Source organism: Lycorma delicatula, chromosome 1, assembly GCF_047948215.1.
Source record: "Lycorma delicatula isolate Av1 chromosome 1, ASM4794821v1, whole genome shotgun sequence".
NCBI classification, from domain to species: domain Eukaryota; kingdom Metazoa; phylum Arthropoda; class Insecta; order Hemiptera; family Fulgoridae; genus Lycorma; species Lycorma delicatula.
This window is the reverse complement of record NC_134455.1, coordinates 310804829-310876917: the sequence shown is the minus strand read 5'-3', so window position 1 is coordinate 310876917 and position 72089 is coordinate 310804829. Positions and strand designations below refer to the sequence as shown.

At 27.9% G+C, this 72089-nt stretch overlaps 2 protein-coding genes across 2 annotated transcripts; one reads left to right on the top strand and one right to left on the bottom strand.

The window, feature by feature from the left end:
• The first annotated feature begins 4490 nt into the window (after positions 1–4490).
• On the top strand, positions 4491–17810 carry LOC142318342 (uncharacterized). The gene is made up of 3 exons (XM_075354928.1): positions 4491–4565; positions 13246–13516; positions 17675–17810. The coding sequence occupies exons 1-3, from the start codon at positions 4496–4498 to the stop codon at positions 17691–17693; spliced, it is 360 nt and encodes a 119-aa protein (XP_075211043.1). The 5' UTR covers positions 4491–4495; the 3' UTR covers positions 17694–17810.
• Positions 17811–32802: 14992 nt separating this feature from the next.
• On the bottom strand, positions 32803–70879 carry LOC142333934 (uncharacterized). The gene is made up of 3 exons (XM_075381563.1): positions 70756–70879; positions 56088–56209; positions 32803–33126 (listed from the first exon to the last, which is right to left on the bottom strand). Exons 2-3 carry the CDS (start codon positions 56197–56199, stop codon positions 32951–32953), a joined length of 288 nt encoding a protein of 95 aa, XP_075237678.1. The 5' UTR covers positions 56200–56209; positions 70756–70879; the 3' UTR covers positions 32803–32950.
• Positions 70880–72089: the final 1210 nt, after the last annotated feature.

Below are 72089 nucleotides of genomic sequence, written 5' to 3'. Positions count from 1 at the left end.
AGACGGGAAAAGAACATTACACAAGGTTCAGCTCAAATTACAGTAAGGAGAATATTGAAATGTTACCAGTATCGAATGCAGATTTTCTATCAGCTAACTAACGCTGATTATGCTAAAAGGTTTCACTACTACTTCAAGAACTTCATTAGAGGTAACGCTGACATTTTAAATTAAGTGTTTAAAAGATGAAGCGGTGGTTTCACCTTGGGGGATGTGTTAATAGTCAGAACTATCGGGCCTGGGGTACTGAAAACCGGCACATTTTCTATGAATCTCTCCTACACCCACAAAAAGTAGGCCTATGGTGTGGAGTTTAAAGGTGACGAATAATACGATCCTTATGTTTCTTAAAAACTGCAGTTGCTCCCGTCTACCAAGAAATTATCCAACAGTTCATAGCCTTACTCCAAGAGGATGAGCGTGACTGCTGGTTGCAATAGGATCGTGCTACTTGCCGTACAGCTCGCTGTAATATGGAGATGCTACAGGATTTTTCGGTAGAGGAATCGTTTATAAAGGACTGTGATCCCTTGATCTGACTAGTCCAGACTTCTTTCTGGACTTGAAAGAAGAGTCCGTTATTTAAAAGAAATTGTTTATAGGAGCAATTCAAACACCCTCCTGGAATTGAAGACAAACATTACCAATGCTATCCAGAAAGTAGACTGGGTACAGCTGGTAAGATATAACTTGTTGACAAGAGCATATGGACGTCATTTTTAACACCTGTAAATTATTATGCAATTGTTTGCCAATAAATTATTATTTACAGATTATATTAAGTGGTGGGGCCTCTTTTAATTTGAATATTTTTTTACTTTTTTATTTTATTGGATAATCAAGATTTATTACAATTAGCCAACGCAATGTAATTTAAACACAGGTTTCTATTTTTTAATTTTATTAATGAAACTCAAATGAATAAGTATATTATATTTAAAATAGTGGCCTCTTGCTACTCCGTAGGGTTATTTTTACAAAGTAATGTTATATATTTAAAAGAATTGTCTAAAAAACTATTCCATTTACAACACGTCTCACCCACAAATCCCTTGTTTTTCTCTTTCCTTTTCTACTAAAGGTAAAATGCGTGTTCCAAACCTATTTCCAGTCTTTCGAGACGTTCTAATGGACGGATTCGTCTGACTTTTTTTTATTCTGCTCAGATTGGCTTGAAGATATGTCATCGACCATCGACAGACCTTTAAAGTGATTTTCCTGCGGGTGATAATCTCGGAAAGTTTCTTAATTAAGTAATAAATGAGAATTTCTTGAGGAATACTCAGGGGAGACTTACGTTTGGATAACATACCTGTGGTTTATTCAGAGCAGAATAATAAATAAATAAAAATCAGCCCGGTCCGTCCAGTAGAAAACCCAGAAGGATTGGAAAAAGGTCTTCAGCGCAATTTTTTAATGTATAAAATAGTCTAATAAATTTCAATAAATATAATAATTTTACATTTTTAATAACTTAATTTTTAATAAATTACGAAGATATTTAAGTGTGAATATAATTTTTTTTTAGTGGTAGATGAGATGCAATAAAATATACAGTTTATTTCCAGCTCAAAATGCATAAAATCTAATACTTTACTAACCTTTTCATATTACATATGAAACTACTGCATTAATGAAGAGGAAAGGCTGTAATCATTTGATACTTGAGCATGGAAGAGAATGGAGAAAATTGAAGGAAAAAAGTGGAAAATGAAGAACTAATGACAAATTGCGAAGTGTGAACTACAATAATCCGGGATAGGAAAGCTACGTAAGTGGGTTTGACCTGTCATCTGAGATTGATTAAAACAATGCAAGAAAGATCAGTGAAAGGTGGAAGAAAACGGCCAGGAAAGAGATTAAATTATGTATACAAAAGGAAAAGGAGCTATAGGAACTCAAAACTTGAACTAGGAATAGAAGAGAATTGAGGTGGATATGTATGTAAAATACCATTGTCAGAGCCGGTAAGTGTTTGATAATACAATTATCATACCATCATAATAAACGTAAAAATAAATAATTAGACTAATTCAAGAAAACGTACTAAAAAGTAAAAAAAAAAAATGCTATTCTTTATTTCATCTTTTTTAGTCTTTTGAAATTAAAAATAAACAACTAACAGGACACTCTAGTACCCTTCACTTGGCAAACAACTAAAAAAATTTGAAAAAATACTTGAATAGAATTTTTTTTCTAACTTTCAAATTCGTATTTTGAATCAGTTTTATTCTGTGATATTTGTATTTTAATGTGTCAGTATTTTGTTAATTGATTATTCTATTCAAAATTGCTTATTTACTGCCATAAACTATATCTGTATAAAAAAATTTGTACGTAAATATAAAAACATAAAATGTGAAACTCTGTATTTCGATAAAAAAAAATCAAATAAATGGCTTTAAGTAGCTACTGAACATCGTGAGGTAAGGATGTTGGAATGCAGAATTATTTTCTTACCTTGAATTTTTCAACTATATATATATTCATATTTAATTTTTTTTTAAAGAAAAATATCCGAGTGATATCAAGCTTAATGATATATATATATATCCGGTGTATATTACTCAATGTAATATCCCAGTGATATATATATTTTAAGAGTAAAATTTTTTTTACAAATTTTTCATATCACCAAAAAATAATTTGGTTTCTGTTTATATAAAATATGTACTTTTCTGAAAAATGTAGTAATTTACTGTTTTTAAATAAAATTCGAATTTTTCTAACTATTCTTTGTTTTATTCAACTTATTTTATACCATTTTGTGTAATAATTAAATTTTCTACAAGTTTTGTTTTGAATTTTTTTGTGTTTATTACCCATTTAAAAACTTATTGTAAGTCAAATATAAAAAACAGTATTTTTACCTCTATTTATTGGTTTTCACCTCAGGTTTCTCAAAAAAAATTGCATATACAAATCTGGGACCTATTTCGTTCGTCGAGCCTTCAGTTCTAAAACCATAAGAGATCACTTATTTTGCTCCTTAATTAACATCTTAAAAATTCAGTACGACCTCATTTCACCGGGGTAGCTGAAATCCGAGAGAAATCTTTCACTAGCCGTAACTCGCAAGCAAAGCATTTTGACATATGCTTATTTGAGTTTTTTCTTCAGTTTTACGAGTAGAATAGGATATGAAAGTCCCGGGGGAACTTCGTGATACGTGTATATATATCCTTAACATATAACAATTCAATACTAAGTAAAGATGACAACAAACAAATACATCATTTTTTGTTTTTTGTTTTTTTTTAGAAAATTCCTGCTGCTATTATATGAAATAAACAAGATCACTTAAGAAACTCCTCCCCCCAAAAAAATCATTTATAGTTGGTCAAGTAAAACTGGAAGATATGTACACAACAAAAAGACTGAGTTTCTGATATCTGTTAAAATATAACATTATGTAGGTTAACAATGCATATAAAAAAATTAATAATAAATAAAAAATCAAGTTTATATATTTTGTGTTATAACGCAATGAAAAGTTGATAAATCGATATCAATCAGCCATTCAAAAGTCATCTTTTTCTGTAAAAATAAATTTCGATTAATTTGACTAACTCATACGTAATAAATAAATAAGTAAATAAAAATAATGTTAAGTAAATAAATAACAATCACCTTTCTCTTTGGATAATTTTTGCCTTTAATTTTATACTTCCATAAAAGGTCCCGGATTCGAATACCAGTCATGCGTGGCATTTTTCACACGCTACAAAACATTAATTTCATCCTCTGAGGCAATACCTAACGGTGGTTTCGGAGATTAAAAATAAAAATCTGTACCTTCCTTATTAATATGATATATCGATAACTAAAATCCATTAGTAAAACTCATAAAAAACTTGTCATTAAAAAATCACTAACAAAATAAATGTTACATCATTTACAAACAAATTAAATTCACCGTAAAATAACACGTAAATTTTTTTTTAAAAGCTTTTAATTTGATTGTATAATACAAGAAACGTAAAGTGTATTTAATATGATGTTTCATTGTAAGTCACTTTAATAAAAACTGTTCTGCTGTTGAATATTATAATTATTATTTTAATTATACGAGAGAAACACTAAGCCGAAATTAATTTCCTCTTTGTTCATTATTTAAATGCAAGGTATTATAAGATTTTTTTTTAAACAAACACAGATTAAAACTCTATTATGAGTACTAGGTCGATAATTTAGTAATACCTATAGTGAGAACGTTTAAATGATTAGAATAAGATTAAAACAACTTGAGTTACTGTAATATTTATTTCCTCATGAGGAGGTCAAGAATAAACATGATGTTTACCTTGTTTAAGTGTTCCGCTATGAAGATGCCGATTTCCGTAAAATAAAAAAAAACGTTATTACGTTGTCCTTCTATGAAGCCAGTTTATAACCTCTTAGGGTAGTGGGATAACTGTAATGCATAAATACCCTCTTACTAACAAAGTGAAAAGTAGTCTAGCAAAAACGCTAGTTTTTGGAGACAGCAGTCAATATGTCAAAGTACAGTATTTTTGTTATTGTAATGGTCGCTATCGCACTATCAAGTGCTGCACCTCGACCCGGTTAGTAATCTTATTTCATTTAATATTAATTAATTAATTATTTAATAAATTAATATAAATAATACCTTTATTAATAAAGTATTTTTAAATACAGATAGAGTTGAAAATTATACGATCAAGCCGCTGATCGATAATAATAATTATTAACAAATACCGGTGGAGGTATTGACATGCTTATAAATTACTAATTTTACTACCTGTAAGTTACATATAAAAGGTGTTAGATTATGGTGCATTCACAAAATATTCAAAGTAACAATAATAAATTTGGAGTAGTATTAATTTTTATTTTTTAACCATAATTAAGGAAAATAATTAAATAAAAACAAAGTCTTTTAAATTTATTCTACTAATGAAAATAAGTTTATTTTATTTTTAATAGGTAAGATCTTTTTTTAAGATCTTTGATGAAGTGAAATTAAAGTAAAAAATATTTAAAAATCTTTTAATAATCTATCTTAGTTTTTGGACTAATCAGTTCTTAGACATTTTTTTTTTGTTTACTTTTAGGAAAAAATATTTTAATAGTTTCCAAAAAGTATTTTTTAATTTAATAATAGGCATTTATTTTATAAAGAAATAGGAGATCTAAACAATGATAAAAATAAAATAGTAAAGGGAAAACTTTTAAGAATCTGTTACAAAAAAATTCTAAAACTAAATGCCTTTTTCAATTGTCAGCCTACCGGGTTGGTCTATTTGTAGCGTATTGGTCAACCAATACGCTACAAATCAGTTCTTTAACAGCAGATTTTTGAAGTCAACGGTTCTGAGATTCAAATCCTAATAAAAGTTAGTTGCTTTTATATGAATTTGAATATTAAACAGTGGTGCACTTTGGTGGTTGGGGTGCAATTAACCATACACCTCAGAAACGGTCGATCTGAGTCTGTACAAGATTACATATCATTTAAAATCATAAATTTCATTGAGCCGTGGGGGTTTGCTTATTGTTCACTAGTTGAACAGATTGCAATGTACACATTAGGAAAAATAAATAAAAAATATTTCAGTTGTTAAACTATTATTATCAGTAGATGTGTAGACGTAGGAGGAAATAACTAAAGTTTAAAATACAGTCTAACCTACCGGGTTGGTCTAATGGTAAAACTCGTCATCGTAAATCAGCTGATTTTGAAGTCGAGAGTTCTAAGGTTCAAATCCTTTTATTCGAATTTGAATACTAGATTGTAGATACTGGTGTTAATTGGTGGTTGGGTTTCAATTAATCACACGTTTCAGAAATAGTCGGCCTGAGTTTGTGGAAGACTACACGTTTACCAGTACACATATATTGACGAGTCGCTAATGACGTTAATTGTTGATGCGACTATAAAAAAAAAAAGAAGAACTACAGTTCAGACAAAAAATAAGAATATTTGCAAACCACTACATAAAAATAATATTTCTATTTTAAGTTTATAAAATATAAGAAATAAAAACAACGACCACAAAATAATAACTATCGTTTTAATACAATATCAAGTCAAAACTGAAAAACAAATAATAACAAATAATAAAACAAATAAAAAACAAATGAAAAACAAATAATAAAACTTAACTACAAATAATTAGTAAACTAATCGGGTTTGTGACATCGCATGTTTTTTCAGCACTGTCTTCTTTTTTTTTAATTTTGTCTAATTCTACGGTGTCTACTGACGATTATTGTTAAACAGTCAAAACACTAATCTAATTTAAAATTTCTATTTTTATTTATAGACGGTTTTTAGTATGTTTCTCTACGGTTTTCTTAACTTTTATTTCAAAATTATAATATTTTTTTCTTACATTTTTTTTTTTATTCGTAATTGAATATTAATTCTTATTGCTGTTCATAAAAATTATGCGGTAAGTCTAAACTAAATAGACCAAGGGATTTTTGTTAATATTAAAAAAATTGACAAGCTATTTAATTGCAATCAGTTAAAATTAGAAAAAATACAAAAATAGATTATAAATATTTTGAACTTATAAAAATACAGTGCAATCATTTTATCGTGCACTTCCACTAGTGCAATTATAGTGCAAGCTATAGTGCAATTCCACTATGGCTTATAATAAAGAGATACTTGCATTTGATTTGATTTTTGTAATGTAGTTATGCACAACTGTTATTGACTTAAAGCAGATGTTGGAAAGGTCCACCATTTTCCTGAAGGCAGGTCCGAACCCTTTGCGCCATATTTTTTGATAACCTTCGTAGGATATCAGGGCTAATGAAATTCATCTCTTACCTTTACTCTTGATTACTAAATGATAGTGTGCTCAAGACAGATGATGAGCGCGATAAAGTGATCTTACTGTAAAATAAAAAAAAGAGTTTTTCTTCTTTGAAAATAAATAACGTAATATTAGTAGTAATACATGACTTCTTTGATACTCTAATAAAATAAAAATATTTAATAACCGTTTTGTTTTTGTGGTGTTGTTTGGTTTCTTGTTCCCTTGGGTCGCCTCAGCAATCAAGTATTACTCAGCCCAGGAGGGTTATTAATCTCTCAGTTATTAGTTATTAATACTCAGCCCAGTGTATTACGCTACTCTAATAACCGCAGAATAAGCTTTTCTAACTGCGTTTTTTTATCGAATTTTAAATTTTTTGAGAACGTTGGTGTAAATTATTTTTATTTAATTTTTTACTATTTAATTTTATTTATTTACTAATGGACTCGGAAATTTTCGCTATTGCTAAATTTAAGTGTATGGATTAAATAAATTTTGTATTATAATTTGACAAATTATATTACGAAAATAATAAAATGTACAATATTAATTGTATTTCAATGAAATAAATCAAAACAATTGCAATGCTCTGGGATATGCGATGTTTTTGGTGATTTCTGTATATAAAAAACACCTCATGCCAATCAAATATATGGAGCTAATAAGATGTAAGCACTCCCGGGACAAATAATAAATTTTGAAATTTTTGAGCGATATTGGTTGAGTGGTTTTTAGGACACACAAAACGAAGATTGTCTTTTATTTATGCAGATAATACGAGATCTTTTGTTTTAAATTTATGTTTATACAATAAGAAAATCCTTCTTTACATTATGACAACTAGCTGTTAATCTATCAATTTCATTAACTTAGATTAACCAGTATATTTTATTTATTTATTTATTAAACTCTTCTTTTTTTTGAAGAACGAATGCCAGTTGGCAGATTAAATTTGCTTGAAGGCTAACATTAATTTAAATATAAAAATAATCATCTTATTTTGTTTTCTATAAGAATATTTTATATGAAATAAGTATGAATTCTCTTTTTTATTTATAAGATAGTAGAGTTTAGTTTCCGAATAATGATTGGTTTCTTGGCAATAATCACTGAACAGTACGTGTTGATTTAAACATGTATATATTGAAAAGAAAAATGGTATTTCAATTCGAATGTTTTATACAGATATTTCAAACCACCTGCTCGAGGAGTTCCTTCTACTAGTTATGAAAAAAAAAATTTTAGAGAAGGTAACAAGTAGTAATTAAATTGAATCGGTACATTTTACTTTAATGATCTTTTTTTTTGAGAAATCATTTATGTTGCCTTTTGAAAAATTTTATCTAAATTAAAAAAAACATTACTGTTATATTAAATTCTTCACACTGATAGTAATTAAGAAGTTGCTGAAGTAGTTTGAGAATTTTATAACTCTTAATTAATATTTTTATTTCACTATAAAATTGTTAATTCGTCATAATAATGTAAGTTTATGCTTATTCGAGAGGATATTTGTTATTATCATAACATAATTAAAATAAATAAAACTGCATTATAATAAACTGTTTATTGATATTTGGTCTATTATGATAATAATTTGTTTGTTAATGTCTCTAGTAAGTTGCAACTATTTTAAGAAATGACGATAATCGTGAAGTTTATTGTTAAATAAATTTTTTATAAAGAAAAAAAAATATTTATTATATTTAATTATGTAATATATAATCTTTTGAAATCTCATTAGTTGTTTTATCTTTAATAACAATAAAACAAAAATAAAAAATCATGATAATAATTAAATATAACTTCCTCACACAATCTAATTTTAGAATTGAAGGAATTACTAACAGTGTTCAAAAATTGTTACAATAATTACTATGTGAGATATAATTAAAATTATTAATATAATTTTTTTTAAATATGTAGTATAATTTACTTTGTGAGGTAAATATTCAAATGACAGATAAAATTATTAGGAGTAATTCTTTATCGAGGTTAGATTATGCACGTCAGGGATGTAAGCCCGATTACCGTTTGATAATTGGTCTTGATTATTTTTAGTTATTATAGTATTAATAATTATACAAAGAATATTTATTTTGAGAGATTTCAGTGATTTCAATATTAAAAAAATAAGTGACTAAGTGGTTTTTTTTTTATGATCAAGTAATAAGAAATACAATTGCTATAGTGTATAAACATTAAAAAAAATTACTTTGAATTTTCCTGTAGCCTTCCGTATAAATATAACGATTATATTAATAATGCATATAAAAATATACGAGGTTAATGACAAATTGTTGTTTACTAATACAATACATTTTTAATTCAATATTTTTTGTAATACAATACATTTTTTATTCCTTTAACTTGTTATTTTAACTGGTTTTTCCCAGAAGTGTAATTGCAGATAAATTATAATTTTATGCCAGGATATCACCTTATTAATTGAGTTCATGTATTAAAATATATTCCGATGTTAATTATATTTCTCTATTACCTATAAGATTTAATGCATGTTGTCATACACAAAATGTAATGTATTATTTATGTTAATATACGATCAGTAACTTTTATAAATGCATTTCTAAGTATGCACTAAAAACATTTTAACTCTATGTAGAAGAATACAATTTAGAAATATCCTGACATTGTTACATTTTCATTCATATATTAATAAGTTATGATCTCGATGGCGTAGTTCATAAAATGTTTAAATAAAAACAAGGACAAATATTTTGTGTATTTGGATACCCAGAGCACTTGCTTACATGCGGAGACACACTAAGAAAAAATGTAAGAACTTTAAAATGCTGATTATGAGATCTAAACCAGCAATCTATATAAAAAGCAAATAAAATCTAAAAATAGATTATTGTTCCTATTATTTAATTGAATTCTTAGTTATCAATTCCATGTAGTTCAGTATTTGTATTAATCCACTGTAATAAATAAATAATAATGAAAATAAAAACCCATCTGATCATTTATGCAGTAAAATTATATATTCCATCACTCAATTTTGACTTTTGTATCAGTGGCTCTATCAATTTTTATTTATTTTTAATTCAGTATTTAATTGAGTACCCCTTTACTTGAGAAACATTTTTAATTAAGTATTTTTAATCTTTTTAATACTTAACCTCCTAGAAGGAAAGTGTCCTATCGCTAAAGTAACTAAACTTGAATGTCGATTGCCCGCTAACTTACTTTCACTCATTTCAAGATTTGTCTGTTGGTCTTAAGACCTCTTCACTTCAAATTGTATCATCTCACTTAATATTAAACATTCTCCTGTAACAAAAAATTTCGATGTAAATCTAAAAATGCACATTCTAACATTAAAAAAATGTTAAAAAATATTTTTGACATTTTATAGTGTTTAATTTTTTCCTTGAAATTTTGTGTGATTAAATCACAAGCCCATTTAAAATTGCAAATTTTTATTTTATTTTAAAGCTGTTATTTTATTAAACGTTGAAAAACGTTTATTAAAATTCATCCTCAAAAAGTAAACACTAAAAAAATAACATTTTTATCAAATTGTTCTTATAATTCTGATAATTTGAAGATGGCGCAAAATTGAAATCAATTAATAATCTTTTTAAAATTGAAATATGCTTATTCAGTGCCGTAGCTGTAAGGTTTTTAGGCAACTTAATATGAAATAATAGTCGTTCAGAAAACTGCATACCTATTCGTGAGAAGGAAATGATTCTCTTCAAAAAAAAAGTAATAAATAAAAGTAAAAGAAATCCCAACAGCAATAATAAAAAAAATTAAAAATGGAAACAAAAAATATAAAACTTAGACAAAAAATCAGAGTAATAACAGGAATAAACAGAAATAAAAACAATACAAATTCAAGTTCTCAGACAACAAAATAAATAGGCTTGTTAAGTAAAAAGGTAAATGGTTCTTGTTGCCTTCTTCAGCGATCCAAAGAAATTCATGCACTGTTTAAGATCAGCATGCCTAGCTCAGCCTACAGAAATTTAAGTAATATTCATTTTTACAAGTTACGCTTTTACTTTGATCACTATAAGGATAACTATAGTGAACATTATTACTCTGAAAGAAGTAACTACTATCATTTTGTCACTTCACGTCATATGCTTTACGTGCATCACAAGAAAGACTGCACTAGAGGAAATCAACAAATTAATGTACTCCTAATTTAAAGAATTAGTAATAGTTTTAAGAAAAAAAAAGAAATAGATAAAAATATATTTGCCGTTCAATGCCCTAATAAACAGACAAAAATCTAAAATTAGTTCTACTCAATTATAAAGATTAAAAACAAATAAAGATTGATAAATCCGCTGCTGATACAAAAGGAATAGTCAGAGAATGGAGTGACAGAGAACGCTTAATTTTACTGTATAAATGATCAGTGGGTTTCTATTTTTTTTTTTTTTTTTTTTTATAAAACCTTTTTTGACTCACAGGCTTGCTCTAGAGGTCTAGTGGTGAACGCGTCTTCCCAAATCAGCTGATTTGGAAGTCGAGAGCTCCAGCGTTCAAGTCCTACTTATTTTTACACAAGTCAGTTATTTTTACACGGATTTGAATACTAGATCGTGGATACCGGTCTTCTTTGGTGGTTGGGTTTTCAATTAACCACACATCACAGGAATGGTCGAACTGAGACTGTACAAGACACTTGTAAACTTCATTTACACTCATACATATCATCCTCATTCATCCTCTGAAGTATTATCTAAAAGGTAATTACCGGAGGCTAAACAGGAAAAAAGAAATGTATTAAAACTGTTCTGTTATGCTGCAAATTCAGCTTTAAAGATCCAAAACTGAAAACTGTCTAATCTTATTATGAGTTTGAATTTCCAAGTTATTGGTATACTTTTGTTACTGAAGCATTATCACTTTAGTATTAATTAATATAGTATTTCTATATTAACCAGGTGGTTCAAAAAGCACTTCACAACTTTAAAAGCATAATAAAATGTATTTATACAGATTCGGTTGAGGTCTCATTTCATAACAAAATCCATCAAGTTTTGATTCACGTAGTTCATTAGTACCGAATTCGGTCACCAGCGCTGTCACTAGTGATGCTAAAAAATGGATACATTTACTGGTGTGAAAGTTGCTCGCTGTGTATTTTGATTTCACGATTTGCAATCAATAACTGCAGTTGTACGTAATTTTTGTATAGAGTACGGTAGGAAGCCTCCTAGCAGGCATACAATTTATTCTTGGCATCAAAACTTTGAGACGGGTTATTCTGTTAAACAAACATGTTAAATATACAATCACCAGAACATCCACGTGTCCCTGATGCTGCTGTGGAGCAACTCAGAGAAAGCTCTTCACGTAGTCTGAAGAAATCAATTCGACGTGCGTCACGTGAGACTGGCATTCCATAAACGACTGATTGGCGCGTATTGTGTAAACGATTGCACTTGAAGCCGTACAAACTAACCGCGGTTCAACACGTTACAGATGGTGATACATTTTCTCGGCTGCAGTTTTGTGTGGAAATGATGGATAGAATCGCAGACAACGATACATTTTTAAACAATGTAATTTTTAGTGATGAATCAATGTTTCAGCGGCAAGGTGAATACCCAAAACTGATGAATATGGGGTAGCGAAAACCCTCATGAAACTTTGCAGCACATTTATTATAGCACTAAGGTCAATGTTTTTTGTGCACTAAGCAAACAAGACTCTATTGTCCGTTCTTCTTCCAGGAGGCAACCATAAATGGTATCATTTATCTGGACATGCTTCAAAACTTTTTAATGCCTCAGTTAGACGATGAGATCAATATGGACGCCATTACTATCAGTAAAACGGGGTACCAGCTCACTACCGGGTAGAAGTCCGAGATTTTCTTGATACTCGATTCCCAGGTCAGTGGATCGGTTGTGAAGGTCCAATTGCGTGGTAACCTCGATGTCGCTCCCAGATTTGACACCAGTAGATATTTTCTTGGGGGATTTCATTAAAGATCGGGTTTATGTACCACCTTTGTCTGCTTATTTTGTTGAGCTAAGACTTCTAATTAACGCTGCAGCGGCGGAGGTCACGCTCGACTGCTGGCTATAGTTTTGAATAAAATTGACTTTAGGTGGGATGTATGTTGCATTACAAATGGAAGCAATATCGAGCCAAAATGAATGTCGAGTGATAAACTTGATAGGTTTTTCTATGAAATGAGACCTCAACCGAATCTATAAGTTATCTCAATAAATTATTATATGTTTTTAAAGTTGTGAAGTCCTTTTCGAATCTCTCGGTATTAAATAGTGTTAAAAGTGTTTTAGGTTAATTTTGAATAAGTATTTAATTATTAATAATAATATTTCAGCCATAGATTGGGTATAGAAAACTAATTATGTACGTACTTGTAATAAAATAATATTTTACATCTTAAAAAAATTCTGTAATATAAAGGTGTGACAATTTCTGAATTTCTGTGTTTCAGATGACATCATAAGAGTAAAGAGAACCTTTGATTTTAAGCATAAACATCAACAGCATAAACCAAACCACGGCGGTCAGTCAGGAAGTTTTGCAGGTAGTTCGGCACAGGCCGGTAGTATTGCTGGTGGTCAGCATAGTCAGAGTGAAAGTCACGCGGAAAGTTACTCTTCTAGTTTTGGGGTAGGACCATTTACAGCCAGCTTTTCCAGCAGTCAGGCTAGTTCAAACAGTCATGCCGGTGGAGGTGGAAGCGGTGGCCACGGAGATGACTGGTTTGTGTTTTTTATTTATTTAATAACGCTTTATTATAGGACATGATATTTACCTTGTAGTAGCATCATATTTATCAGTAATTTGAAACATCACGACTGCAATTCATTTTTATTACTTTTTTTATTTGCTTTTAGTTAAAAATTATTCGCTGGCTATTATTTAACAGAATAAATTACAAAGATACACTGTAATCATCTTCAATAATTTTTAGTTACAATAGAGCTTATAAAATCATTCGTAAAACAATATATATATAGAAGAGCGTAATTCACACACACACACATATATATATATATATATATATATATATATATATTGTGCTTTAAAAAAGTATCGCAAATTATCTATTTTTAGTTTAGACGAATGAATAAACAACATAATTTTATTTCAATTTATTTTACGATTTATTTTATTTTGTGGTATATAGCCTTTAGTAATTTATGATCACTGTAATTGTAATTGAACGTAACGTATTATTCCAATTAAGGAAAGAATTATGTTTTATTTTTGTATATATTTTAGCTTCGTGTGCAGACGTGCTAGTGAGCGTCTGAGCGACTGTCTATTATTTAAGAACAAAATATGTTTAAGTAAATAATTGAATTATTGTTTTTATAAATCTACAGTACTTTAATACTTAGTTTACAAGATATTACAAATCCATATTTTAAGTTATTTTAATTGGAGGTAGTGTACATAAAGTACTGGTTTCAACAAAAGGGAGTAGATTGTTTTTGTTATTCTAGATGATCTATCCCGTCTTTTTTTTAATAATATGACTTTATTTAGTTACGAGGTACGTTCGAAAAGTAAGGTTACAACTTTAAAAAAAAAAGAAAAATGCATTTTTATTAATGAACCTTTTATATTACACAAGCATCCACTATTTTTCTACGTACCCGCCATTCAGTATCAAGGATTTGGTCAGCCGGGTTATTAACTTTCGTATTCTTATGTCACACGTTCCTGCCGTAATTCCTGTGGCCATTCACACGGGGCAATCTTCACCTCATCATCATTTTAAAAGCGTTTTCTGCCTACAGTCTTTCAAAAGGGTAAAAAGAAAATAGACTCTTGGTGCCAGGTTGGGATTTCAATATAATTTCTATAATATAATTAATAATTAATATATAATATAATTAATTCTATAATATAATATAATATAATTTCTATACTATGCGGAAGATGGTTCAGAATATCCCAATCAAAACTGTTGAGGAGATCGAGAGTTTTGGGACCGATGTGGGGCTGAGCGTTATCGTGCAACAGAATTATTCCCTTCAGCTGTTCTCTTCTTTTGTTTTGAATGGCCCGACGAAGCGTTAGGAGGGTCCCGCCGTATTTGTAGGCATTTATGGATTTACCTGAAGTCAAAAACTCGATAAGAAAATTCCTTTACGATTCCAGAAAAATGTCGCCGTGATTTTTTTCGTAGACTGCTGCGTTTTGAATTTTTTGCCGATGAGAAACCAATATGCCGCACTGTATAGATTGCCTTTTAGATACCGATGTGTAGTGATACCACCCAGCCCTTTCCTCCTCAGTCAAAATAGAGTCGAGGAATTCTTCACCCTCGAACTCATAACGGTCGATAAACTCCCTAACACAATGAACTCGATTTTGTGTTCTGTTAATGTTGTCGATATCCACTACACGCACAGATTTAGAAAATTCAAATGTTTGGTTACCGTTTCATAAAGCATAGTTTGAGCGACTTCGGACACATTTCATGAAGTTCGTCCACAGTAAAACGGCAATCTTTTCCAATCAGCCACTTGAGTTTGTTAACAAACTAGTCTGTCACAATCAACGGTCTTCCGCTCCTCTGTTCCTGGTGAATATTTGTTGTACCAACTTTAAACTCCTTACACCACTTTGTTACTTTATCACGTGACATCAGATCGCCGTAAACAGAATCAATTGTTAGCGGGCTTTTTATTTTTAGCGATAAGGAAATATCGGATGAGAGCTGACACTTCACACTTGTCGGGATCGGGAATTGCCGAATTCATGTTGATACAATTCTGATATAACAATCACGTGAATCCCACCTAGACTTGTTCTCTTCAGTTGGACCTCCCTTTCACCCAGGAACGCCAAATTTGAAACGAAAAATTTCTCTTAGAACGTTTCAACCTTACCTTCTGAACATACCTTGTACTGGTGTATGATTTACTATCTTATCTACATGCAGCGTTAGTTAGAATTTATTTGTCTGAAATCGATTCATTATACAGTCAGTCCCTATAGTTAACTGAATAAATGTGTCACTTGTAGGCACTAACCTGAATTTAATTGGGCTTGATATGTTGATATATTATTAATATTATATAAACTCTGTGAAGCATGCAATGAAAAAGTAGTATCTCACTTCTCAGTTTCTTCTGGGCCTAACCCAGATTATATGTTTTTAGATGATGGATATGCCAATTTTGGGAGTGATTTGAAACTCCTTTACCTTGCAAACAACGTTATGCGTATGGCTTTTAACATACATCCATTCATTTTACATACTGGTAAAATGGTTTAATATAATTTCTATTCATTGATGTAATTGAAGTTAAATCTTAACTAATTTTGCCAATTTATAGGGAGTATGGGTTAACCACACATGAAATTTCTTATTGGATGTAGTCTAAGAATATTTTACCCTATACTAAAGACAGAATATATATTTTTATATTTCTTAGTATAGATAGATATTTCTTTTTATTTGTAACAACAGGGTTAATGTACAATCATAGTCATTTAATTTCTTTTAATGATAAAGTGAATATTGAAATGAACAAAAAATTCCAAGACTGACTGTGATTCAAATCCGAAACCTTTTGGATGAGTGGCAGAAATGATACACTCTTCTACAAAAGTCAACAAATACACTAACATAAAAACATATCTTTTTCAATCAAATAAAGTAGATAAATAAATGAAAAGTACTGGTAATTACTGTCTTTTTTTTTTTTTCATTAACATTGAATTGGGAGCTGGAAAACTATACATACAGAAATTTCAATCAGAAGTGAATGGTAAAGTACAGAATTTCCTAAAACTGGATGGCATGCATTTAGTTACAAAAATTATATGTGAAGACATTAAGCTATTGTTTTTGAAGTCATTTTCTCATTCATTTGTCCCTTCTTCTTCTCCTCATTTTTTGGATTTCCTTCTGTTACAATTACACAAGCTGATCTTTCCATCTTTTCCTTGGACATCAGTTGGTTTGTGCTTGTATAGTAGCTCAGGTATTTTCTCCTCTACCATTCTTTCAAGATGGTTTGTCCAATTTAGTTTGTACATTTGATTCGCTCATTAAAGTTATAGATATTAATTCATTTCTGATGTCAGTGTTCCTCTTCCTAGCTGACAGACGGAAATTACTAACCGATTCATTCATTTCTTCTCAAGGATAATAGAAGTAAATGAAGGAAATTCCATACATTCCCTTACAAATTCATCAACAAGGTATCCTCAAGTATTTCTTAATAAAATAATTATTCCATAAACAGATTAAAATTACCTCAATTTGGATCTACATCATCAGCTCATGTAGAAAAATTACATTCAGTCCAAACGTAGGCAGTTAGATATTAAAGCTAGGCAGGTGTATCGGTAGATTGGCAGTAAATATGGTTTGTATTATTTTGAAAATCTTTAATTGCATATAACAGCCAATTTAATTTTACAGGTTGAACTCTGAAAATGTCTAGAGATTCTAACATTGAAGTTGTTGAACAATTCCAGACTAAGATCATTAGAAATATCTTTTAAATTTTGTATTTGATCAGTAACAAATATGTTTTGGGAGATCACATTGTTCCAGGAGTAAAATATAAAACTTCAGGATTTATCTACAGATATCAATAGAGCTGTAATGTCATTCAAATTATTTGGTGCTAAATTTATTACATAATATAGAAAATCACTTTAACAGAGTGAAATGTACCAATGTACTTGATTTAATGATTTTGTATAATTATTTTTTGTTGTGTGTGTTTCTTTCATTTGTGTGTGTGTGTGTGTGCGCGTGCATACATGTGTGTGTTTGTGTGCATGCGCGCATGTGAGCAAGGTTATGTGTGAGAGAGTGCATGTGGGAATTGACACGAAAAGTTTAAGAGAATTATTTTAATTATGAATAATTTTCTTTTTTGTTACAGGTTGTTCGGATTAAAATAAGAAGAGAAATTTAAAACATTCAAAAACCAGTTCATGCATTTATTTATTTCATTTTTACTCATATTTTCATAAATAAATTTAATCTGTAAAAAGTTATTTTATATTTTTATTTCATTACAAAATCCAAATCCAAGATTACTGCGCTTATAATTAGGGTAAATACAATCTTTGGAAGATAATATTATATATAATACTCCAGAATCATATAATTTTACAGACATATACATCAGATTGAATCATGAGAAGTGGGACCAGTGGTATAAATAGGGTGAGTGGTATAACTCATCAATGACCTTCACATCGATGGTACATGATATCTATTACCTTTTCTTCATTTTACATCTACATTTATTAGAACAACCTTTGTAATTTATGAATTAAATTACAAGTTACCTGTTCTATATTATAAAAAATAAATTAATAAATTATAAATGTAAAAAAAAATTAAACTTTTAAAAATTTGTATTATACAATTAAGATACAGATATGTTAGTGTTGGCTTGTTGTTTGTTTGTTGAAAATAATTTCAATGACTACTGAACTCATATGAAAAATCCCATGTTGCTTTAATCCTTATTTCTTTCCTTGTGTAATAGATTACATAGTATTTATGTTACTTATCATTTAGGTACAAGTATATTAAAATTACTTGTAGCGTATTACTTGTAGTGTTTAAGTTACATACATCCCATAATTTTTCTCTCTTTATTATCTGTCTACAGCAGTAAGATTAATATTGCATTGATAAACAATAGTATGATTGGAAAAATGCTCTATATCACCCCTAAACTTTGGAATTCTAGTTCTATTACATAACCTGAAATATTCCATCACTAAATTTAAAAAGACTTTACAACTCTGTTCTCCTCACCTTTGGATCTCCCTCTTGATTTACTTCCATACAAATTGAAGAACTGTAGTTTCAAATTTTTACAACAATTTATAAATCACTCCTGAAACTATAATAATCATTCTCTAGATAACATCATTCCAAACCAGACTAAGGAAAGTGAGAATAAAGTATTTTCCTACTGTTTTCTTCACTGAGCCAAACATTCTATTCCACATCGGCATGCCAAGCCCAATAAGCAGGAGATATTCAGTTCTGCGAATCAGACCTTCAATCTATTCACCACAAGAACTGGCTAAAAAGTGTATATCATGGCAGCTGTACCTGAGTTTTTTTACATATGACTCACATATGATAAAGACTGGACAAAAATTGTAAAGCAACAGATTATTGTATGTGCTCCTTCTGCTGAGAAATAACATATTATATATATATATATATCGCTTCTACTTAGTAGAGGATGGTTACCTTACTTAATTAACAAAAGATTAAAATATAGGAATATTCAAACTATTCTTTTGAAAGACATATTTTACCTTCACGAAATGAAGTCATATAAATGAATTAGGGGTTCAGACCTTCTTTTATCCTATAGGTCTCATGCTTCAAGCCCTTTCTACTAATAAAATTTGAAACAACCTAACATCCCACTCCATCTCTTCAATTATGAAAATCTAACGGGCATTGCAATTAATATAAAATGAATATATGAGAAAGCTAATGATTACTGAAGTCAACACAAATAAAATAAACTTTCTGTATGTATTCCTATCAGTAAATAGGAATAGTTCTTTCTAGTCATAATGTTTAAAAAACCTGATGCAAAGAAACCAATTTTGTACTACTTCTATTAGCTAATTTTTTTTTAATCATTTTGTAGTTATACCAGTTTTATTAAAACGTGCAAGTGAAGTTTATCATAAACCATGATGAAAATATATTTGGTCTTTCATAATGAAACATTTGTAGGTTTGGGGGAAGGGGTATTGTCATGTACAACAATTTTCAAACAATTCCTTGAGCGCATAATAAGAAATTATTTTATACCTATTTGGATTTATAACTTTTTTCTAACAATATTTATTGCTTCTATAACTAATCATAGAACATGACTACCATCCAGGTGAAACCAGGTACTCTCACTAGTTACTGTGATAATTTATAAAGTTAAAGCAACATACAAGTTAAAAAGATAAATATATCTCAATCGATAAGATAATATAGAAAGATAGATTATGAAGAAAGATAGGTATTCTATAATCACATTCACCCATGTATTTTTAATTAAAGTTTATTTCAAACTTTTCTATAACATACTAGAAATATAAGCAGTTAAATCCAGTTACGAGTGACTACTACTCTAACAAGATTTGAATTATGGTTCTGCAGCGTTACAAAAAAGATAATCAATCAGTGGTAAAGCTAACATAAGATCTCTGCCAATTTCCAAGCTAAACACATTTTTAAACGCTAAAAAATATTTATACCATATTCCCGAGCATTTGCTTTGAGCCTATGCAATGAATCAACCATCTAAACAAAATTGAATCATATTCATTAATAAAATAATTATTTTATTTAGCTTTTTTTAAGTTTTCAAATAAGAATCCTGTCAATAAGTTTAAACTTGTTTTTTCAATGTTTCCTATAATGTTAAATTACTTAAATGAGTTTAATTTAATAATAAAAAAAAATTGTTTATTACAGTAATTATTGTGGTAGATAAAAATCTGCATTATTATCAATATTAACGATGTTATCATTATTGTAAATAACAAGTCTATACTTTTCATAAAGAGAGTAATTCTTTACATCAAGTTGTAAATACAGTAGCATCTATGACTAACATTAAAGGGAGACTATCAAAATCTATTTAAAAAAAAATTACATATGATTTACATTCATTTTATAATTAATTGGACAAAAATTGCATTAATCTATTTGTGACACATACAGATTCCAAATATGGCTGTGTAGTTCATCCAAAAATAATAATGTTCCCTTTACTCTCTAGCGATAAAGAGATAAAAGTATTACCTCTTGCTAACATTCATCAGACATGTGAAGGAATATTAATTCCACAGTACACATTTATCTTGATAATGATCATCATTAGTAAGTACTCTATTCTTTAGAGAAGAGAGAGGTCCATTTACTGTATAATTCTTGGCCTAGTACATATTATGCTTCATATCATAGTTAGAAAAGGAAACATTATGGAGGTCAGACTGGTTTTCAGACCACAGACCATACATAATTGTTCAAATTTTACATATTTTAACTATAATATTTACACCTATTATATTAAAACGGTTAAAAATTTATTTTCATCACACCTTTACTATCAGGGAATAAAAATGAAACTAGTACAATTTTCATTCATTGAGTATTAAAACTAAATTATTGTTCAAGATAATAAAAAAAAAATAACCAAATAAAAATAATAGTACAGAACAAAAAATACAAAAATATTACACAAGTGAAAAACCATTTTAAAAAACCAAAATAAAAATTACTGGTTTAAATAATATGATATGGGTAAAAAAGATTTTATAAACAAATAATTATTCTTTTGGAAGAAAAACGACAAAGTTATTTTAATTTAATAGAAAGATATGAGTTCAATTTTTTTTTCTAATAATTAAATTGCCTAATAGCCTTGCACGTGGGAATATGACATGGAAATTTTATAGCACATGAGCAAAGCCAAGCTCTACCAGGTTTCAAAGCCAGGGATTTCTGAATGAAAAGCTTCTTTCTTTTTCTGTTAGCCTCCAGAACCAACGTACAGGATTACTTCAGAGGATGAACAAGGATGATATGCATGAATGTAAATGAATTGTAGTCTTATACAATCTCAGATCACCTGTTCCTGAGATGTGTAGTTAATTGAAACCCAACCACCAAAAAACACCAGTATCCACGACCTAGTATTCAAATCTATATAAAAGTAGTTGCCTATACTAAGACTTGAACCTTAGAACTCTCGAATTCAAAATCAGCTGATTTGAGATGATGAGTTAACCATTAGACCAGCCCAGTGGGCTTGAGAGAAAAGCTGAATTACTGTAACTCTACCAGTGATTGAAGGAATTGTAAGGAGTACTATTTTATCAAACTAAGAAAGGTAGATTTTCTATAATCACATTCATCCATGTATATTAATTAAAATTCATTTCAAACTGACTGAACTAATATTAAATAAAACATTTTACACAAAATATATAAAATAAAAAAGTTGCATTAGTATGCTTTCATTATTCAACAAATATTTTTAAAAACAAATGAAATTCATCAGTTAATGGACATTAGCATTTGTTTTAAAGTACTCAAGACCATAGCATTACAAAGGTAGTTGTAAACTTATAATTAGTATATTTATACTTGAAATCAGTGTTGTCTACAATGTTAAATGAAATATTCTCATCAAACTGTGAATTTAATGGTTCATAATTTTAAAGTTGTTATGATATTATAATTGTTTAATTTCAATATATTTATGCAATATTTTTCTACATGTATTAGGAAAGACTGAGATTAATATTCAATTTAAAATTACAAAATATGCATATTATTTTTCTTCTCTTAATACTATGTTTATTGTTAATAATATTTTCTATCACTGACACTACATTACCATGATAATTCATAACAAATGACAACACGTGTAAATTGATGAATTTTATGTGCTTTTTAAATATTTGTTTATTGGCGATGTATTTGAGTAAGATAAAAGCTCTCTCAAGGTGAGTATTTTAACCGATTCTGTGATGTAAAATATTTCATTTAAATTTTTATTAAGTTTATTAATGTTTATTCTTAAACTTTATGACTTAGCCTTCAAATTCTTCTGCCATTCTACCTCCCTGATCATATTTTAAATTCTTACGTATCCATAATTAGATTTGTTAAATCTTTTCTAAGTATACTTTTATATTTCTCTATCATTATTATACGTTTTTTATCTTATACTTTTTTTGGCATGTTTGTAATATCTTACAGTTTTTACAAATTTTTATTTTTATGGTTTACAAATTTTTATCAAAATATCTTACCATATTCTAGGATGGTAGTATTTTCACAATGTTGTGTTATAACTTTGTTTCTTCCTTCCTGTTTTTTCCATTATCCATATTTTACTGGTATAAAATGCTTCATTCCAAACAAATATTTCAAAGAATTTCTTTGTAATTCTTAGAACTATATTTGATACTAGCAGCCTTCATTTATGAATGAAAGTTATCCTTGCTAGTGCAAGTCTGCTTTTTATATCTTCATCATTTCATCTATTCTTTATAATTTTATTACCTAAATAACAAAGTGTACGGCACTCCCTAATGCTAATATTTAAAAGTGTATGATCCTCCTTTCTGTCACATTTTGTTACTTTTGTTTTAGTCTTATTTATTTTTAAAGCAAACCTCTTCCCTCATATTTTACAGGAGTTTCTAATCCTAGAAAGGCAGTTACTGTTAAAGGGATTTGAATACTAGATCAAATGGATACTGGTGGATGTATACCGGTGTTCTTTAGTGGTTGACTTTCAATTAACCACACATCTCAGGAACGGTTAACTTGAGGCTGTACAAGACTACACTTCATTTACATTCACATATATCATCCTCATTCATCTTCTAAAGTAATACTTTATGATAGTCCAGAGGCTAAACAGAAAAAGAAAGAATAAATACCTGATGTATTATATCAAGTACATTTCCCATAATATTAAATAAATATTATTGAAAAATAATTACCTACAAAATGCCTTTACTTTTATGAAAGAAAAAGTTTTATTATTGTGAAAATGTATCATTTAATATTTTATAATACGTAGAGTTATCATGTTGATAAATGAATGTAAAATTATGCTTTTACTATTTCAATTATTATTAAATAACATTAAAAAAATATCAAAACAATAGAACAAAAGACAAAAAAAGTAGCAAATATTTTACTTGTATTCTGTAGAACCTAAACTTTCTACCTTATAACAATATAGATATAAAATTAAAATAAAATTTTATATAAAATATCCTCATATATTAAACAGACCTTTACCAGAAGCTTATGTAACATTTCTGTATATTTTGTAATATAACTTATTTCATAATTAATTGTAGTGTTAAAAAGAGTAAAATAGTATTGACAATTCTAATAAAATCAGAACAGTGTTGTCATATGTCCTCCCTATTCATTGATATTTTAAAATCATAACTTAATTTAAAATTTGTTAAATAGTTATGGTAGTCTTAACATATTTTTTGTTTGGATTTTTCTGGGCATAAAACGCTTTCACGTTATCATTGCCCGGGCACAATATGTTTGTCATAGATAAATAAATGTTAAAAACTGTCAAATAAAAAACTAAACCTTAGCAAAATATAAAATATTTAAAACCCTAGTAATAATAAAATAAACACTAGTAAAAATATCTTAAAAGCAAAATACAAACCACAATGGAAACAACATTAAAAAAGTAGCTTAAAAGAATAAAAATTACAATCTGGCACTTATGCCAAACGGAATACACAGTCGACAAGGATCATATAAATAATTAAATTCTTGAATCAAAGTGGATAGCCTTTATAAATTGCAAGACATTCAATAACTCATTGCATTGTTCCCCAACATATTTCTCATGTCAGCCCCTAGTTTAAAGTTGTGATACAATGCCACATAATCTATTAATACAGTACCTCTAAAAGGAAAATAGGTTATATGACACCATTTACGCAGTTAGATAACTGCACCAGTATATCCCATACTTTTTGCAAAAAATAATTACTATTTATAGGTTTGAAAATTGTTATTAAACATTTGATATTCATTGTTGATGTACTGTTTTAAAAAAAAATCCCTTTCGACATGCTTGAAGGCAGAGGTAGATTTCAGTGGTGCTAAGTAGGGAATAAAAAAGATTTCCACCTTAAAGTAAAGAAAAACTTCAAATTTACTCAATATGACAATGGTTGCATGTGAAAAAAAGTTTTTCATGTTTAGAATATGACCAGCCCGATCTTATAATTCCAGCAATATTTTTGTCATCCTTGCAGTAAGGGTTGGTCTTATCAAAAATTGTTTAGACATAGTTTTAGGTAGTGTTTAGAGGACTAATGACCACTTTAAACCGATTCAATACTGTGCCTATTAAGGGAGGTAGGTTTTTTCTCTGGTTGGGATTACTGGTTTTTTTTGTTTACAAAGGTGCTTTGAGGTAAGTTTTTGTTATTCAGTTTGGTTCCGTGTATAACTAATTATATTATTTATAAGTGTTACCAGTAAAAATCCTCTATCAAAGGAATTACATAATTAGTTCTAAAAAGATATTCTAGAAAACCTAGCTAAAAGTTTAATCAATTCAAATAACAGATATATAAGCAGTATTCTTAACACCAACAAAGTATTATAATATAATACTGTACAGTGGCCAAAAATTCACCTGAATCAGCAAGTAGGAATATCTTAAAATTGTGCACCTAGTTTTGGATGGGTTTAATCGCAAATTATGGAGTTTTAGACCATTCAGTAAGGGTAAAAGATGATGATTTATAAAGTGTGTCACTACAGATAAAAAAGAAAAGGTAATTTTTTTCTGTAGAGAAAGACAGAAGAAAATAAACAGCTCTTATTGTGAATTACTTTTCAGAATTATAATAGCAGATATTTAACTATGAATTTAAGGAAGATTATAAATACATTTCTAGCTAACTATTTATTCTTCATACAATACATAAATTTAAAAGAAAAAGTAGGCCACTAATTCATATATTCATTTTTATATACATCAATATATCAAAATTAGTATCTCCACTAGGCTACTGTGCAGGCTAACAATAATCAAGAGCAAAGTATACATATATTCAAGTCTTCATTTAAAGCAATCTTAGAATTGTTATACGTCATGAATATATGCATAAGTACAATAGTAAGTTCATCATGATTCATACTGAATACACAATTATTGAGTTTATGCCAAAATGGACACCTGTCTTCAGTTCTTGAAAATATTTTATTCATTTCAATGAACAAAAATGCATGTTCATATTAACATAAAACAACGTATGGAATATAAAGATTTTGGGCTATTTTCTTTTTAATTTTCTTTAAAAAGTTCAGAATTTAAAAAGTTTTCTTAAAAAAAATATTTAATTCCCTTTTTAAAAGAAAATAACAAGGATAAAAAAATAACCATTAAGATCAACTAAATTTGTTAATACTAAGATATCATTAAAGCTTAAAAAAATACCAAATAAAAGTTATGCTGGTAAATAAAAGAAATAAAAACTTCTACCGTTTACTTTTTTGAATAGAAATTTCTAATGAAATACTTCTTCAGTAATAAAAGGACAAAAAGATTTTTCAGACTTTTAGGGAACATCGTAACAAGGGAGCACTAATGCCCCCTTGTGGGCACTGGAGGCCTTCAGGGGGAGCGGTAGAATGTTCACAAAAAATTGGGGGCGTTCAGGCAATCTAGGAAGGCTGATTAAAAAAAGGCAAAAATTATGTTTTTCTGATATTTCAAACTAAAATTAAATACCTACTACACTAGCGCAAAAAATTATATATTTTATGATAAAATATGACTGCATTCAAACAACTATAACATTGCAACCAAGAGGCTTAGAGATAAGAATAAAAAAAAAAATTAAAGCTTGATACTCTACTTTATGACAGTGTACTTCAGATTTCAAAAACCATCAAATTAAAAAAAAATCAGTGAGAAATTGGTCTCGTAAGTTTTAACTCAGAAATAGGATATGCCACATGTAAAAACAATTTGGTGGTTGGTGGGCAAAAATGTTTGAGAATCCATGGTCTACATAGTAATACACAGTCTAAAATTTTATAAATTCATCTGTGGCCTAGATTTCAAATATCAAAATCATAAAATTAAAAATTCAATTTGTAAAATTTCCATGTTTATTGGCCAGAAGATTTTTTTGAGTTTTTATTAGAGAAATTCACCCCTCTCAATAATAATTAGTTTTTATCATTTTGCTGTTTTTATTTTTAGTTTGAAATTCATAAAAGATATGATTAAAAGTTAAACAATGATCCAAAATATTTAGGAAAAGGCAAGAATGATGGTTGGAGTTGCCCAATCTGTAGCAGAATCAATAGCTAGTATAAAATACATTCTTATTTTTCACTAGGTTTTCATAATACATTACTGCATGCTCAGTACATACTCCAAATAAAATTATTTTTTTTAAATTCTGTAACAAACACTGAATCTTAACCTTAAATTTCCATTATTAATTCATCACTCATGTTGATACACTTTTAACTGGAACAATAAGTGACTACTGATTTATAATAGAATAAACATATCTGCATATAGATAATCATCATTACTGGAAAAATATACTTTATCTTCTAAGTAGCTTCTCTAATCTCTTCATTACTGGAGTGCATGTACATTTTTCAGTAAAATAATTATTACTTGTCACTATTTTTAAAAAAAGATGAAAAAGCAAATCTCTTTGTAAATTTGAAAATTATGCTTCCAGATTTTATCGAGATGTAACTTTTTGTTAGCTTCTTTACCAATAATCTCATTCCTTGATAAAAAACATTGGAAACAGACAATTATTTATTATATTTTTTCAATAATTTTAACCATATTGTTCATCTAGCTTAAAAGGAATACTATACCCTTATAGCTAAATTATATAAAATTGTAAGTAATTTTATAATAAAAAAAAAACTTCCCACTCTTTTCTTCAGTACATCAGACAGTAAGGTTTATATTCTAGCAAGATCATAATAGACAATCAGAAAATCTGTTTTGGAAATTAAAGTGTTTTTTTTTTTTAATATAATTTTCAAATTACTTCTGTAACAATACATTTTTTGAGGTTATTTAAATAATTGTGGTGTATAATTTTGTAACTTATATAACTTATATTATCAATTAATTTTTTGTTGAATATTAGGAACAATTTTTTTTACTCAGGATCCAGTTCAATTTATTTCTTGAGCTATTGGCTGAGTTGCTTCAAATACTTTTTAATAATTGATGTTAACATCTTTAAATTACTTATTCAGACATAAATAGAACTCACTTATTCAAATGTCCAGTGCATTTGATTGAACATTCAATCATATTAATTAAGGTAAGAGTTGTCTTAGTTCAATATTATGTACTAGGTGGTTTTTTTAATAGAATTTAAATATGATTTAACAGTATAGAGAAATAATATGAATCTTGAAAAGATTCATTTTAGTAAAATAATTATAAATATAATATACTATAAAAAATAAATTTATAAACCTAAAATAAATATTAAAAATCAGATAAACCTAAACAGAAATAATAAATTTGGTTTATCTAATATAGCAGACCATATAATAAAAAATAAACATTTTTTTTCTGATATTAACACTATTTAGAAATACTAGAATTTATAAAGATGACATAAAATTAAAAATATTAGAAAAATTTACATGCTTATTCTAAATGTAAATATTTTGGTCTGCCAACAAAATTTCAGTTTGATAAATTATCAGATAGTGTTTGAAGGAGATGATGCTATAAAAACCACACCAGATAGCAGCATTCATGTAAATAATTATGCAATTATCATTATTTTAGTATTTTTATTTAAAAAATCTTATTATGCAATAACAAAATTATTTCAGTCATGACCAAGTATATGGGATTCCACAAAAGTTCTTTCATGTTAAAATTAAGGTTTGGTATTTCATATCTCAATATTCTAGTTTACTAGTTGGTTTATATTAATAGAATTCAAAATATGATATTGTAACGAGACCAGTATAACGGACCTGAGTAACAGATTCCTATCAATTAAGAAGAAAATAATAGAAAATATAGTAATGGAAGAATCCAGAAAGGGGCTAAAAGAAACTCTAGTAAAGGTAACAGGTCTGTTTAAAAATCATCCTTTCTGCTCGCTGACACACCAAAACAGATGTTGTTCCGTAAGAAGAGTTACTGGATCCAGGTTAGGAATGCATGGGAATGAAAGGGCTCAGTCGATCGTTCTCATGCTCAACTGAGGGTTTGGTCCTGCAGGTAAAGAGGGTAGGAGTATATATACTCTGGGGAAGACCAGTTGACGGTTAGTCTACAAGGATAGTTGTGCTATATGCCAGTCTGTGAGATGAAGTCTGCGAGGAGAATCTGTAAGAGTGCTACAATAGAGTTCTAAGCAAGGAGTTATTATGCAAGTTTAAAGCGAGAGTATTCTGCGAAGAGGTCAGTGAAGGAGCAAATTTCTTGTATAGGTTTGATGCAATTAAGGTGATTTCATGAGTAATTCCAGTACATGAAAACAAGAAGTGGTTCAGTGAGTTACTGTTAGATTATAAGTGAAAGAGATAATATACTAAATTTCATTCATAAATTGTTAGGGTAATTTTATTTATGAACAGCAAAGGTATTTCCAGTTAAAGAACTTTATACTTGTCTTATCTATTGTACGATTGTTGTTAAAACAAGACTAGCGGTTAAAAGTGTTAAGGTTGCGGTAATGTCTTTTGTAAATGGGACTGAATTCTGGTTTTCAATTTTTAACTATCTGTAAATAAATCTGACAATTACTTTAAATTCTGTTTTGTATGTAATCACTGTTTATTATTATTATTGTTGTTGTGGTTGTAATTACAATGATTATTATTTGCTTATTATTCTCATCATCAATATTATTACTGATTTGTATCATTTTATTTATGTTCTTAAACCAAATGCAGTTATACAAACATTTTAAATTGTCAGTCTATCAATATTCTGATCGATCCACGAACCCACAACAATATTAAATATATATATATATAATATATTATATTATATATATAATAAGTAACAATTGAATGTTCATGTTCAAATGCGTTTGACATTTGAATAAGTGATTTTTTTAAATTAATGTCTGAATAAGTAATTTAAAGATGAAAGCATTATTAAAATCTATCTGAAACAACATAGCCAATAACTCAAGCAATAAATTGTACTAGAACCTAAATAAAATAAAAACTTGTAAACATTTATATATATATACAATTTCCTGCAGTAGCCATGTGCAATACCATTATGGTCTGTAGGCTTTAGCAAAGCTATGATCTTATATGACTTCAGGTTCAAGTCCTTTAGGAAGCAATGGCATGTTTGTTGGCGAATATCTGCCTTCCCTTCTTCAGTCCTTTTCAGGTATAAATTGATGCTTCTTATCAATCACAGATCCAGTTCACTCAAACTTGTTTATGAGCTCATATATAGATAACTTGGTGGCTGGGTCAATGTTGACTCTACACGGAATTTTTCTTGCACTCCTTTGATTGATCTGTCCTGTGCGTAATATTCCTAGTATTATGGCATCCTTCATCAGTTGCATATTTGTGTTCCCCCCTTTCCAGCACTTTTCTCCCTTTTGCAGTTCAAGATCAATGTGTGTCACAGCTCACTGCATGTCATTTGAAATGTTACTGCTTGTTGCTACGTTGAATACACCAATGATTTTCAGTTTCTCCTTTCCCATGTCTGATTTGGCTTACCTTGGGCTATCCAATGTAATTATATGAATCAACAAATTCAGTATTAAATTAAAAAAATTTCAATTAAATTAGGATCACTTTTTGATCCTTAACTCTTAAGGTTTTTGTAAATGTAACTATGATGAGTATTATGTAGAAGCTAACAATAAGTATTGTTTCATAAAATGTAAAAATGTTTAACAAAATATATTTATGATTTTTTTATACAAAAGGCAGTTAAATATTTATGAGAATCTCATGAGAATTCTTATATAGGTATGATAATTCTGTGATTTGAATGTTGAGTAATGTATGAAAAATTACATAAATATTCTTTAGTGAGAAAATATTGTATTTATAACACCTGAGTTTGAAAAGTAGATTATTTGAATTGCTTTCTTTCACTTCTTGAGATTATTAGTCAATTTTGATGAATAAAAGTTTCTTATTTGTATTTTTCGGTTTCTTTTTTATTATTTTTTTTTATTTGTACTAAAATGATAATATAAACCATAAACAAATATTTGTTTATTACAAAGAAGACATTAATGAAATAGAAGTGCAGTATTAGTCATGTTATCTTAATAATTTGCTTATGTAGTTTAGTAAAAAAACACCAGGGACTGATAATGATTAAAATAGTTAAAATTAATTTTATGTATTCTAATATTCCTTTGGCTCTAAACTCCTCGCTTCCATATTTTTTACAACATGAATTAGTTATTCACTACAAATTAAACAATTTTTCTCTGAAAGAATAACTATCTTCATTGCCCATGTTTTGCTTAGTGAAGTGTGGGTTCAGCAAATTCTCTTCCTTTATAGTAATAAAAAATAAAGAAACAAATTAAGCTCATAATTTTATTTGCTCTAATTTTAATCACCTTCTGTAAAAAGAGGAAAGTTCACAATTCAATCCATATTATGTATTCTTTTTTTTAAATCTGTTTAAGCCACCAGATGGTGCAATTTTTATGAATTTCTTATAGGAAACATCATTCTAGTGGTCTGGTTGTATGTTTTTTACATGAATTAAATGAGAGACTATTTATAAAAAAAAAATATGTTTGTATGTGTGTGTGTGTGTGTGTGTGTGTGTGCACTGGTGGTTGGCTTTATCTCAACTGCGTTTCCTTCACAGCTACAGGTCATCTGAAAAATAGACCCTCACAAGAACAACATATACACTGAGGCATATATGCCTGATCTTTAATAAATTGCAAAAAATTGGAGTTGGTCATCATTTTATTTATTTGTTTTTTGTTGCCAATCATTTAATCACACTTTGGTTTGATATAATTCTTCTGATCTTAATTTGTGTACACGTTTTCTGGTTTTAAAATTTCTCTCTCTTTATATCATCATCCTCTCTTAATTTTTTTATTCTTCCCTTGTTCTTACATTTTCTTCCTCTTCATATTCATCTTCTTGTCATTTTTTTTGAGATATATTTCTTCATGTTATCTTTCTTTTTCCTGTATGATTGTTTCTTTTCCATTTTTGATTATTCACCAAATAATCCAATAATAAAAACTGAATATTTTACACCATAAGTTTGAAATTAACATTTGTAACCAGTATACAGGAGTTCACTAAACGGAATAGTTTAATTATTATTAACTTTTATTTATACGACACCACAAGAAATCTGAAACTTTTGTTAATCAGCAGCTCATGAAAATACATTTAATACTGATCTAGTAACACAAGTAACAAAGGAACTTTTACTCTATTCGAATATTTTATATAAGATTGTTGAATTAATAATTGTATAAATATTTTGATTTTAATAAAAACTAATATTTCAGCAATTGCGTAACTGTCCACTTTATTAAAGAATTGGAGGATCGTATCTCACTTTCAAATGAAGTAAGTTTAAATGAAGTGCAGGAATAAAAGTGAATATGTAATTCAACAGGTGTACAAGGTAGTCATGTGGTGTCCACATCAGATTGTTTTACTTTAATCAAGCTTCTGTATAGAAATCATCCTGGTTGAGAGACATACCTCTGCATTTGAGAGAGCCTTAAAGCATGATTAGTAGCAGTCACTTATGTTGTTTTTCTTCGTTCTTCCTCTTAGTTTAATCAGCTTAAAGGGTTTTCTCGTTGTTTCTTAGGAGAAACTTAGTTTTTAAAGGTTATCCAAATTTTAAATAAAAATAAAACAGAGAATTGTAAAATAAAACAAATTAAAAAAGATAAAAATTAGTCCTGCTTAAAACAAAATTACATTAAAAGCTTTTTAGAAAAATTTCAATTAAAACAAATGAAGAATATAAAAATAAAACTTGCTTAAAACAAAAATACATTTAAACCTTTTTAACAGTTCTTCAGTTCTTTTAATTTAATATTTTTGAAGTTGATAAATTAAGAATTGATAAGTTGGTGGTAATTATTGCGTTAATTTGGTGCTGACTTCTAAAAGTTCTTCAAAATTTCATTATATTTTTGAGAATACATTGTTTGTTATATGTATATCAACTATAGTCAACTATAAGCTCAGTTATACATTAGGACTGTTGTTAAAGTAAATACCAATGAAATCTGAATTGTAAAGTAAATTGCTGCTGAATTGTAAAAAACTGGGTAATCAATCATTGTAATGATAATAATTATTACTATACTAATATGCAAACCTGATATAAACCCATGGAACATTTTAATCTGGTGGACTGAAGGCATATCTTTGGGCTATGTTACAACATATACTAAATATGCTTTTTGATGCCTTCAAAAAGGAAATGGTAAAAATAAGATCACATTTTTACTATGATTAAACTTTATATGTTTGAATAGGAATTTTCATGAATTACAATAAAAATTAAAAAAAAAACAACATTTACATGAATTATAATATATAAATATACTTTTATTTTTAAAGGTTTTAAGTTATCTACTCAAATAGTTGACTAGGAAGAAGCCTTTGCTGTAGTGGATGATGGATCAGTCAGGGATGTCTTAACAGTGATGTTTTCATTAGCTGGAATAACAACCAGTTTTCGACCTTGACGAGGACCTGGAGATTTTCCTCTTACAGTTAAACTTGACTCAACTACAATTTCATCAAACGCTGGATTGAAAGCACCTGAAAATTTAGAAAAAAATTATAGAATTGCATTACAAGTAACTATAGTGTTATAAATAAAATTGATGTTTACAAAATTAGCAAACCTATTTCTACAATTATCTCCTTTAATGGGTTGCAATAGCTAGACTGAAAGAAACCAAATTCTATAAGTTATAGTCAATTGTAATAATTAGTGACACATGATTACTAGGACTTAAGTGTATGTTCATAGTTTAAATTCACTTCTTTTTTCCATTATTGTGTTATATGATCATCACATAGTTTTCTCAGTAAAAAGCTACTTATATGGCATTATAAACAACTATCAATTCAAATTATTAAAAATTATAAATAATTCATTTTTATATATTCACTTCATTTATATAAATATCTTTCAAAGAACTTTTCAAAACTAATTACTTTTTTCAGTAGAAAAACTGGTGGAACTGTTTTTAATTGAACCTCTCTTAAAAAGGGTGGATTATGACAATCCTTCTCCTTAAATACACAGTCAAATATATTTAATCTATATTGTCTTCACTCATTTAATGTGTTATTTTTGTCTGATTTAGATGTAAATTTCATATTACATTAGTATATTGTGATATTTATTTTTATGAGATACATAAAAATTTGTTTGTTGTTGTTAAATTGTTTGTATGCCATGTTTCTACATTGATTTGCATAAATTGATTCTTTTGTGTGCACTATCTTTATGTGTACTTTGATTTTTAGGTAAATATCCTTAGTCTCCAAATGTAATAATTAGCGTAGTCATTGTATTATAATTTACACACTCCTGGGTTGCTGTGTTTGAGATTTTTGTCAGTTTTATCTGTTATATTAACCAAAACATGCAATTATTACATAAATCAGTTATAAAGTAATATTTCAACACACTCAATCAAAATGAAATTTACAGATAATGAAATTTCATAAAAACAACACATTAAACAATCATAATTCAATTATATCAAATAGATTATTTAACTACATTGTTGACACAAGAGTGTTTCCTAAATTGGATAACCATTAACAACAATACCTCTGATTACTCTGTTGAAGAAGGAACTGCGTAACTGGTTTCAAAAGGTCTTTTTAAAAATGTTTCATGCAATGTGAAAGTGAGTCATTTATAATTTTAATAATTGTTTAATGTTATCAATTTCTTTATATCATGCCACCATTCAATCATGCCACATTATTTAATCGTAAATAAATTTTCTTTTAATGAAAGATTTATTTATTCTTAAAAATATGTTTCAATCATATTATTTAAAGATTAATGTATCAACTGCATTATGGTTAATAAATCTTAAATAAATGCAAAATATATACAATAATGTAAAATATACAAATTTAGAATTTCATAAAACAGTATGTTTTATTAAAATATTTACATTTTTAAATATGACTTATGAAATAATTAATAAAATTAATAATATTTTGGACCATAATAATAAGTTGAAAAATTATATAAAACTACTGAAAATTTTTAATGAAAGTGAACCAAATTTATTTTAAGTTGATATCATACTTTTGGGTATGAAAGACTTAGTGGTACCCATTAAGTCACACTAAGAAAATGTTATGCAAGTTTTAAAAAATGTTAATTTATAACAAATTTTGTTCAGATTGTCATTAAAAATTAACAGTTTTGTGTAATTTAGTTTAAAATAATGTTTAATTAAAATAACAGTTTTATTTTAATATGTCACATATTTTCTATTTATTTCAAAGTTTCAAAAAAGTTATGTTTCTGAGGGATTTGGGATTAAGTTGCAATATCATCTAATTCTATTAGGTGTAAACTATGTATAAGAATACATTGTATTTTTCAGTCTACTATAAATTCACTAGTAATTTTATAAGCATATAGTTTTTGTGCTTCAACATAATATCCTTGACAGATTTATCATTGTGATAGATATTAGAATAAATAATCATTGAACAAAATATGACATTTTGTTAAACAATTAAAAGAACAAAATGTCACACCAGTTCCTTTTGAATATGTTTGTGAAAAACAATTATTAGTCACTCTGTTGTCTAAAAATTATCTTTTAAGTTGTTATGTAATTCTTATGTAAAATATGTTGTTCGAAACTGAAGCGTATTTTTTGGTTGATGACATAAAAACCAGTTTCTTAGTCATTTTCCACCTGCAGTAAGGTTTTTATGTTTTTATGACATAAAAACCAGTTTCTTAGTCATTTTCCACCTGCAGTGAGTGTATACATATTAAATATATAATTTTTTTCTGATTGTCTGACAGTTTGTTACTTACCATGCCTAACACAAAAATACCTAGAACGTTTTTAAGATATCACTGACAGGTTAGAAGACACCACTGTCAGCTTGAGTTTCTGTTTACTCTTTTATTTTTATTCAAATAACTCACTCATAAAACCTTACAAAGTTTTTAAATATAAATGTTTCAAGTGATAGTAAGTAAATAATAGCTTGTGTGGTTTAAATTTTAATCTTAAAGTTTTTTTTGTAATCCCAAACCTGTTTTAGTTTTTGTAAATTGTTAATAAATTAATTTTAAATAAATTTAATATTAATTATATAAAACAGTATACTTTATTATTCAAATTTTTGTATTAAAAATGCATAAGAGTGATATACTAAGTGAGCAGACACTTTATTTTTCAGCTCTTTTCTAAATAAACAGTTTATCAAATGTAACTAAAACATAATTATTTACAAAATTAATTTTATACCTTACTTCTGTTTGTTTTTCTTCCCTATTTAGTACTTTCTCAGAGATATCTGATTCATCAGAATGTAGATTTACAAAAATTAATTAAAAAAAACCTAATTAAAATACTAAAATTCGAGAGAGTTAACCAGCTGTTACTGTAAAACAAAATTTTCTTTCCTAAATATCATCTTAACTACAAACAAACTATAGCATAAATAGTGTAAAACAGCTATACAAATACCATTCAGAAAAATTAAAAGAACAGTTGAAATTACTTTGATAAGTAAAAAATGCCTCTTAATTTTTATTTTTTATAAAAAGGATGATCATTTTGTACAAGCTATAAAGTTGACTCTCATTGATAACATATGTATTAATTTGTAATTTTATTTACTGATATCATCGTATGTTATATGAAACCATCTTAATCAATTACCTTAATTGCATATTCACAGATTTATTACTTATGTATTGTTTTTTTACTGATTTATTCTGAAATCATTAATCATTTATTAATATATGCACAAATGAGAAATATTTGTACTTCAGCCACAATAAACATTTTAATGATCAGTTAATAAATATAAAATGTAAAATAAGGTGTGACTATTTTAAATTTTAATATAGCCAATTTATCTTTCATATATCATTTTAATACAACGATCACAGTTTATCATGTTTTAAAATCATTAGCTATCATTTATTTATAAAAATCAAATCCATTTAATCTTGATCTTGTTGTGGCAATCTTCTTAATCAAGTGAAATAAATCAAGATTAATGGCACAAACTGAGATTAAGATAATGAGGAGGATATATGGTGATGATGATGATGATGATAATGATGAATGTAATTGTATATTGAATACCAAAGAGGATGTATGAATTAGCACTGGACAATACAAGGTCAAGAAGTTGAGGTAATATTAAAATATGTATTGAAGAAAGAGAGGATGAATGGGAGAGCATTTTAGAAAAAGAAGTTGTGTATCGACAGGAAGTGGTCAAATGCTTTGTGCTATGAACCATTAATTACATGGCATCATAGCTAGTTTACATGAATATTAAAAAAAATTATATAATCCCTTTGATTAGATGTAGGGCATGAAAATACTTCAGCATAAAAACAAGTAACAGATATTTCATAATGTAGATAATTTCATAGTAATTTAAGTTATATTGGCAATATGATGGTGGTAGCTTGCACAAAGAGAGTGAAAATTGTTCACTCATATGTCTTTTAATAATTTTAAGAATATATACAGCCAATCTGATAATCAATCTTTAATGAATGTAAGATAATTTAATAATCTTTATCACTGTTGTGCTACAAGAAAAGTTACATGATGACTGTTTTACATCATTAACATTATAAAGAATTTATGTACGAAGTTTAAAAATAATAATCTTTATATATATAAATTATTTTATAATATTTATACAGTTCAAATCTTTTACCAAGGATGCGGGATCCTACGAAAGTACTTTCATGAAAAATTAAGGTAATATATTTCTTATCTCAACATTATGTACTATCTCAATATTCTGTACTATATTTATTTAATAGAATTTAAATATAATTTAAGAGTATAGAGGTTCTCTATACTCTTAAATACTATATTATACTCTATTCTATAATTGAAGAGTATAGAGTACCTCTGTACTCTTAAATTATGAATTTAAAAAAAAAAATTATGAATCTTAAAAAGATGAATTTTTTTTAAGATTATATGATATGTAAAAGATATGTATAATATATATATAGAGAGTTCGGTGTGCTGATATCTTTTACCTCTAAAACTACAGAATATAATTCTATGTTTATACACTGATAAAGTTTCAAAGATATAAAAGCAAACATGGAATTTAGGTGAATGATGGTTTAACTTTTGAAAATGAAATCTGTTAACTTAATATTCTATTTACTTGCAGTTCTATGTGATTAAGATGTGGATTGACTTTAATTTGAGATGTCATTCTTATTCTATTTCATTACTTTTTTAAATTGTAAGACAATTTTAACTTATTATTACTAATTTCAGCTTGTTGCTTCAGTAAAACAATCACTTTTTATTCATAAAATAAATTTCTGTTACTATTTACAACTAATGTTTTCTTAAAGGTTGTCATTTATTTTGTATGAAACAAAAAAGAGCTTAAAAAACTGAGTACATATTTTGAGATGTAATTTTCCATCCACACAAAATTTCAGCCAAATCAATTGATAGAAAAATACATACTGAAGATATAGTTTATATATGAAAGGTCATGCTTTAAATACTGATGCTGCTTTTCATTAAATACTACTGTGTGAACAAGATTTTGCTTCAGTAAATCTCAGGATGTTTTAAAATTTTAGTTAATCCAGGTAATCTAATGCCCTACTAATCTAAGGTGTTACAGTTGCTGACTGTTTCTCCAAGTTAAGTTACGAATGATTATCTTGTTGCTTGATTACATTTTTTTTTTATCTAAGCAAAGATGCAAAGACAATTCCAGAATAGTAATAGAAGTTATTTAACTGCGAAGAAGATATCATCATTCAGACATTATACTGTCTACAGACAATTAGAGGTCTGGAGACTTGAGTAGCTGATCAGTCATATGATTGCATAGGTATCTGCTGCCAATACTATTTTATTATTTTTTGGTTTTCTGACATGAATTTAAAATCATAAGTAAAAGTAACTTTGTAAAACTAATGAAGAAACTACTGCATAAATAATTATACTTTTTAAAAGAGTTATTAACAAAAATACTTACACTTTTTATATTCCAAATGCGTTTATAATAGAAAATTATTAATTTTTTATTGATAACCCATATCACATTTATAGTTAGTGAACATTTTTACTTGTCATAATATGTTCACCTGATGTTGCAGTTGAATTTTAGATAATCTTCCCAATGAGTAACAACTTAAATCTCTTAAAAGAGTTATGATAATGTTAAGCTGAACTGCCAATCTCCATGGCGAAATGATGGTATCTTTGTCTTTCATTCAGACAGTTCTGGCTTTAAATCTCAGTTAGGCATAACAATTTCTTATGCTGCAAGTATTTCATATCATAATTTTTATGCACAAGCTTTGAGTTCCATATATAATGACAATTCTAATTTAGGTTTAAAAAAACAGATATTGTAATAAAGCATTGAGATTTACTGCTTTTTGTATTTTTTAAGATAAAACATTTTTATTGTAATTATTTTTTTTGCATCTATTTATACAGTCTGATTCCTTTTTACAATATATTTCTTACTCCTAAATCTACTTTTTTATAATGCTTTAACTTTTTAATTTTATATAAATTGCTTTAACAACTTTTTCTTTCAATTCAATAAGAATATTAAATTTTTTGTTTGTTAAAGGGTTCAATTTTAAAATTACAGTTTTTTGTCAATTTTTTTAGCTTATAAGGGCTTAAAGATAAATGTGTGTGGCATTTTAGAAATCATATATTCTGTTAGCATACTTACAGTAAAAGTTATTTTTTATTCTATTAATTAAGTTTAATTTTATTTAATGAAGTTAGTTTTTAATTCATTTGATTATTCATTTGTTTATTCAGCTTTGTACTTACAAATTCAAACAATACAGTTTTTTTGTGAAATTGCTACAAGTTACCTTGTATGTTAACTTATTCCAGTTGGACAGAATTCCCCACAGATTTTTTACATCTCCAGTTGAATTCAGTATCATCAAGAAAGGATGTACTGATGTCATTGATGTGACAAGCTAGCAAATGTGAATGAAGCATAAACTGTATGCTAGTGAGCATACAAATTAGTTTTTTTTGTTGGCTAATGAATTATATTTTGTATTTTTTATACTACTTTGAATATCTTCTTTTTTTAATTTAAGAATAAAAATGCTTTTATTTTTCATGGCTGCTAACATTCAGATTAGTAGGTCAGTAATATTCTTAATCTTAAACTTAAGAAATTATCAAAACTTCTAACAAATAAATTACATGTTATTTTTAATCGCAATTCATTAAAATGATGAATGGTAGCTTACTTTTTTCATTATTCAATTTTAATACGTAACCTGTTATTATTTTCTTTTCAAAGGCCAATGAACAGTAAACTATTTGTTATTGTTTTTGAGAAAAAAAACATAAAGATGTTGCAATAGAATTTAACTAAAATAATATTTTAATTATATAGACATATCAAAAAAGAAACATATGAAAAAAAAGTGTGTGGTGTATCACCCTCAGCCCACCGAGCTGGTCTAGTGGTTAACTCATCGCAAATCAGCTAATTTTGAAGTTGAGTGATCTAAGGTTCAAATCCTAGTAAAGGCAGTTACTTTTATGTGGATTTGAATACTAGATCATGGATACCGACCGGTGTTCTTGGTGGTTGGGTTTTAATTAACCACATATCTCAGAAACGGTTTACCTGAGACTATACAAGACTTCATTTACATTCATACATACGATCCTCATTCATCTTCTGAAGTAATACCTCGGTGGTTCCAGAGGATAAACAGTAAAATGAAGAAAAAGAAAGAAAGGTGTATTCCTCTCAAATAGACAGAAACCAACTTTGCAAGATTCTCTACAGTTCTTACAACAGTCTTAACACTTTAAAAAGTTTAAATATTAACTTAAAAGGGCTACATTTATAGTGTTTTTTTTTTCTTTAACCTCCGGGACCACTGTCAGGTATTGCTTCAGAGGATGAGATGAATGATTTATAGCGTGTATGAAAATGCCATGCCTGACCAAGATTTCAACCCAGGACCTCCAGATGAAAGGCGGAGACACTACCTCTCGTGCCAGGGAGGCCGGCTACATAGCTACACTTTTTTTCCCTTGATTAGTCTTCGGGAATCACCATCATGTATTACTTCAGAGGATGAATGAGGATGATATGTATGAGTGTAAGTGAAGTGTAGTCTTGTACAGTCTCAGGTCAACCATTTCTGAGATGTGTAGTTAATTGAAACCCAACCACCAAAGAACACTGGTATCCACGATCTAGTATTCAAATCCGTATAAAAGTAACTGCCTTTACCAGAATTTAAATGTTGGAACTCTCGACTTCGAAATCAGCTGATTTGTGAAGATGTGTTCACCACTAGACCAACCCGGTGGCTACACTGCTACACCTTTCTTTTTCCTGTCTAGCCTCCAGTAATTACCTTTCAGATAATACTTTAGAGAATGAATGAGGATGATATGTATGAGTGTAAATGAAGTGTAGTCTTGTACAGTATCAGTTCTAACCAATCCTGAGATGTGTGGTTAGTTGATACCCAGCCACCAAAGAACACCGGTATCTACGATCTAGTATTCAAATCCGTGTAAAAATAACTGACTTTACTAGTACTTGAACACTGGAACTCTCGACTTCCAAATCAGCTGATTTGGGAAGACGCATTCACCACCAGACCAACCCGGTGGGTAACATAGCTACACCTAGCACTACTAAAGTATACCACTAAAATAATTAAACGATCCAGCTAATACCAAATTGTGATAGTTAATAATTCAATTAACCAAATTGTTATTGCAATTTAAAGCTCTATATATCCAGTTTGGTATAAGATGACTTTAAATTTTTTCACTCACTATCATACTAACCTCTCTAAAAGTACTAGAGAATTTAAGAAATGCTTTTTAACCCTGAGATTCAATGAAGGGAAAATCTTGATATTCACCTCCACAAGGTAGGAAGGGGGCAATAATTGAATATATTAATAACTGGTTAACTGGAATAACTGGTTAGTCTATGCAAGCAGCTAACAAATAAACGGTCCGAGTTACCCCCACTGAAAGGTGTTTTCCCAATTACAAATGCTAACAGTCTCCTCAGAGTGCAGATAAGCATTGGTGGGTGCTAGGTACTCTACTGCCCTGCGGGTAGGATACTGCCCCCAAAAGTGGAGAAACGTCTTCAAGAAGTTGATGCTGTTAAAATATAAAAGCAATGGAAAACCACTGCATTAAAAATCCTAGTGATAATTTCTTCTATTATTCTATGATGTTTTATTCTGTTAAATGTTCCGGAGTTAAAATAGCTTCTCATTTAAATCTCTGGGAGAAGCAACAAAAGAAGTTAAAGGATCGATTGTGTACAGGAACTTGAAATGTCAAGACTTTGTTATAGAGTGGAAAGTTCTACGCTATAGAATTTCAAAAGGAAGTGAAGGTAAATAAAAAAGATATAATAGGACTGGTAAAAAATGGAGTAGCAATAATTAGAAGGAATAAAATAGCAAAACAGATAAGAAAATAATTTGTATGATGATAGATTATTACTATTGTTAAGGATTATAACGTTACCAAAATATTTAGTTGTTATACAATTATATATGCAATATCAAATTACAAAACAGAAAATATTGAAGAGGTGTATATAATAAAATCAATAAACGACTGCTGTTAGACAGTGATGGGAGACTGAAATGCTGTAGTTAGAGAAGATGAAAAAGGAAATCTTTGTAAAAAAACTTAGGGGTAAGAAATGATAGGGTAATCGATTAGTAGAATTTTACCAACAGAAAGAATTATGTCTAACCAAAATTATTTATTACCAAATCTCGGTAATAAATGGAAATTTCATGGAAACCATGAAAGGAAAAGAATATATGTGGATAACTCCTAGAGATAAAGCATCCTATCAGGTAAACCGTATTTTAGTATATCAAAGATATAAGAATGCTGTTAAGAAAGCCAATGGATTACCAGGAGCGAATATCAATAATAATCATATGTTATTTATGATGGAAATGAGAGTAGCTTTAAGGAAAGTAGAGAAAGCTAAATTAGTTAATAAAAGGAACTTAGGAAAACTGAAGAAATTGAATGAGGAAATAATAGCAGAAAAACTGTATAAGCCAATTAAGGAAAAAAAAGAAAATGAAAACAGTGAGGATGAGAATAAAAAAAATGCTGTAATAAAAACAGCAGTGAATGAAGTAGGCTATTATGTGGGAAATAGAGCCAAGAAACTATCAGAATTGCTAGATAAAATGGAAGAAAGAGGGTGGTATGAAAATAAGGCAGGAGGAAATGAAAAAAATGCTTTATGGTAAATTAAACAATGAGTTAAGGAGGGAAATACAAAAAGCTAGGAAAAGGCTGAAGGAAGAATGCAGTGGTGTTGAGAATCTAGAAAAGAAAGGGAAATATAATATGATGTGTAGGAAGGTGAAGAGCATTACAGGGGAAGGTGAAGAGCATTAAATGGTAAATGGGAGAAATTGAGAATAAAGATGGTAAAATGCTACATGATCAGAAAGGTGGAAGGGACATGTGGAAGATCTGTATATAACAGGAAAGAAATCTAAGGAAATAAACATAGAAAAGGAACGCCTGATAACTGAAAAGTTTAATCATCGATATTAAATCTTGAAGTACAGAAAACAATTTAAGAAATGAAAAATAAAAAATTGACTAGAGTTTATAAACTTCAGTAGAATTTTGTTATTGCTTAAAGAAGGAAGGTGTGGAAGATACTGGTGAAATGTAGGCTACACAGTATGGATGAGTGGCCTAAAAAATGTGAAAACAGTAGTGATACCAATTTCAAAGAAAATAGTTGCAAGAAAATGTACAGAGCATAGAACAATAAGTTTAATAGCCCATGCCGTTAAAATATTGTTAAGAGTCCTTAACCAAAGGTTGGTAAGAATAATGGTAGAAAATGCAGGAGAGGAACAATTTGGTTCAGGAAAGAGAAAGGAATCAGAGATGCCATCAGGCTACTAGGTATGGTTGGAGAGAGATACTTTGAGAGAGGAAGAGAGTCTGTGTTTCATAGATTTGGAGATGGCATTTAATAGAGTCAAATGGAAAAAATGGTGGAAATTCTTGAAGAAAAAATGTATAATGGAAAGACGGATCTAGATCAAGGTGGTAGGCAAAGATGCTGCCTCTCACCAACACTGTTCAACATTTACATTGAAGGTATGATAAGGTATATATTAGAATAAATAGAAGGACTAATTCTAGGACAAAAAATAAGGTGCATTAGGCTTGCTGAATTTATGGTCTGTGTTTCTTTTAGCTGATGACATCCTGTGCTTCAAAGATTGTTAATAGCCCAGAAGAAAGGAATGAAAGAATATGAAATGAAAATTAACATAGGAGAAACTAAAGTAATGGAAGAAAATAATAAAGAAAATTTAGAGGTAAGGACAAAAGAAGGAAGAATAGAAAAAGTAAAAAATTGCAAATTTTTGGGTAATAAGGCGATAGAAGGCTGAAAGAGAACAATGGAAACAAAAGTAAGGATAGCGATGGCAAGCCTTCAGAAAGAAGAGAGAATTACTATGTAGTAAAGTTTAGACTTAGAGTTAAGGAAGAAGGTAACCAAATGCTATACATTATGGATTATCATGTATGGGAGTGAAACATCAACGATGAGGAAGTGGAAGTGGGACTGGTTTGAGAATTTTGAGATATGGATGTGGAGAATGATGAAGAAAAAATGGTGGATAGATAATGAAAGGAATAAGGAAGTAATGAACAGAATTAAAGAAGTTATGCAGGAAATTATTATGCAGGAAGTACACAAAAGAAAACAAAAATGGTTAGTACATGTGGTTAACGAAGTGGAATGTTGACAACTGCATTGGAATGTTCAGTAGAAGGAGAAAGGAAGTGAGGAAGAAAAAGAATCAAGTCAATAAATGAGATGAAGATTGGAAATTATAAGGCAATAAAGGCCGAGTGGACATATGGATGGACATAAGGGATCCACTGCCAAGCAGAACACCAGTTAATGATGATCATACTGAGTGCTTCAATCTGAATTCTACTCCTACTCCATCTTTGTATGCTAACTTAAATAATTTTAATAAGAATGTTGCGATCAAATTCTGTTTGCAGATTTATAAGGTTGAATTTACATTTATATCTATATATAATCAATTTTTCTAAAATTTCTAATTTTTTATTACTATTTTCTTGTTCAGTATTTACTCTTTCAGTTATTTCTAAATTATTTTATAAACTAGTTATATTATGATTAATATTTATTAAATGGTCGGCTACATCTAAGAAACCTATTTTTTTATTTTTAAATGACCTAAAATGTTCATTAAATCTATCTTTAAAGGATCTCATTTTACCAATATATATTTTTTCACAATTGTTGCATTTTATTTTATAAATACTGGAAAAATCATATTTATTTTTTACTTTTTTATCATTATAATATTTTAAATGTTTTATTATATGATTATCAGGTTTGTAAGCAGGTTTATATTTTCTATCATTATATGCATTAATCAAGTTTTCTATAATTTTATTTGTATAAGAGTAGTTTATATAAATTCTTCACTATTTTTTATTTTTATTTACTGGTGTTAATGTAGTAATGTTTGTGTTATTGAAAAATTCTGGATTACATTTCTTATATATATTATCAATCAATGATGTACGATATCCATTTTTTATAGCTATATTTTTTATATTATTTATTTCATTATACAATTTCTGTTTATCGTTATGTATTTTTTTGCACTATTTATCATTACATATATAAATAGAGCAATCAAAACATATGATAAATAGAGCAATAAAAATACATAACATACTGTATTTTTATATTATATTGATAATGATAAATTAATAGTTATTGCAATACTACTCATTCTCTTGATTGAACAAATATTTGTTTTGAATTTTTAAACCTTTTATTAATAAACAATTTTTAAAAGATAAGGAGAAAGCTATAATTTAATGTGTAAATGTAATAAAAATAAGAATTATTAAAAAACATCACTGAAAATGTTTTGAACATGAAAAAGTAAAGGTAAGAGTTCTCTAATTCTGTACTTTGCGGAGGCTGAACAAATATTATATTATACATAAATAGCATTGTTATGTATAGTTTTTGATTTAAGCCAACTATTTCTAGAAAATATGTTATCTAAGATAAACAATTTTTTTACTAAAATGATTGCTGAATCAGTTTTAAGGTATTATATAATATAGATGTCTGATACCTAAGATAAAATTTTTTTTTTACTAAAATGGTTTGCTAGATCAGGTTTAAGGTATTATATAATACAGATGTTAATATTAAGAAGAATATATAAATTCTAAACCTGTTTTTGTAAATAATTTGGATTGATTTTTTTTAAAATGAATTAGATCTAAGAACTGCTTGTGTTTGAAGATAGAATAAAAACACCTTACATCATTTTATTTTATATTTACATATTAATTGCTTTAACAAATCATACAACATGTCTTTTGTTGCCTGATCTACTGCATTTTAATATTCAAATTTTTTTATCTCAAAATAAATTAATGATCACTTAACATATAATTCAAATCCAAACACTTCATCTTCAGCAACTTTGTTTAAAGCTATATTGAAGTGAGTGTAACAATTTTAACTCTTTTGGACACTTATTTTAAATGGATCATTTAACTCCCAGCACTAAAGAAATGCGAAGAAAATGTAAAATGTGAAGTAATGTAAAGAAATGTGTCAACAGAATTATCAGTTCAAATCGAAACTGTCACCAAGACACAAAATGGAAATATTAAAAAGCATTAAATCTTTCTTTTAGCTTATGTTAATGTTATGATTTTACTATGTCTTAGTCAAAAAAGAGGTCATATTTTTATAGATTATTAAATTCATAAGAAAATATGGCTACATCTGAATATAAAAATAAAACATATATTTTAAGTCCATTTAAAAATGAGAATCAGAAATAGTAGGTAAATAATGAGTTATTTGTGATGCTGCAAGACCCAAATCTAAACTTTTAATTAAATCTGAATGTACTTTATAATTATAATACTTATATATTGTAAGTATTACTTTAGGCAGCTCAGTGTGCTCAGTATTACATCAGTTGTTCATAGTGTACGTGTGCTTGTGCATAGCATCAACATTTCTGGACCATTAGGTCAGGATGTGTTAGTAAAAATAAAACCTTAAATTAAAAAGTGGTAGGGTATTAGTCCCTACCACTTTTTAATATATTGTAAATAATATATTGTAAATTAAAAAGTGGTAGGGACTAATAAATAATATTGCTATATAACAAGTCCATTTTAGCCTTGAACTGTCAATCTCGTTCAAAGGAAGGTAAGTTCCAACACAGGAGATGTTAACCCTCTTCTAATAATAAAATAAATAAAAACAATTTAATGAAACAGAGAATTAATAATATACACTAATGTATTTTTTAAATTCTAAATATCACATTTTCAGGTTGTAAATATATAATTTATACATTTTGATCTTTTGTTAAAATTTACCTGGATCTATTGTATTTCAAGTACCTCTAAAATAAAATAAATAAATACTGGAATTGAATCATACCATATTTTTAATTTTGGATTATTAAAAATTACAAAGAATAATAAACATCCCCTCCCAGGCTTATTCAGTGAGTGAGAAATAAAGAATTTCCAGTTTTTTTCAATGAACTGAAGGTGAGTCAGTTGAAGTTGACATATTGTTGCATAATCAGCATGCCAAACCCACAGAAATATAGATGATATTAAGTCATATGAGTGAAAGCTCTGTTCTACCCTCAACTCAGATTAATTTTTTACTGACCGTTAATGCTCTATCTAAAGAAAGAATGTTTTGTAAGCAGAAAATTATATACAATTTTCTGGGGATTGTGGAAGATTCCCAGATTATAGACTCCAGAAAACTGGCTGAGGTTTGTACCTAAAACCTTCTGAGTAATAGGCAGAGCAAGGGGTGTCTCACCACAGAAATCAACAGAGTTCAACTTGTTCACAAGTGGTTGCATTTCTGTTTCACTATGGGATGATAGTTAAAATGAAATACAAGAAAATTATCTCACTAGTCATAAAAATAGATCTCAACATATATATATAAAAAATTACAAAATACATTTGGAAGTTGGACTTTAAATATGAAGTGGAAGTGTAGATAAAAGAAAGTGCTGTGGTCAAAAGTTAACTTCATAGGACAAAACAATAGATACTGTTGCAAGAATAAAAGTGCATCCTAAACAATATTGTTGACTCTGTGTTGAGACACGCTCTCAGAAATCCTTTCACTGATACTAAAAAAAAAATTCTCTCATAAATTAAATTCAAAACTTTTCCCAAGGAGATTTACGGTGTATATAAGAGTTATTCCTGGAGTCAAACTGCAATCTGAAAGCTTAAACTAGTGCACTATAATGTTATTATCAGATGAGTCTAATTTCATCAGAGATAAGTAGTTGAGTCCAGACTCAACATTTTGTTGTTGCAATCATAGTCCTCAAGAAATAACTGAAAATCCCATTAAAACACATTAAAAATCTGATAATTTGAGAGAATTAACTAATATATTGCAATATCCTAATTCCTTGCAGATTACCTTAAATCAGTTACCATTATAAACACAAAATATAGAAATATTGTACAATTTTTTTGAACAAAATACTTCATTTGTATTTTAAGAATAGATATTCAAAATACATGATAATTTTTTCAAATATGTAGTAAATCCCCTACTCACTGATTAACTTTATCAAATTATTTGAACCCTCCTCTGTGATTACCCACTGGTTTGCTGATTACAAACATCTTACATAGATTGTCATCCATTAAAAAACTGTCATTTGGATTCCAAAACACCCTAAAATCTGCTATTAGGCAAAACTATCTCAAAATTTAAAAAAAGGATGTATACATATAATGATTATTATGATTGATTTTTCTGCATTATATTCTGCTGAGGGCAGTTTTAGATAGTCATTAAAACAGTTTAACAATAAATAAAGACTTGGAGATTTTCAAGGAATATAAATAAAATAATACAATTTATAAGTAAATAATTATTACTGAATATACATTAAGTATTATTACATAACTTATTGTGTCGCTAAATCATATAAGACTAAAGAATGCATAGGGTGTTTAACATTCTACTTAATCATTCTGTATTAACTGTTGTCTTATTCATGTTAAGTCATAAAATAACTCCTTACGTATGTGATCGTAGTACAATACTTGCCTGTTTCGAAGCCCAATAAGGCGCAAGTGACATGTTATCATGCACTTTATTCAGAATCAGAAAAAAAATTTATAGTGAGAAAGTCTTTTAATGTAGTGTATTTAAAATCAACAATTTGAGAATTCTAAATGGACTGGAATAAGAATATAAATAAATTATTAAGATTTACAGATGTAATTTATTCTGTTTACAGGAGTAAAATAGAGATCTGTAAAGATGTTATTAATGTTTTTCAGCAAGGAAAACTAGATGGAAAAAAATTATATATTTATATTGCGTAACAATAAAATGTATTTGTTATGAAATGTATAGAAGGAATTTTTAAAGGAATTATAACTGTTTAAAATACTTTTAAAATTATATTTTATTTTTTCAGCTTGTTAATTTTTTATACCTAAGGTTTATAATACCTTATTGCCTTCTAAGTGAGAAAATCACTTTCTATTTCTTTAATTATCTTTATTAAATATTTCATCTAAATTATAAAACAGAATTGAACCGCGTTTAGATTGTTCTTTGCATAACTACATATCTATTACTGTTACTAATATCTGTTTATTACATTTATCTATATTAAGAATAATCTATATTATCTATAATTAAGGACATTAAAACTCAACATTTTAATTACTTTTTTCTTTTTTTTAAGATCTGAGACCACCATTACGTATTGCTTCAGAGAATGAGATGAAATGACAGTTTTGTAGAATGTGAAAATGTCATGCTTGACCGGGATTCAAAGTCTTGACCTCTGGATAAAAGGATGAGATGCTACCACTTGCACCATGGAGGCCAGCAATTACATACTTGCACCATTGGAGGCCAGCTAATTTTCAATCAGTTATTGATAGAAAGCCAAAGGTATCGGAAATTCATATCAGTGTTTTAAACAAAAGCTAAGAAGTCAGAATACAAATCTCCCTTTAGTAGGAATTGAAGAAGTAATTTGCAGTTTATAGCAAACCATTTATTTTTTGTATGTTTTTCTTTGAGAGCCAGCAACGAAAATTTAAAAAAATATAAAGTTTTGTAATAGCAAAATCAAATTTCTCTCTTTAATCAACATTCTTGATATGTGAATGCTAATTTTAAATTGGCGCATATTTAACACCTCCTACATATTTAAAATTTTGTTAGAAAAAACAAATTAAAGGTAAGTTTCTTAAGTAACAAATTTTTTAAAAGAAAAAATATTTTTTCTTAAATAATAATAGTGGCAGTTACAGATGTTAGTGAATGTACTAAAAAAATATTTTAAAAAATCTGACATGGACACTACATGACTTCCTTGTACACCTAACAAATTATATACACACATTTTTAAAAGAATATAAAATTTTATTTCACTAATAACTTTTGATTTTTTTTTATTGTTATTATTGAATTATTTATTGTAATTTTTTTTTTTACAATAAGAGGTTAATAATTATTAATAAATCATATATTTAAATAAAAAAAAAAGTTAAAAAGAAAAAAGGAAATGAAGTCGTATTCGAACCAATGTGCCTTCTCCTAGTAAGATTCAAATATTTCATTAATTACAATTTTACTTGGCTATAACTCTGAAACCAATGAAAATAAGCACCACTTATATCTTTGAAAAGCTCTCAATGAGGACTTATTACTGCAGTTAAGAAAAAGTCTAAAATCCAAATTGTTTTAGATTTTGGGCATTTTTGGACACTTTTGGTCCAGTCGATTGCAATAAAAAGGGGAGATGCACAAATATATGTTACAACAGTCCTAAACCCAAAATTTCAACATTCTACGGCTAATCGTTTTTGAATTATGCGAGATACATACGTACGTAAAGACGTCACTCCGAACTGGTCAAAATGGATTCAGGGATGGTCAAAATGGATATTCCATTGAAAACTGAAAACTGAGATTTTTCGCGATTACAATATTTCCTTGTACGAGTAATATTTCTTAATGAACTCCATTAATGAGCGAGTCAAAAATGATTTTGAGCAATATAATTTTGAAAAATAATTTTGTAAAAATTAAAGCAAACAAAACACTTGTTGATAATGATCAACATTTACTAACATAGAAACATCTTTTTACTTCCTTGCACGAAATGAAGGAAGTATTGCGATCGCGAAAAATGTCGGTTTTTAGATTTCAACGGAATATCCATTTTGACCATCCCTGAATCCATTTTGACTAGTTTTGGCTTGACTAGTTTCTACATACGTATGTATCTCGCATAACTCAAAAACAATTAGCCGTAGAATGCTGAAATTTTGGATGTTGGACTGTTACTTAACTGCAGTATTAAGCTCTCATTGACAGCTTTTCAACGATATATCATAAGTGGTACTTATTTTCATTGTTTCCAGTTATAGCTAAATAAAATTGTAATTAATGAAATATTTGGATCTTACAAGGGGAAGACATATATATAAAAAATCCGACTTCATCTCCTTTTTTTAATTATATATATTGATTTAATAATAATTATTAGCCTTTGATTGTAATAAAAAATGTTTACAATAAATAATAATTCAATAATAACAATAAAAAAAAAGGATGAAAAAATATCAGAAGTTATTAATGAAATAAAATTTTATTTACTCTTCATTTTAAAAATGTGTATATGTAATTTAATAGACGTACAAGGAAGTCATGTGAGTACCGCATTAAATTTTTTTACAATTACTGGTGAACAGCCATGGAGATTACTGTTGATTTAAAGCAATGAGTGCAAAATAGAATAAATTATAAGAAACCATTAAACAATTTATTCCAAAACACTAAAAAAACTCCTGCGCAAGAAGACTGATTTTTTTGTAAATTTAATTTGGTTTTAATATTTTAATGGTTTTTTTTAATTTGGGTTTGTAATATTGCTAACAACAGATCTGTGGTCCAACTTACAGCATCACAATGAACCACTCCTGCCTCACTTAAATTTGTTTGACTTTTAAATAGAGCATAAATCAAGAACTAATCAACCAGTTTTCATTACCAGAGTATCTAAATTTTAATGAACTTGATCTAGTATGTAATTTTGGAGATTTTTGAACCACAAAATTTTATACATAGACTTATAAATATATAAGGAAACCCCAATTTAAATGAATGGTATTTTTTTACTCTTCATACTCCAAAACATGAAGAAAATTCATTTTTGCTTCCCAATACCACCATGCAACCAAAATTAATACAGTATTCTTCAAAGAAGTCAGTAGAAATTTGTATAAAACTGAAAAACATAATTCTGTTTCATAGTAACATGCAGTATACAACATAGTAACATATGGTGTGTAATATTTTCTCAATGTTCACAGAGAATATTATTCATTATCATTATTTCAGATTCTCAGATACTTTTCAGTGAGGATGATTAATCTTCATTCTCAATCTCAGAAAACACTGAGGATGCCTCACTGCAAAAATAAAGTACATCTTCATAAATTAAAAAATATAGAAGTTAATGGTTCTTCTGTGTTTATTATTTAATTTTTTTAATTTTTATTCTTTGTATGAATGTACACATAAAAGATAAAATTAAATAACTGATCATTTTAATTTGAAAAAAGTTCATCTAATGATATCACCTTTTTCACATTTTAGCACTTCTTGTGTGTGTGTGTGTGTGTGTGTGTGTAGGAAATTTTTTTAAGAGATGCTTAATTGTCATGTTACTATGTATTTCAAAACACATAAAAACATGTAGCTAGACAAATCATAAGATTTGAGTAACCTTTACTTCAAGTGATCAAAAACAGAATCACATAGTAACTAGGACAACAAAATTTTAAGGATATTAAAGAATGAGAGAGACTATATCTATGGATGGTCAGATCTTGTGTATATAATGAAACAAAAGTAAAAGAAGTTCAAGGGCATGAGAAAGAATTATTTTCTAATCATTGTATTGTGTCAATCGATGTTAAAAAATTACTTTTAATTTTGGACCAAGTTCATGTTTAAAATATATGATTCATAGAATTAAAAATGTCATATTTGATTAAAAAAAACATGATGAAAAAATCTAGGTGGCTGATGGCTAAAACTTCTATTCTACAATCAATAAAGTCCACTTAAAGTTACAGAAATACTGAATGTACAAAAATCAAAGTTTTTACAGAGATTTCAATTCTTAATCCATCAAAAGTTACTCCTATTATAATTCACATTAAAACTTTATATTAAAAAAAAAATTAAGAATAAAAAAAATGAAATACATTTTTTTTTTTTTAATTTTCCACTAACACTTTTATTTTTGAACTTACTTTACTGAAAATTAAGTGTTTGTTTATAAACATACAAACATCCAAATGATGATAATCTGATTTTAAATTGAGTTTAAGTTCAGAGGAAATGATATCATTACAACGATGTCCATTACTGATAAATAGATTATACATTTTTCTATAATTTAAAAATAATTAAATTAAAATTATTAATAATTAATTATCCTATAAAAATAATTTGGGACTGAATGGAAATAAACATTTTGGGATATTACATCGGTATACAGAGGAAGAATTTTCTTGATAACACAATCGAAAATGAAAATAAAATGTTATCCTTTGATTTCCAGTAAATGTGAACTTACATCTGTATAAGGACACACTTTACCCTGATTAAAACAATTTTTTTCCAAAAATAAGAATACTGATGAATAAAATCCGAAAACTTGCAATGGAACTAGAAACGTCAAACAATGGAGCGATTGTAATGCAAGAAGCCTCAAATTATTATATATATATTTTTTTATTTTCACACAATGGTAATGATTACAGAACTAGCAGTTAGGTGAGCTGTAGGCCTTGTTAATTTTATACTAAATTTAATAAAATGAAATTATCCCAAAACTATATCAAGATAATGAGGATTAAAATAAAGTATAAAATTGCGAATTGGCGATCATATTTGATTGTATTAGATACAGTCGGAAGAAAAAATTTACTCATATTTTATCAGCAATATAGTAACAACTATTGCAGAAATAATTACTGAAGACTATGGAGGGGACATTTCTCGTTTATGTTTATATATATATATTATTTTTCTATACTAAAAACGATTACGATACATAAAATAAATTTACTACAACAAAGTAATTTGCATTAAGAACAGCCGTCAGACGGTGATTCACAATGAGTCATAACAACGATGAGTCAACGCTGAGTAATAATAGCTAAAAGTAGATGCTTTAAGGAACAGGTGTACTGATTGTCATTCAATGGACGCTATTTTGATGGAAAAGAAATCTTATGAAAAATCGTTACGCAGAATTTCTTCCCACCTAATTGAAAGGAACCTTGTCGTTAAAATTTCTACACCGTAAAATATATTTTACAAGTTAGATTCTTACAATAATTTTTATGATGGATTTGGAAAATGAGAAATGTTTAACTGGGAAAATAAAATAGTTGATATGAAAAGCCAATTACGCTGTTTTTCCCCCGGATATTTTAGATGTAAATAGTGTTCTCGAAGATCACTATGAATTTTTATAATTTAGAGCGACTGTAATGGAGGAAATAATATTGTTTGTCTCGTTTATTTTTTAAGTTTTACTTCTAATTAAAATATTATTAGAATATATTTTGTGTTAAAACTTATAGTAATTACTGTTAATTTATTTAGTACATTTGTGATATTGGTTTTTTACCAACATTTCGAAGAACAGGTACGGTATTATTTTCGGTTGCATGGTAAGAACGGGAGAGGGGGTGAAAATAAATTTTTTTACGTTTTTAATTATGAGGGGTACGAAAATACCATTTATTTAAAATTGGGCTTCCTTATATATATAAATGTAGGCCTATGTATAAAATTTAGTGGTTCGAAAATCGGCAAAACTACTAGATCAATTTCATTAGAATTTAGATATGGTACATTAGTAAACTCGAAGTTTTGTATGTTAAAATTTGATGAAAATTGGTTTAGTCGGTTTTGAGTTGCGCTCGCTCAATATATGGTCGAAAAATTGAGCGGCACAATTAAGAGTGTGATCGTTATAATACTGAAAGTTGGAATGTTGACGTTTCTTTACCTGCGGTATCTATTGTAAGCAATGTTAAACCAAATTAAAAAAAAAATATATTAAAGTTAAATTAAATGAACGAAAAAGTCAGTTTTCTATCGCAGAACTCACAATTTAACATTATTATTCCATTAAGACGTAAAATTTGTCTGTAAAGTATGGCTAGAACAAATTATAACTTTTCAAGGTTATATTCATTGAATATATTGAATAAAAATTGGTTTTATAAAATTTTTCACGAGTCTAAGATAGGCGTTACAAAAGAAAAATTATACAAACAAAATTTTATGTTTATGGCACTTGATTTACATACTTTTGATGTTGAGCTTTTACTTTTACGAAATTTATAAAATATTTGAAATTTTTAATTATATAAGAATTACGCTTGACAATTATTAATTTTGTCGGCTATTATCCCAAAAAGAATTAATATGCTTCTTCAGAATAATTTTGTGTATATGCGTACGATAAAGATGTACATGCGGCCTGTGTATGTAGAACCGAAGTAAACATTTCGTGATGAAGCCAATTGTTTTGCATATATAAGTACTAGGAACCAAGATCTAACTGATAAAATGTTTGAATTTCACATCCACGTGAAATTCATGGTAATTATTAGCTTCTGCCAAGAGCGCGTAGACGCACACAAAAAGCAGTTTTTTTTTTTAACAATACACTGAATCATTTCAAATACTTAAAATTTGTATTCACATCACTTTGTAATAAAATTAACTTTGCAGAGGGTAATAGTAAACTACACAAGAAAGTACATATAAAATTTATTACTTTAATTCTTATTTAGATGAAACACAAAGAATTATGCATTAAACAGTTTTCGCTGAATCATTATGAAAATGATTAAACTGGCAATAAAATAAGTGGAGTTAAAGTTAATGAAATGTAAATAATTTAAAAAGTAAAAACATAATTAATTTTATATGCTTAAATTATTATTGTTCTTTAGATCGTTATTTAATTGAACTAGTGACTTAAATAATGTGAATTAATGATAAAAATGATTAACTGGAAGTTATTTTTTTTAAAATCAGATAGTAAAATATAATAGCATGAACATCTTGTACAGTCGTAATTGGACATGCTTCTGTTACCCTCTTATAACTTCTTAAGAAAAATAATTTTCTATCGGTAAGTTACATTCAAGATTATATTTTATGCGTAAACATTTTCGATTTATTACAATCGTTTAACAATCAATTTATTAATTTCTAACAATATCACTTTCATTCATCTTGTTATTAACTAGTCTAGTAAACATGAAAAATTAACTTTAATAATTGTAACATACCTTTATTGGCTGTTCCAGTTACTGTTTTTTCAGAAGCTGGTGTTGGAGCAGCATTTAGAGTTACCAGTCCAAGTAGAAAAATTAAAAATATTGCGAGAATATGGTACTTCATACTGACAAACCTGACACAAAGAAAGTTTTAACTAATTTAATTTAAAATTCAGATAAGCCTTGAAAATTGAATATTGTATAATATTCTCCGTTTCACTTAACAATACCGGTTGGTTTTTGTTCTTGACGTGGCAACTTAGCAACTTAGAGATGACAATCTCTTAGGTTGTACCACATATGGAGGTGTGTGGCCTTCATCCTACTGCTCCTTGTATTAATGATTAGTCATAACTGCAGTATTCGGAATAATAAATGACCGAATCATATAGAGTTATTGTTTGTTTGTATTTGCGTGTGTGTTTATTTGTATGAATGAAATTTATGAATCCGTTTTTAATTTTTTAAATCGTTTTTATCTTTCCTTAATTATTAGATTTATTTAAAACTTATAATAATGTAAATATTATTCTGTCCATAGTTAATTTTATAAGTGGTAATTTTTTTTTACTTTTCATTTTGCAAATGAAATATTATATACATCCAACCAGTTTTTCAAATACTGCCTGGGTGTGTGCGTATAGGCAAATGCAATTACTGCTATCGGTTTGTCAGTCCTGACGTAGCTGCAAATGTAATGCAATATAAGTGTAAATGCGCTTGTAAATAGTTGATAAAGTTCGATGACATAGTATTCAATGACGTTAAGGTAGGAAAACTTTCGTATCGTATCATTGAGACTCTATTAAAATAATTATCTTATGTAGAAGGGATTGTATATCATATGATCAATAAAAATCTGAACAAAAGTAAAAGCACTTGGTAGTTAAAATTTCCGTCCATTCATTTTTATAAATTATATTTATTCAAAGTTAAAAAAATATAATTCATAAAAAAAATGAAATTTTTAAGTTATTCCTAATAGTTTAGGATATTCATTCAGATATTCTCGTTACAATAATTATAATATCCATTAAAATTAATATAATAATATAATTTCCAAACACAAAATATTATGAGATAAAAATCACTCCCAAAAGTAGCATAATATTTTTAAAGAATGACACCATGTTAATTATACAAATGAAAATGAAAAGAGAAGTTAATGTCAAATGTCAATTTCCTTATTTTTTGGCACCCCTGGCAATTTTACTAGGGAGAATGAGAAAAAAAAAGTTAAGTATTTTCACCTAAGCCGAATATACTGCTGCATATCAAAGCGCCACTGAAATGAAACGGATGCCAGACAAAAAGTTTTAGCGTGCCATGCCTGATCGGGATTCGAACCCGGGACTTCCGGATGAAAGAAGGGGATGCCATTTAAGCAAAATTATCCATCATAAAAACTGGTTTTACAATGAACAACATTAATATCAAAGAAATAAATTCTGTTTATTGTTTTTTGTCTTTTCTTAGTTATAAGAATTACAATACAATGTTTGTTTCTATTCAGAATGAAAATCTTTAAGATATTAAAGCAATGGAAAAAATAAATGTAACTAAAAGATACCTCGATACTTGATAACAAGTCTGATGAAACATTTGGCAAACTTATAGATATGCTGTTGCAGTGTTTATGATTAGTACAATGAATTTAGACAAATTTTTTTCGAGTTTTGAGTTTTTTGTTTTTCCTTTAATATCAATTAAAATTAAATTTATGTATTTTTAAAATGGTGTCTAATTAGGTATTAAAAAATTAAACATTTACTTTTGATGGCGATGTTGCGGCATAGCAAATATTCCTCAATGAACTTTACCAATAAAATTAACATAAAAATGGCGGAATTTAAACTTTCTGTAGTTAGCTATTGGACACAAAATGTCAAGGATTATTCGAATCAGGATTCCGACAAATAAATAAACCGTCATTGAAATAGGCTATATTTCGAGTGAAAAAAAAAATACTAACGCTACATAATCTTGAATCTTTTATCTAATATTTTTTTTTTTTCACTTCCATCCTTTTCCCACATCTTTCGTGAGGAGATTTAATCTTTAAATGGTTTGAGAACTACTAGTTTAGGGTGATGAAGTCCCGTATCTATAACGTAAAGTAAATATATGTATACAGAATCGCAAGGCTTGAATTAAATGATGCTTGGTAAAGTGGAACGCTGCCGGATTCCCAATGAGTCGATATGTCACTTGCTAAACCCGGAATCGGTACTTTTTCTTTATATCAAAGAGTTGGTAAGAATACATGGAAGAACACTTTAGACTTGTTCCGTATCTGAGTCGTTTATCTTTACGATACGCATCCACTTGTGAATATAAATGTGGCTTATTATTGGTAACAGCACTTCGAGCGGTATTCTCACAGTTGAAAAGTGTAAAGGCTTGTACTTGTCAAATGTTTTTATAAGTATTAATCTGTCTTCACATTTTAGTGCTCTGACGCCTGAAATTCGATTATTATCGCTAACAGAAGTTGAAAAAACAAGAACTGAAACGAATTAAGCCTATTCAAAATCTTTAAAGATAGTTTTTATCGAGTTAGATTATCCAGATATCATGTCCAAAATTTTTGATTTGAAGTTAGATAGCTGCGTTTCTTGTTTGCGTAGTAAGGGTATCTAAAGGTTGTCGCTGCTATGAACTGCTGTGCCAGGGTATGATTTTAATAAAAACTCAACAAACAGAATGATGATCGGAAAATAATACTGAGAAGTTGTTAGCGATAAAACAACTGATCTGTCCTCTCCCCTTCGAACTGATTACTTCTTGGAAGAGTAGGAAAGCGCAGGAAAAAGGACTAGGTGGTTGCGACACACAAAAATGCTAATAGAAACTGTAAAGTTTGCAAAAATAATTTTATTTTTGAAGAACATTTTACATAACAGAATAAATTACCAAAAAATAATAATTCCTGGAATTTCATTAGTGAATTTATCAAATTAAACCAGTTCCTAAAGATTAAAATGAAATTTGTGACGTATTTGTTGGGTTGCGTTTATTTACCGGTAATCGGATACCCCGTACTTTAATTTCGTTTCCAAATTTATTTATTTTCACAAGTGCGTGTGTGCACAAAAAAACTAGATAGATATAATTATAAAATGATATCCTGTCTCTATTTCAAATTATACGTACAATCATAATTTATCACATCAGACTACTGTAGATCAAAACAGTTGCATAAAATTTTGATTCGGGAAAACAATATTCATTATCCTATTTAGACCTAATCATCGTAGTGTTCAAAAAATATTGATTCTTACGTCTTCAATCTTATCACACGCTTATGACTTGGTGATAATTCGAAGTAACGGTAAGTCTAAGTTTTTGTGAAAGTAAATAAATGTTCAAAATCCATCCTTTATCAGAACTTTACACACTTTTTCCAAGAATAAATTATTTTATTGTATGTGATAAGATGGATTTCCTTACCCTGCTAAATTCGATAAATACCTTGGACTCAGGCAGTACTTTTCGTATAATAAGAATAATAAACAAGATTCTTGGTAAAGTTCATAGGAAGAACTTCTACATACAACAAAAATGGGTGGAGAAACTTTAAACACCCGTTCATGGTATGAATCAATGAGCGTAATGTAAAATCCACAGAACATCACTGTTAAGGAAGGAATCAACAGTTAAGAAAGATTAGATAGTGAGAAAAGAAATTTCTGTCACACACAGGAATTGCAAGAAACAGAAAATTCCACTTAAGGAGTACCGCAATGTCCAGTCCAAGCAGCGACATTCATCCACCAATAATCTCTAGAGAGACTAGGTACATCTACATACTACGAAGCAAAATATTAATGAATGACAATTTTACTTGGATTGGTCCAAATATATGTTCTAACAGATTGATTTTAACCTAGTACTAAATAGCCTTCTTTGAATTGTTTAGTGTGGAAGTACCCAAATGAATTATATAAAACGGTACATCCCGCAGATGGTTAAAGAGAGAAATAATATCTTTTCCTATGAAATTTCTTCTTGAGTTCCACAGATAAAATCTAGGAAGTTCTATAAGTAAATCTAAGGTCTAAGAAAGGTAATTATCTTTCAGAACTATATGTTCAGAAATCATTTAAAGGTGGGCACACTAGGCAGCTCTGCAACATCTAAAATTTAAATTTTACCAAAAATCCAATGATATGGTGATAGACATATCTACATCTGAAATATTTCATAATTATTGTAGTATTTTCTCTTTCGAGTAGAGGTACAAATTTGTTCATCCAGATACCGCGTCCTTCTAAGAACGTGGGCTTAAAACATCAGAAAGGATGTAAAAAAAAAACATTTTAACCTGAGAGTAAATATGCTTAACAGAATCATTGGTTCAAGAAGAAAAGATTAAATTACAATTGTTGATTAGTAAATTTGTTAATCTTAAAAATATTTTAATGACTTGAAAAAAAGTAACGATTTAATTTTCGTTTGCACTCTAAAGAAAATTATATCTGATTCTAATTACGTCTCCAACGCATTAAAATAAAGTGTGTAGGAATTAAAATTCGGATTCAAAAATTTCCAATTATATATTTTTTTTTAATACGAATAAAATTATTAGGCTATCTGCGGAAAAATATAAATATTAGAAAAAAATCCTTTTCGCGAATTAAAAACTGCCAAATAAGAATAGATTTTTGGACAACACCAAATATAACAGGTGATATTTTGAGATTAAATTTTAACTGTGAATTTTCAAATTAATTCAAATAGTTTTTATTTTAGTAACGCTGAAATGCTACAAGTACTTTAACAAGGAAATAATAAATAAATAAAAAATTTAAATCTTACCAAAAATCGAACTCTATACTAACTGACCAACCATTCCAACAACTATATTAATTGGTCAGCTTTAAAATACCGGTTAGTTAATTTCCCTTTAAACCGGATAACCAAACTTATTGGGGAAATTTATTTTCTATCGACGCATATTTTAATAATCGATTAGCACAGGTGAAAGAAACTATCGGTAATGTATACAAAGGTACTTTTAAAATAAACATAAAAACTATAAAAGAGATAAATTCAAGGTACAAATTTATTGTCAATTCACTCCATACGAATGTAATCTTTTTTTACGATTCTGGAATAAGAATTTTACTATTATGCTATATTTCAACATAAAAAGTACATAAATATTGCACAAAAACAAAATAAATTTGGTTTTATGTTAAGACATGCATTGTTGAAATGCACAAAAAATATTTCATTATAAATATTCTTGGCGTATGTCGCTGAATGCAAGTTCTATATAGATGTAATGCATGCAATACGAGTAATAACTTGAGTACATGAGTTGGTTCATTATGTTTGTACATCTGTATAAGCTCGTGTGCTTGAGCATGTAAAACTTTACTGTTGTACTAATAGACTTATGAGATTTACCTCCCACAGAGATAATTTCAATCTGCGGCTATTAAGAAGATAAAAAATTAACTTGTATATAATGATAGTTTTAAAAAAATTTACTCTTAACCACTTGTCATAATGATGATTATTAATTGAACGCGGTCCTTTTAATTCTATTCAACACAAAGAATTATTGTAATATTTTAGTAAATTTCACCTGTAAGAATACATTTATTCACAAAAATATAATATTTTTAATTATTTAAATTTTCATACACTCGTTTTATGCATGAAAGAACCCAGGATCATCAGAACATGTTTAGATAAAGATTACCACAAGAATGGGATCTGGCTAATTTCCACTAATAAAACCGTACTCAAAGAAATCAACCCGATTTATAGGTGCGATGAAGAAGAAAAGGATTATTCATTCTTTCCATATCTTAAGAATACTTGAAGGCTGAATTCTGAAACAACTGGTTCTCGGGGATTTGGAAAAGAAAACTAGTGGAAAATATTTCAGAGAAATTAAAAAGGATCTCGAAGAAATTGGATTGATGATCGACGACGCTTTTGACAAGACAAAAATAAACAACACTCTCGAAGCACACAGATGCTCTACAGAAAAGACCCAAAGATACACAGCGGAGGTTACAGAAGAAATGCAGAAACAAAGATCAGATCAAAGTACTGTCAGAACAAAGTACAAAGTACTGTCAGAACCGGAAGGTTAAGGCAGTGCGCTCTTCGAAGAACACTGGAAATTGATTGACTAAGTGGTCCAATGTCGTCTCAAAAGAAAAATAAATGAAACATGATCAAGTATGTTGGAAATGGACGTTTTTAGTTTTACTACTGATATAAAAAAAAACCTTTGGTTTTAAGGCAAATAAAATTATTACATTTTTTTTTTTTCTTGGGCGCACAACGAATTGTCGTTATCAGCGACGATTATTATTACAGCAAGCAAGTAAAGTTACCTCAAAAATTTAACTGATTTAAAACGCCTATTCAGAATGCTAAATGAAAAATAAATCTAAAGTAAAAAACTATATTAAAAATATTGTATTAAAATATTTGAATACAAATGCACGGCCTTAAGAAATAGTGAGATAACATGGTTGTATCGTTTCCTAAAATATTTCAAATGTTAGCTCCAATTTTAAATTTTCGACGCAATTCCGCATAACAGTTACAGTCACAAGTATGTGATGTACCATCAGTTGGCAGTCGCAGCGAACATAAACAGATGTGTTGGTCCGAGTCATGAGATGTCCACGAGTGAGTTTAGTGTGCTCTATTCGCAAACAGCAAATAATAACTATCCATCGTCGGTTACTCCTGGATGAAAAGAAACCATGGGGGAGGGGGTAATAATGTTGAGTAACAGAAGGACTGGAGATAATTGTAGTTTAAAAGGTAAGAAAATGAGCTCTGATGCCTAAAGAGGCAGTAGATCTTGGCTGTTCCTGATATCGATTAAGATGTTGTTTGGAGAACACAGTGTCAAAAGTCGGATGTAGTTGCGCTTTATTACGCGCAACATAGGAGCAGATCATTTCGTCTATCCGAAAGAGATGTCTCACCACTATCCACTAATAGACTTATCACCGGGTTTGAACGAAACGCACCTGTAGCAAGATGGCTAAATTAATAGCAAACTACATCAAATATTATTTTTTTATTTTTAAATCAAACTATTAACAGTCGTCAAATACTTTTTTCCTGATGAATTAATTTACCACAGGACTTACAAGAAGCTGGTACGCTAGAACATAAAATTTAGAAATTTTTGCATATAAAAAATGTCATACCTGACTGGAATTCAAACCCAGGACTGCCGGATGAAAGGCCGCGAGACACTACCACTTCGCCACGGAGAAGTACATTATATTTTGTAATAAAATATTTTTTTTACAAAATAAAATCGTTTTTAAACTTAAACGAATGGTGAGGATTATTAATATAAAACTAGTATTTCTACATTTGATGATTAAATACTACCAGAAATAAACCAACTAAATAAGACCAGAAATACTAGTTTGAATTCATTATATTCTTACTGTGTCAACTGTAAGTGTTAATATTTATAAAAAAAAAAAAATAAGAACTAGGATGTATTTTTTAAATCCTGTAATTCATTCTTTATTAAATACCTGATGTTGCAGTGCAATACCTAATAAACGCAATAATAAAATATTGTATTATTATGTAACAACAGTATTACTATTGTAATAAATATTGTAATTTGCAACGGTTGATTTTATTGTGGTAGATTAAAAAATCATTAAAAAATTTGTGATTACCTCTTGTCGATTTTATACGGAGTTAATGCTATAATGCAACTAGCATTAAAAACATTTTATCAATTTAATTTATAGTGTTTAATAATCTATTATTATTGTTTTAATTATTATTTCGGTGTAATTGAAATGATAAAAAAATTGTCATTTACTAGGAAGTGAGATCACGCATAAGGCAAGTAATCAATATTTTAAGATATTTTGATTCCACTATAAACCATATGGATGGTAACCAAATGCAACGTTATATAATATAAATTTCTGTTATTTTTTTTTTTCATATGCTGAAAAAAGAATCATAATAATTTTGTATTTAATAAAATATTAAATATTTATAAGCTACATATTAATTAATCTTAAAAAAATATATTCACGTCTAACACTGTACTTCAGTATTGCATAATTTGTGACGGTTGTTTGATTAACGAAATGGTATCAGTCTATTTCATATTTTAGACAATTTTACCTCATTGTTAAAAAATAAATCTATTATATAAAAAAAAATGATATACCTTGAAATTACATTTTACAATATATAATACAAGAACAACATTTTAATATAAAATATTAAAACCCTGTTTTGTTTTGGAAGTATTTGCCAAAATAAACATAAGTGTCTGAGACAAGCATTAAATAAATAAAAGAAATATAAAATTAATAAAAGTTAAATAATATAGAACATGCACCAAAATAAAATATTATCTAACAGAAAAAAATATCTATGAAATGTGTAAAACACTCAAGTTTCCAACGAAATCTTGAAACGGTGGTCTGAAATTTGTCAATAAGAAATGCCATTTAGATATGGCCCTATTTTATTTTAAATATAAATTTCTTTCTTTGATGGTTTTATGTTAATTAAATAACAAAATATGGGGTAATTAATTTAAGATCCTCCTATTATTTCACAGCATTTGATAGTTAAAAGAATAAATAATAAATGCAACAAATGAACATTTTTAATACTTTAATTGGTAATATAAAACTAAATTTCTTTGCTTAAAGTGCTGAAAATTATTTTTTTATTTTTTTTATTTAATTTGATCTCTTTTGGAGAGATCTGTTTTGCATGAATACAACATTTTCAGATTAAAGCCATATTTAAGGAATTTAAAATAAAGAGAGGTATGTTTATCGAATCAGTCAATTATATAAAAGTTACTTCGTTACGTTTTACAATAGGTGTTTGAAGTGAATTCTTTGAACATCCTTGTATACAATTAAATCGTATTCATTTAAACACTATACAGTTTATAAAGATCCTAGACTTAACAGTTTTATTTTTCAATTATCCAAAGGACTCACATAAAGCAAACTGAAAATTTACATCACCAAAAAGATGAGACCGTGATTCAGAATACATAAAATAATACGAGTACTTTATTTTATCTAATTAGTAATTTAATTTAAAAAAGCAGTAACAATGATTCAAACTCTTTACTCTACTGGGCTCTTTCAGTTATACTGTATTTATATAGAGTATTCCACAACGGAACGGAGAAATTTCAGAATATGTTTTGCTGGTGAAAATAATGAAAAAAAAGTTCACATAAATATAGGTCTGGAAATGCTTTGTTTTCGACTTATGGCTAGTGATAAATTTCGCTCAGATTTCAGCTCTTCTAGTAAAAAAAAGCCCTACTGTAATTTTTAAAACCCAAATTAAGGAGTAAAGTTGGTGTTTTCTTATGTAATTTAAGATGGGAAATTGGATAAAACATATCCCAGAATTGTAATTTCAGTAATGTTTAAGATATCTGACATAAATCACCAACTTAAACACAAAAAAAAAAACGAGTTTTGTATTCGGTGACGAAAAACAAGTTTTTTTTAGGTTTGTAGTACAATAGCTTGTTAAATAACTAACAAATCGTAGGATTTAATAACAAAACTTGTAGAAAATTTAATCCTGAAAAGATTAATGTAAATACAGCCAATAAGGAGTAAATAACAACTTTTAATGATAGGTTTTTTTATTAAACAAAACAGACGAAAAATATACCAAAAAATCATATTATTCATTCTGTACCTAATAAAAATTATTCTTAACATAGTAAACAAAAAAAAAGTACAATCATGAAATGATAAATGGTTTCCAGACCATAGATTACCAACTTTTTTCATTATTTTCACCAGTAGAATATGTCCTGAAAGTCTCTCCGTTTCTTGATGTGACACACTGTATATATATATATATTAATTTTATTATTATAACTCTTTTCCATTTATTAATCGATACAGCTTTACTTTTGAAGAATTAAGTATATTTAGGCATGATGGATATTTCAAACAACTTTGGTAACATAATTTTCCAAACAAATTCCTGGAAATTGATGTTATTGAACTTCATTGCCAGTAAAATCATAGATCGGTTAATCTAATTAACCGATCTTTTAGCTTTTAGAATTAGGTTCAAAGCCTATTTTAAGCCGCTTAACCTTTTTATATTGTTCTTTGCCCAAAGCCTAGATTTAGGTAACATTCTGGCAAAACAACATTCATCTTTATTTATTTCTTGATAAATTCTGTACGCAGGTATAACTTTACAATAGGAATATTCAGTAGATCTCGTCGAACAACTTTTTTTTTGCAATATAGGGTAAGGCTGACAAACTATCTTTTCTGAAACAGATCACTCCCCATCCTTGTAGATTATATCAATGCTACCAGGTATTCACGTTAGGGGGTGAAAGAAACTAACTGATATGTAACACTTTTAAATTAACTCCCGGAGCAGTATGAATTAACATATTATTTTAAATTATATTCAGCTTATTCAATGATTCTCTTCTTATTAGAGTTTTTCCAAAGATTGCTACTATATCAGACGACAATATTCTATATTAAGATATTAGAGAAAACTGCATATTTTATACACTGCAGTTATATGAACTGCTGCTATATTATGTATTAAATATATATAATAGTATATATTATAATATATTAATTAATATATATATATTTAAAATATAAATTTTGTGTATATTATACATTAATATGTGTGTGTGTGTGTGTGTGTGCGTGCGCGAAAGTGATGCAATTTAAAAATATTTCTCTAATCCTTTTCTTAAAATGACCAAAATTATTTGATTGGTTCTATAGGTGTAATCTTACTAAAATATTTAGTGTATAACATTTTTCGTACTTTTGATAATAATTAATTTAATGTTTATTATAAAAATTTATATTACATACTCATTATTATTTCCTAATTTTAATCCTTACCTTTTCGATGACAATTGTATATCCGATTTCTTTGTATGTGTAAATACGAGTATATGATAATTCTATAAAATTGTATACACACACACTACTCTCGTCAGAAAAAGCAGCTGTCACTACGAACGGGCTTTATCTTCGCAGTTTTATTTCTTTACTGCGGTAAATCTCATTTTTTGAATTAAATAGTTTTAATAGAGACAAAGGATAAATCTAGTATTAATTTATTTTAATATAAGATTTCATTTATCAATCAATATATTTTATTCAACAATATTCCTTGTTTTTCCGTACAACATTCTCTTAAGACAGGAATTCCTTAAAAGGAAGTTACTTCTATCGGCAAAGATCTGGTCCTTTCTAGGAACTGAAATCAGGGACCTTTGGTTTAACAACCGTAGTAATAGTTACTAAGATAGACCGATATTCCGGTTTCTTTTTTCTTTCTTTTATAACATCCAGTTGTATATTAACAGAACAATGTCAAGAACTGAGTAAATTCTCACGTGACTAAAGATAGTTATAAAACGAGTTCATTGACCATCGACCATCGATGTTAAGATTATCTGGTTATTCTAACTTATAAAGTTTCATTTTTTTAGTTAAATGTACTTGAATGGTATTTTTGAATACTAGTGATACATTTTTTCTTTAATTTAGAAATATTCTATAACAATCTGCCGATCTCCGTGGCGGAGTGGTAGCTTCTCAGTGTTTCATCCGGAGGTTTTGAGTTCGAATCCTGGTCAAGAACGGAATTTTTATAAGCTACAAAATTTCCATTTCATATTCCCATGGCACATGCTTCGAGTTTATGAGGCGAATTAAGGTAGTGATTAAAATTTAAAAAAAAATCAATTAATTAACATAGTATTTGCCCGGAAAAAAACTGCTAATGCCATATTCTTTATAGTACACTAAAATGATATTAAACCTGAAGAAAGATCGAGTTTATTTTTGTTTAAATCTTTAATATTAATTTTTTTTGCAGTCAAACCTCTGTACAGACTACACCTAATTTACATGTCATACATATCATCTCATTGGGCATGATGGGTGTTTTCTTATCGTTTACTAGTTGATCGGATTGCAATGTAAAAATTAGGAAATAAAATTAAAGTATTAAAATCAAATTCATCGGCTGATTCAATTATCATAGATCGGATCAGCTATTATGATGATATTTCGTGATATATGTTCTATATGTACAGCGTGTGTCACGAAGTTCTCCCGGGATTTTCATAACTTGTTCTACTCGTAAAAATAATGGAAAAAGTTTACGTAAACATACATCCTAAAATGCTTCGTTTTATTCTAAAATGCGAGTTTCAGCTAATAAAAATTTCGCTTGGATTTCAACTGCCCCGGTAAAATGAGTTCGTACTGACATTTTTAGGACGTTATCAAAATTAGAAACAAAGTTAGTGATTTCTTATTGTAATTGAGCTGAAAAATCGAATAAAATATATACCAGAACCGTATCTGCAGTATTGTTTGAGAAATCTTGTGTAAAAATCAATAAATCTGGGTAAAAAAACTCTTTTTTTATGTTTGATGTACAGTAACTTTGTTAAATGGGTAATAAACACATAAAACTTTTAAACAACCTTTGTAAATAATTTAATTCTGAACAAAGTAGGTTATGGAAGTCCCAGGAGAACTTCGTGATACACTCTGTACACATGTATGTATGTGTGTTTATAGCATGACGTGTACTAAGTTTATAAAAACACACGGTAAAAAGTTAATAAATCTCTTTTGAAGTTTTCAATTTTTAATATAATCAGATATATTGATTTCTGATATAGAATCTCGAAAAAGAATTAAAATAAATTAATTTTGTAAAACCAGTTTACAGGAAGGACATGGTAGTTGCAACAAAACAAGAAAAAATACTTAAAAGTGGTATTTTTTGGTTGAGACATAGTTTAACTTTTGCCTTCAATTAACGTTGACATAGTACATAATTTATAATATGTATAGTTTGTAAGTTGGAAAAAAAACCCGTCTATAAAAGTTTTTTTTTGCTTGAAATCTTAAATTTCGATTATTATATAATCATTATCAGTGGGATTTTGAGAAATTGTTATATAATATGCAGAAAAAATAAATCAAGTAATAAAAGATTAGATATTTGACAAATAACATTTATTATACTATTTTTTCATATTCTTTCATTTAAATCTTAATGATTATTAAATATCTTTAATTATTTTGTTATTAATTATTGATTAATAATAAACTATAATTGACAAATAAACAGCAATTACGGAAAATAATATTTGTAATTATTGTTATTTTATATTTATTTATTAAATACATTTTTAAATCTATTTATGTTGAATGTAGATTCAAGTATCTAATAATACTAGTAATAAGTATTCAAATAATCGAAACTACAATCAGGTTTTAAAAACATATATTAAATCTTTTTAAACCGTTTAAAAAATTCTGTTTTTCTATTTATTTATTTAATCATTTAACATATTTATCTTTTAGGTTTTTCTTTATTAAATATACTACTTCAGTTTCACTAACCTTAATTAAAAGCTGGGGAATACAATAATTTGAAAGCTGCAATCAAACGTGTTCTTTATTACAAATACAAGCCAAATACAGGCTATAAAAACTCACAAATTCTAAAAAACTCTTCTTTAAGTTAAATTATGGTCATCAAATTTTAAAATGTAGATGATTAAATAATAATTGTGTTAAAATATTGTTGGTTAGGTTTAATTTTATAATATTATAGTCGTTAATTATTTATTTGTCTTTTATTAATAATAACAATAATTACGGAATAATAACTATAATAAAATCTATAATATATGCACGTTAATTTTTTAATTTGTTAATGTTTAAAAAGTATCATCTTAGAGATAATGATCATTCTGAGGAAAACATGATTACGACAGTTCTTTATATTCATTAATTATTACAATTTCTTATAAAATGTTATTAGTGAAGTTCTAAATAAAGTCGAATTATTTTGTACTAAAAAACATTACCTAAAAATATTTAGGATTTGAAGTTCAGTCAAATATGCAGTTGGTTTTTTTTTTGTGAAATTAATACTGTATGTTTTTACTCTTTCTATAAATTTCATAAATTACATTACAATATTAGGATTTGAAGTTCAGTCAAATATGCAGTTGGTTTTTTTTTTGTGAAATTAATACTGTATGTTTTTACTCTTTCTATAAATTTCATAAATTACATTACAATACCTTCGATTTCATGTTATTAATTTTTCATTAATAAAATAAGCAGTCAAAAATTATCACAAAACTAACATAAATCGGTTAATCTCGAAAACCATTTAAACGTTATTATTTCAAAAGAAAAAATATATAAGTGAACTTTGAGCTTTTCATGTAAATTTAAAATGGAAATTTGATCAGTTATGTCTTAAAAATGTGTATACAGATTTAATACAAATTTTACGAAAATCACTACAGTAAAATTTAATTAAAGAGAGAGAAATGGCATAGAGCGGAAACATATGGTTTCTATTTGTAATTGGTTCATTATAATTTTATTTAAAACTTTTATTATATATTTACATTAGTCATTCATTTAATGTAGTTGAAATAAAAAAGTTAAAATAAAATTAATAATCAAGTGGGTAAAGTTGTTAGTTTCATGAGTTTCCAGTACTTTTAAATTCATAATTTTCTTGAGATCTAAGATCTAATGTAACATATGGCATAATAATTTCAGTTGGATTACATACTTATTCAGTTACCTTACTATTTAATGTAAAAGAAAACAACGGTACTGACCTATCTTAATCCAAAATCTTAGTAGAAACAAACTCTTAAGCTGTGTCAGATCACTGCAAGAAATAAAATGGACTAAACATAATACAGCAGCCGCAGATGACTTTCTACTCCTTAACTGCCCACAGCAGAATAAATGCATGTCTGCCATTCGCATACGGAGTAAGAGAAAGCTACTTCATTCTTGATTGAGCACTGTAAAAGATTTGTTTCAATTTTATCATAAATTACTATTGTAAGATTTAAATATTTTTTTCTTTTGATATGTGTGCTTCCCGTTATTATTATACTCCTACTGGAGTAAAATTATCTTAAAAGAACAGAATCAATATTAAAAAAATAGGCAGCAAAAAATATAAGTTATTTATTTTTTATAAATCAAAGAATTCATCAAATTTACCCTCGGAAATATTCTGTGTAACAACTAAATATTTTTTTTAATTTGTTCTTAAGTCTTCGGGACCACCGTTAGGTATTTCTTCAGAGGATGAGATGAAATTTGTAGCGTATGAAAAATGCCATGCTTGACCGAGATTCAAACCCGGGATTTCCAGGACGAGACGCTTCCACTTGCAGTAGATAAAGGTAGTTTGAATCCTGAAAGTAAATTGCCTAATATAATTGTACTAATTATAACAACAGTATATTAAAAGTATTGAGCATTTTAATCAACTTAGTTCTTTCAAAGCACTTTTCAGAGATAATTATAGAAATCCTTACTCAAATGCTACTGAAGAAGAAGCCGCATGATTAGCTCCAAAATGTATTTAGGAAAAACTTTCCATATTGTTTAAGAGTTAGTCGTTTATAGGTTTCAATATATTTTTAAAGTTTTATCACATTGAATATCGTTGAAAACTTTTTAACTAAAATGTAAGCAGTAAGAAAGTAATAGATTTTTATAAGTAATTTTAAAAAGTAGATATTTTATTAAGTAATTTTATAAGTAATAAATTTTTATAGTTATTCTACTTTGCAAAGCAGAATACTATAAAAATTTATTTTACCTTTCAATTGTCCTCAGTTGCTTTAAAAATTTCCTAAATATCTTTTCTTTAAACTTCATGTTAAAAGTAAATAATAAAACTTTTTTAATTTCTTATTATAATCTTTAAACTAAACAATTCTAATATATAGAGTTCTATTCAATATTAAATAATATTAGTTAACGAATCAATTATTGGGCTGTTTTGATCATAATTATTCTTCAAGCAATGGATAAACGTGAATTAACGGATTAAACGTGAATTACGAGATTCATATAATCTTGCTTGTGATCAAAATTTTACTCTACAAAAGGAAAAAGTATTGAATAATAATTCTTCAAATTAAAATGA

Bases quoted from the DNA above. Each gene is read 5' to 3' on its own strand.
- LOC142333934 (XM_075381563.1), bottom strand. From the start codon at position 56,199: ATGAAGTACCATATTCTCGCAATATTTTTAATTTTTCTACTTGGACTG. The intron at 33,127-56,087 runs GTATGTTACAAT...CTAAATTTTCAG, and splicing joins AACTGGAACAGCCAATAAAG to GTGCTTTCAATCCAGCGTTT.
- LOC142318342 (XM_075354928.1), top strand. From the start codon at position 4,496: ATGTCAAAGTACAGTATTTTTGTTATTGTAATGGTCGCTATCGCACTA. The intron at 4,566-13,245 runs GTTAGTAATCTT...TCTGTGTTTCAG, and splicing joins AAGTGCTGCACCTCGACCCG to ATGACATCATAAGAGTAAAG.